The sequence below is a fragment of the Salvelinus alpinus genome, chromosome 30, assembly GCF_045679555.1.
Source record: "Salvelinus alpinus chromosome 30, SLU_Salpinus.1, whole genome shotgun sequence".
NCBI classification, from domain to species: Eukaryota; Metazoa; Chordata; class Actinopteri; order Salmoniformes; family Salmonidae; genus Salvelinus; species Salvelinus alpinus.
This window is the reverse complement of record NC_092115.1, coordinates 42,933,813-43,005,901: the sequence shown is the minus strand read 5'-3', so window position 1 is coordinate 43,005,901 and position 72,089 is coordinate 42,933,813. Positions and strand designations below refer to the sequence as shown.

General features: G+C 42.6%; 1 long non-coding RNA gene across 1 annotated transcript; it reads left to right on the top strand.

The window, feature by feature from the left end:
• Positions 1-47,959: 47,959 nt before the first annotated feature.
• LOC139560655 (uncharacterized) lies at positions 47,960-49,314 on the top strand. Its single transcript, XR_011672001.1, has 3 exons — positions 47,960-48,222; positions 48,895-49,025; positions 49,173-49,314. It is a non-coding gene; the product is annotated as an uncharacterized lncRNA (long non-coding RNA).
• Positions 49,315-72,089: the final 22,775 nt, after the last annotated feature.

The window sequence follows — 72,089 nt, the reverse complement described above, 5'->3', positions numbered from 1 at the left end:
ATCAATCTACATACAATATCCCATAATGTCAAAGCAAAAACAGGTTTTTGTAAATTTTTGCCAAAATATTTTCATTAAAATGGAGAAATCATATTTACGTACATATTCAGACTCTTTACTCGGGAACAGTACTCAGAACTGTTGAAGCACATTTGTCAGCGATTACAGCCTCGAGTTTTCTTGGGTATGAAGCTACAAGCTTGGCACACCTGTATTTGGAGAGTTTCTCCCATTCTTCTCTGCAGATCCTCTCAAGCACTGTCAGGTTGAATGGGGAGCGTCGCTGCACAGCTTATTTTCAGGTCACTCCAGAGATGTTCGATCGGATTCAAGTCTGTTCTCTGACTGGGCCAGTCGAGGACATTCAGAGACTTGTCCCGAAGCCACTCCTGCGTTGGCTTGGCTGTGTGCTTAGGGTTGTTGTCCTGTTGGAAGGTGAACCTTCACCCCAGTTTGAGGACCTGAGAACTCTGGAACAGGTTTTCATCAAGGATCTCTCTGCACTTTGCTCCGTTCATATTTCCCTTGATCCTGACTAGTCCCCCAATCCCTGCCACTGAAAACCATCCCCACAGCATGATGCTGCCACCCTCATGCGTCACAATAGGGATGGTACCAGGTTTCTTCCAGACGTGATGCTTGGCATTCAGGCCAAAGAGTTCAGTCTTGCTTTCATCAGACCAGATAATCTTGTTTATCATGGTCTGAGAGACCTTTAGGTGCCTTTAAGCAGAGGAGTGGCTTCCATCTGGCCACTACCATAAAGGTCTGATTGGTGGAGTTCCACAGAGGAACTCTAGAGCTCTGTCAGATTGACCATTGGTTTCTTGGTCACCTCGCTGACCTACTCCCCCGACCAGCTCTAAGAAGAGTCTTGGTGGTTCCAAACTTCTTCCAGGTAACAATTATGGAGGCCACTGTGTTCTTGGGGACCTTCAATGCTCTAGAAAACATGTACCAAAACATTATACCCTTCCCCAGATTTGTGCCTCAACACAATCCTGTATCGGAGCAATTCCTTCAACCTCATGGCTTTGTTTTTGCTCTAACATGCACTGTCAACTGTGTGACTTTATATAGACAGGTGTGTGCCTTTCCAAATCATGTCCAATCAATTGAATTTACCATAGGTGGACTCCAAGTTGGAGAAAACATCTCAAGGATGATCAGTGGAAACAGGATGCACAAGAGCTCAATTTTGTCTCATAGCAAAGGGTCTGAATGCTTATGTAAAGAAGGTATTTCTGTTATATTTTTTATATATTTGCAAAAATGTCTAAACCTGTTTGCTTTGTCATTATGAGGTATTGTGTGCAGATTGATAAGGAAATGAAATGGGTCTGAATACTTTCCCGAATGCTCTGCAAGTGCACGTCATTATCATACTCTGTACTGGCAAACATCATCTCAACTTTACCAGAAACATGTAGGTCCCAAATTGGCCAGAAGATGGCAAGATTGTCAAACAAAGCCTATGATTTGCTATTCTATAGCCTCGCTGTAGGTGGCAATTCCTTGTCACCTCTTCATCAGAATAGGTATGAAAATACCGGATGAGTTAAAGCAATATAGTGGAGGCCTAGTGGGGAGGTGTTTTTCTTAACCAGTTCTGTAAGTTGTTCACTTGCAGATAAATGAAAGAGGAAGCAACTGTAGACTAAATCAAATCAAAATCAAATCAAATTGTATTTGTCACATACACATGGTTAGCAGATGTTCATGCGAGTGTAGCGAAATGCTTGTGCTTCTAGTTCCGACAATGAAGTAATAACCAACGAGTAATCTAACCTAACAATTCCACAACTACTACCTTATACACACAAGTGTAAAGGGATAAAGAATATGTACATAAAGATAGATGAATGAGTGATGGTACATAACGGCATAGGCAAGATGCAGTAGATGGTATCGAGTACAGTATATACATATGAGATGAGTAATGTAGGGTATGTAAACATAAAAGTGCATAGTTTAAAGTGGCTAGTGATACATGTGTTACATAAAGATGGCAAAGATGCAGTAGATGATAGAGTACAGTATATACACATACATTATATTAAGTGGCATTGTTTAAAGTGGCTAGTGATACATTTTTGATCAATTTCCATCAATTTCAATTATTAAAGTGGCTGGAGTTGAGTCAGTATGTTGGCAGCAGCCACTAAATGTTAGTGGTGGCTGTTTAACAGTCTGATGGCCTTGAGATGGAAGCTGTTTTTCAGTCTCTCGGTCCCTGCTTTGATGCACCTGTACTGACCTCGCCTTCTGGATGATAGTGGGGTGAACAGGCAGTGGCTCGGGTGGTTGTTGTCCTTGATGATCTTTATGGCCTTCCTGTGACATCGGGTGGTGTAGGTGTCCTGGAGGGCAGGTAGTTTGCCCCCAGTGATGCGTTGTGCAGACCTCACTACCCTCTGGAGAGCCTTACGGTTGTGGGCAGAGCAGTTGCCGTACCAGGCGGTGATACAGCCCGACAGGATGCTCTCGATTGTGCATCTGTAGAAGTTTGTGAGTGCTTTTGGTGACAAGCCAAATTTCTTCAGCCTCCTGAGGTTGAAGAGGCGCTGCTGCGCCTTCTTCACAACGCTGTCTGTGTGGGTGGACCAATTCAGTTTGTCCGTGATGTGTACGCCGAGGAACTTAAAACTTACTACCCTTAAAACTTACTACCCTCTCCACTATTGAGAAGCAGCATGTTCAGTTGCCAAGTACATCCCTGGGTGACTGCCAGACAGGCCTGGAACCTCGAGTGTACTAAATGGGGATCCCTTAGTTTAAACATTAGCGCCCTCAGTTTGGGTTTTATGTCCCTATATAAAAATGGCAAAAAAGTCAAAATTATTTGAGTGACAGGCTGGGGCCCAAAACAAAGTATCTCGCTGCACTGTGTCGCTGTGTGTAGACAGATTGGTCTTATAGACTAGAGGTGACATGGTAAATGTAAATCCAGAACACTCAAATGAGCATGATATATTACGTTTGGTATGGTTACATAACACAGAAGGTTAACCTATAGCGGCCGTCGACGGCCTTTATTTAAAATACTATATCTGCCGCGAACAGACTTGTTTTTCCTAACAATAATATCTTTGTCAATATCGCAAAATGAACTTGCTAACAACCTGTTGTCGTATTCAAGTGGAAGGGGTCATCAACCAGTACATTTTTTTTTTTTTTACGTTACTCAAAATGACCAAAGCAGACATGACTTTTCACTGTGAAAGGGGTTTTACCTATGTTGATTGGTGATATGGATTTGCACTTTGAAAAGTGATTATGTTGAGGTGAGTGAAATTGGTAAACAGCAGACATACAGTACCAGTCAAAAGTTTGGACACGCCTACTCATTCCAGGGTTTTTATTTATTTAAAAAAAAAAACTATTTTATACATTGTAGAATAATAGCGAAGACATCAAAACTATGAAATGACACATATGGAATTATGTAATAACCCAAAAAGTATATTTGAGATTCTTCAAAGTAGCCACCCTTTGCCTTGAAGACAGCTTTCGGTGCTCATGGAGCTCAAAAGAGGCGGGGCTCTGAATGACGGGTCGCCACTGGTTTAGCTGTATATAGTCAGCTAACTAGTTAGTTGTTTTGTCTTGTTTCTACCAATGTAACTAATTTGGAGACATCCCAAGCTGCGCTATAGCTAGCTAGCTAACTAGTCAGTCTCAGGCAAGAAAAATTGTGTGTAGAGGTATATTTGGGCTGCGCTCACAAAGCGCCAACCTCAGCTGTCACTTTCACTAGCTAGCCATACAGACAACCAGCTAACTAGCCACCGAAATGAAGGCTAGAGTCATTTGTGTTTATCTGTTGGGATTAGGTTATGGTTTGTCATGTTTTCTAGGTGCAAATATTCATAGGCTATACATTGCCTAATTTTCCTATTATTTAACAGCTTAGCTGTCGTGTTCGGGTAGAAGAGGCCGTGCACTGGAGCTCATATTATGAGTGGGATATTTGTTTACATAGCCAGTGTCATGACGTTGGCCTGAGGGTAGGTTTATGACAGTCATAAATACCTCTTCCCCCCTTTTTCCTCTCTCTACCCGACTGATGTGACATTTGAAAATCCTGTGGTTAACATAGAGATTCTGGGAACATCAGAAGGTGGGGGGAAATGAACTATATTCTCGTAATCCGACCAATTGAACATATGCGGTGGTACTTAATGAATATGATGTCAGTTCGGTTGTCAACTGAGACATTCTCATCAATAATAGGAGGACATAAACTCTACAGTGGAAAGTCTGCACATTGTAGTTATCAGAGTCACATGGAATTGTTGTTCAATTTAAATGTTTGAACATAAAATTATTGGTGAAGAGATTAAATGTAATTTTAGCTTCCAAATGAGAGATTTGGGTTTTCATAAGGTTAGGCTCTGCTCAATCAGTGGCCCGCTACTGTGAAGGGACATGGGTTATAAAACTTTTCAAACACACCCTTCTCGCTCCACTATATAAAGCCTTGACGAAAATAGAACCTCCTGCAGCCTTTTGCATTAAAAGGACTAACATGTCAACTACATAACTAAGCCAACCTCAGCGTGAGCTTTGGTTGCGAATGGTATGAACTTTGAACTCTTATTCACTACAGAAGTGATACCTCCTAGCCGTTGAGTTAGCAACAGCAGCTGCAAACGAGGGCAAGGAAAGAACAGACAGAGTATCCCGTCTACCACACAACGACGTTACTACAACGTACCCAATTTACCACCAGAGACATTCTTCAAGGACAAAGGACTCGGTTGGGCAACACGGCCTTCAATCTACCACCAACCTACCGAAGCGCACCTCAAAGTAAATATTTATTGCATTTTCCTTTTCCAAATGGGCGGTAATTTAGAATGCATAAGATACTGTATTTACGATAGCATGGCTTCTCCCTTGGTTCCTCAAAGTCTTCCCGCTCTTTCACTCAAACCCAGCCCCCTTTTCTTTGTGTAACCAACTGTCATATCTGTTCTGTCCGCTAGGGACGTTTTCCTTTATGACGTAATTTGTAATCAAGGTATGATTCATTCTGTGTATATGTAATTCTGTGTGATTAGTTAGGTATTTAGTAAATAAATAATTAAACCCAATTTTGTATTGCTGATTCAACTTGTTAGCCAGGGTTCGTGAAGATAACCAAGAATTTACAACTTTCAGATGAGACTGAAATAAGGTGACGATTAATATTGACTGCTATTGATGTAAAATATTACTAGGTCTTTAAGAGTTTATTCGGAAGATAACAGCTCTATAAATATTATTTCGTGGTGCCCCGACTCTCTAGTTAATTACATTTACATGATTAGCTCAATCAGGTAATATTAATTACGGAGAAAGGATTTTATAGAATAGCATGTCATATCACTTAATCCGGCATAGCCAAAGACACGACACCAGCTAACAAGTTGTTTCTACTGATGAAATTCATTTGGATGCTGCCCCAGCTTCGTAACTAATTGGCTAACATTGGTGAACTCTGTAGTAAGTCTGTAGAGAGAGGGACAGACACAGAGAGACACACAGAGAGAGAGACACAGAGAGACACAGAGAAAGACACAGACATGCAGAGAGAGACACAGACACAGAGAAAGAGACACAGACACACAGAGAGAGACACAGCCACAGAGAAAAAGAGGGAGACACAGACACAGAGAAAGATATCATAAGGATATCATAAGGTGAATGCACCAATTTGTAAGTCGCTCTGGATAAGAGCGTCTGCTAAATGACTTAAATGTAAATGTAAATGTAAAGAGCGAGAGACACAGACACATAGAAAGAGAAAGAGAGACACAGACACACAGAGCGAGAGACACAGACACAGAGAAAGAGAGAGAGACACAGATACAGAAAGAGAGAGAGAGAGACACACACACAGAGAGAGAGAGCGAGACACACACAGAGAGAGAGCGATACAAACACAGAGAGAGAGAGAGAGAGACACACACAGAGAGAGAGAGAAAGAAACACATACAGAGAGAGAAAGAGACATGCACACACAGAGAGAGAGAGACACATGCACACACAGAGAGAGAGAGACACATGCACACACAGAGAGAGAGAGACACATGCACACACAGAGAGAGAGAGACACATGCACACACAGAGAGAGAGAGACACATGCACACACACAGAGAGAGAGACACATACACACACAGAGAGAGAGAGACACATGCACACACAGAGAGAGAGAGACACATGCACACACAGAGAGAGAGAGACACATGCACACACACAGAGAGAGAGACACATACACACAGAGAGAGAGAGACACATACACACAGAGAGAGAGACACATACACACAGAGGGAAAGAGAGACACATACACACAGAGAGAAAGAGAGACACATACACACAGAGAAAGAGAGACATACAGAGAGAGAGAGAGACATATATACAGAGTGAGAGCGAGAGAGAGAGAGACACACACACACACATACTCAGAGAGAGCGAGACACACATACACACAGAGAGAGAGAGACACATACACAGAGAGAGAGAGAGACATACAGAGAGAGAGAGAGAGAGAGAGACATACACAGAGAGAGAAAGAGAGAGAGACACATACACAGAGAGAGAAAGAGAGACATACACAGACAGAGGGAGAGATAGATAAATACACAGAAAGAGAGAGCGAGACACATACACAGAGAGAGAGAGAGAGACATACACAGAGAGTGAGAGACACATACACAGAGAGAGAGAGACACATACACACACACACACACACACACAGAGAGACACATACACACAGAGAGAGAGAGAGACACACATACACACACACACACAGAGAGACACATACACGCAGAGAGAAAGAGAGACATGCAGAGAGAGAGACATACATACAGAGGGAGAGAAAGAGATATACAGAGAGAGAGAGCGAGAGAGACACACACACACAAACACACACAGAGAGAGACACATACACAGAGAGAGAGACACATACACAGAGAGAGAGACACACATACACACAGATAGAGAGAGACACATACACATAGAGAGAGAGAGAGAGACACACACACACATACACAGAGAGAGAAAGAGAGTGAGACACATACATAGAGAGAGACATACACAGAAAGAGAGAGCGAGACACATACACAGAGAGAGAGAGACATACACAGAGAGTGAGCGAGAGAGAGACACACATACACAGAGAGAGAGACACACATACACAGAGAGAGAGAGAGAGACATACACCTACACAGAGAGACACATACACAGAGAGAGAGACACATACCCAGACAGAAAGAGACACATACACACAGAGAGAGAGAGACACAGACACACACAGAGTAAGAGAGACATACACAGAGAGAGAGAGAGACATACACAGAGAGTGAGCGAGAGAGAGACACACATACACAGAGAGAGAGACACACATACACAGAGATAGAGAGACACATACACCTACACAGAGAGACACATACAGAGAGAGAGAGACACATACCCAGACAGAAAGAGACACATACACAGAGAGAGAGAGAGAGAGAGAGAGCGAGAGACACACAGACACAGAGAGAGAGACACAGACACACACAGAGTAAGAGAGACATACACAGAGAGAGAGACATACAGAGAGAGAGAGAGACATACACAGAGAGAGAGACAAAGACACACAGAGAGAGACACATACACACAGAGAGACACAGACACACACAGAGTAAGAGAGACATACACAGAGAGAGAGACATACAGAGAGAGAGAGAGACATACACAGAGAGAGAGACAAAGACACACAGAGAGAGACACATACACACAGAGAGAGAGAGACACAGACACACACAGAGTAAGAGACACAGACACACACAGAGTAAGAGAGCCATACAGAGAAAGAGAGAGAGAGAGAGAGAGACACAAACACAAACACAGAGAGAGACACACAGACACACAGAGAGAGACACATACACAGAGAGAGAGACACAGACAAGCATTCTAAACTTCCTTAATAAGCACAATGTCTTGAGTAAAAGCCTAATTGGATTTATACCAAAACATCGCACAACTGATCATATTTACACCCTACACACCCTGATAGATTAACATGTCCACCAAAATAATACCAAAATATACGCTTGCTTTATCGACTTCCAAAAAGCATTTGATTCTATTTGGCATACAGGACTGTTCTACAAAGTTATTGAAAGTGGTGTAGGGGGTAAAACATATGACATAATTAAATCAATGTATACTGGCAATACATGCAGCATTAAAATCAGCAAGAAAATAACAGAGTTCTTTAACCAGGGGCGGGGCCTTCGTCAGGGTTGTAATCTGAGCCCTGCAGTCTTCAATATTTACATCAACGAATTGGCCACTATTCTAGAAGAATTCTCAGCCCCTGGTGTTAGTCTCCACAATTCAGAGGTTAAATGCCTACTCTTCGCAGATGACCTATGCCTGCTGTCACCCACAGCACATGGCCTACAGCAGAGGCTGGACCTGCTAGAGCAGTACTGCCAGACCTGGGCCCTGGCAGTAAACCCCAAAAAGAATAAAATAATGATTTTCCAGAGAAGATCCAGATCTCAGGGAATTAGACCAAAGTTCTCAATTGGTACAAAATATATAGAGTACTGTACACACTACAATTACTTAGGTTTAAAAATAAGCTCAACTGGACACCTCAATGAGGCAGTGAATGAACTGAGAGAGAAAGCACGCAGGACATTCTACGCCATTAAACAGCTAATTCAAATTGGAATACCTATTAAAATTTGGCTAAAACTAATTGAATATGTCATTAAACCAATTGCATTTTATGGCAGAGAGGTGTGGGGTCCACTTGCAAAACAAGATTTCATCAAATGGGACAAACACCCCATTGAAACCCTGCATGCAGAGTTCTGTAAGATTATCCTACATGTCCAGAGGAAAACTACAAACAATGCATGCAGGGCAGAATTAGGCCAATATCGACTAATAATAAAAACTCAAAAGAGAGCAATTAAGTTTTGGAAACATCTAAAATACAGTGACCCCCTTTCAAATCACTACCAAGCCCTGCAATGCCAAGAGCTGAGCAAAGAAAAGAGTCCCCTCATCCAGCTGGTCCTGGGGCTGAGTTCACAAACCTGTTCTACTAACACACTGAAGCCTCAGGACCAGAACATCCAATCAATCAGGATTAACCAAATTACAACACAGTCAAAACAAAACTATATTGCTTATTGGGAAACACAAGCACAAACACAAAGCAAAATGCAGTGCTATCTGGCCCTAAATCGACAGTACACTGTGGCTAAATATTTGACCATGGTTACTGATCAAAACCAGGAAAACCTGGCTCCCTTTAGAGGAAAGGCTGTGCAACCACTGCACAACAGCAGAACCTGAGACGGAGCTGCATTTCCTGACAAAATGTCCAAAATATAAAACAATTAGAGAGTGTCATTTCCCCAAATTTGAAACCCTTATTCAAGGTTTCAAAGACCTCTCTGATGAGAGTAGGCTACCAGTCCTGTTGGGGGAGGACGCAGAGAGCTGTGGGTTGGCAGCGCACTACATTGCTGCCTGCCATAAGTTGAGGGACAGTGTCTGACAAACCAATCAACCTGCACATGTACTCTACTGTATGCTTATTGTTATTGTTGAATGTATGGTTATTTTGACACTTGGTTACTGTTGTCCCGTTGACAATTTTGATTCTCATTTTTTATATCCAAAATAAGCTTTGGCAACATGTACATTGTTACGTCATGCCAAGAAAACAAATTGAATTGAGAGACACATACACAAAGAGAGATAAAGAGTAATACACAGAGAGATACAGAAAATATCATACAAATTTTGGCTACATCTAAATTCAAGTCCAAATTCAAGTCTGCAATTTTAAGCACTTCAAACCCAAGAGCTGAGCTCAGAAACAAGCCCTCTCAGTCAGCTGGTGTTGGACCTAACCAACCAAGCTGACACCAGCACTGCTTCAAAAGAAAGAATTCCAATAAACAAAATCATAAGTCGCTCTGGATAAGAGCGTCTGCTAAATGACTTAAATGTAAATGTAAATGAACCAATCAAAGGACTCATAATTTACAACATTGGAAAAACGAAACAAAATCCCAAAGCAGACTAAATTGCTATCTGACCATAAACAGAGAATATGAATTGGCTGATTATCTCTTCTCTGTCAGAGATACGAAGCAGAGACAGATCCTTACAGGCTGAGTGACCACAGATTGGCAATAGAAACCGGCAGACATAAAAAGACATGGCTACCCAAAGAGGAGCGTGTACGTGGTCACTGCACGACAGGGGAGGTAGAGACAGAGATGCACTTTCTTCTTTCCTGTGATAAATATTCCTCACAAAGAGATTCATTATTCACAGAAATGACTACATTTATTCCAAATTTTAACTTATTAAACCCAGAGGAAAAACTAAAAATACTCATGGGCGAAGGAGCAATGGCTCCTCTTGCAGCCAAATATGGATTTGCCTGCCATTGCCTGAGGGACACTGAATAAACTGCATAGTAAGCAGTAACTTACTTATTATTACTATTATTGTTATTACTATTATTATTGTTGTTTGTCATTCCAAATAGTAATGGTATGGGTGGTAATGGTAATGATAGCAGTTTAGTGATGGTAGTAGTAGTGGTAATGATGATGGCAGTTGTAGTACTGATGTAATGGTGAAGATGACCGTTATTTAGTTATAGTTTCATTTTCCGTATTTATATTTTTATATTTATTATATTTCTACTATTGACTGTTACCATTTTATTGTTATTATTTTTGTATTTAATTTTGTATTATTATTTACTACCATTTTATATTATTATTTGTTATTGTTTATAATTTGATTACAATGTATATTGTATACATTGTTGCTTTGGCAATATTGACACAATGTTTTTCATGCCAATAAAGCAGCTTGAATTTGAAAAAAGAGAGCGAGAGAGAGAGACACAGATACACAGAGAGAGATAAAGACACATACACAGAGAGAGATAAAGACACATACACAGAGAGAGAGACACAGACACACACACAGAGAGAGAGACACAGACACACACACAGAGAGAGGCACACAAAGAGAGATAAAGAGAGAGAGAGACACAGACACACAGAGAGAGAGAGACACAGAGAGACACAGACACATAGAGTGAGAGAGACACAGAGAGAGATAGAGACACAGAGAGAGACACAGACAGAGAGAGAGAGAGAGAGAGAGAGACAGAGAGACACAGACACAGAGAGAGAGACAGACACAGAGAGAGAGAGAGAGAGAGACAGACAGAGAGAGAGAGACAGACACAGAGAGAGAGAGAGACAGACACACACAGAGAGAGACACAGACACACAGAGAGAGAGACACAGACACAGAGAGACACAGACACACACAGAGAGAAAGAGACAGACGCAGAGAGAGAGAGAGACACAGACACAGAGAGAGAGAGAGAGAGTTTTGAGGGACTGTGCGATTGGCATGCTAACTGCATAAACGTCCACCAGAGCTGTTGTCAGCGAATTGAATGTTCATTTCTCTACAGTAAGCTGCCTCCAATCTTGTTTAATAGGATTTGGCAGTACGTCCAACCGGCATCACAACCGCAGACCATGTGTAACTACGCCAGCCCAGGACCTCTACATCTGGCTTCTTCACCTGCAGGATTGTCTGAGACCAGCCACCCGGACAGCTGATGAACCTGTGGGTTTGCACAAGCAAAGAATTTCTGCACAAACTGTCAGAAACCGTCTCAGGAAAACTCCCCTCAGTGGTCTTGACCTGACTTCAGTTCGGCATCTTAACCGACTTCAGTGGGCAAATGGTCACCTTCGATGGCCACAGGCTCACTGGAGAAGTGTGCTCTTCACAGATGAAAACTTGTTTCAACTGTACCGGGCAGATGATGTCGTGTGGGTGATCAGTCTGCTGATGTCAACGTTGTGAACAGAGTGCCCCATGGTGGTGGTGGGGTTATGGTATGGACAGGCATAAGATACGGACAATGAACACAATTGCATTTTATCGATGGCAATTTTGAATGCACGGAGATACCGTGACGAGATCCAGAGGCCCATTGTCATGCCATTCATCTGCCGCCATCACCTCATTTTTCAGCACGATAGTGCACGGCCCCATGTCACAAGGATCTGTACACAATTCCTGGAAGCTGAATATGTCCCAGTTCTTCCATGGCCTGCGTACGCACCAGCCATGTCACTTATTGAGCAGGTTGGGATGCTCTGGATCGACGTACACCACAGCGTGTTCTAGTTCCCGACAATATCCACCAGCTTCGAACAGCCTGATCAACTCCATGAAAAGTCCATTGATGGGGTTCTGAGTGATGGTTTACGACACCGTTGGTATATGTGTGGCAATGGTAGAATAACATTCAGACTCATTAACTATGATTGATGGTGCTGGTTGTCCTCGCTCGCTGTAACTAACGAAGTAATACATGTTTCCAGGAGTGGAAATCGTGTTTTTTTCTGTGAATGTTGGTGTTTATGGAAGTGCAATGGATGTAATCAAGTCACCAGAGGCTTTGAGCCTGGATGGGAATGTGGAGTCAAAACATTTCGGCAGTGTCTTCTGCTGTATATGTCTGCCATTGGAGTTACAAATAACTAAAGTTGCTCTCTTTCTTACTATAGCGGGACCACAGGCAATCGATATATTCAATATCTTCGCGTCTGCACACGAGGAGGCTAAAGAAGAGTTGGCGGAGGTGCTGGATCCGTTTGATGCATATTGTTCACCTAAGAAGAACGAGATATATGAATGTTATGTGTTTCGCTGTCGTATACAACAGCAAGGTGAAAACTTCGACGTCGTTCTTACAAATTTGAAATTGAAAGCGCAGACGTGTAATTTTGTAGACCTAGCCTCATCTACAGTGGCTTGCGAAAGTATTCACCCCCCTTGGCATTTTTCCTATTTTGTTGCCTTACAACCTGGAATTAAAATAGATTTTTTTTTGGGGGGGTTTGTATCATTTGATTTACACAACATGTCTACCACTTTGAAGATGTAAAATATGATTTATTGTGAAACAAACAAGAAATAAGCCACAAAAACAGAAAACTTGAGCGTGCATAACTATTCACCCCCCCAAAGTAAATACTTTATAGAGCCACCTTTTGCAGCAATTACAGCTGCAAGTCTCTTGGGGTATGTCTCTATAAGCTTGGCACATCTAGCCACTGGGATTTTTGCCCATTCTTCAAGGCAAAACTGCTCCAGCTCCTTCAAGTTGGATAGGTTCCGCTGGTGTACATTAATCTTTAAGTAATACCACAGATTCTCAATTGGATTGAGGTCTGGGCTTTGACTAGGCCATTCCAAGACATTTAAATGTTTCCCCTTAAACCACTCTAGTGTCGCTTTAGCAGTATGCTTAGGGCCATTGTCCTGCTGGAAGGTGAACCTCCATCCCAGTCTCAAATATCTGGAAGACTGAAACAGGTTTCCCTCAACAATTTCCCTGTTTTTAGCGCCATCTATCATTTCCTTCAATTCTGACCAGTTTCCCATTCCCTGCCAATGAAAAACATCCCCGCTGCATAATGCTGTCACCACCATGCTTCCCTGTGGGGATGGTGTTCTCGGGGTGATGAGAGGTGTTGAGTTTGCGCCAGACATAGCGTTTTCCCTGATGGCCAAAAAGCTCAATTTTAGTCTCATCTGACCAGAGTACCTTCTTCCATGTGTTTGGGGAGTCTCCCACATGCCTTTTGGCGAACACCAATTGTTTTCTTTTGGCATTCTTTTTTTCTGGCCACTCTTCCGTAAAGCCCAACTCTGTGGAGTGTACGGCTTAAGGTGGTCCTATGGACAGATACTCCAAGCTCCGCTGTGGAGCTTTGCAGCTCCTTCAGGGTTATCTTTGGTCTCTTTGTTGCCTCTGATTAATGCCCTCCTTGCCTGGTCCGTGAGTTTTGGTAAGCGGCCCTCTCTTGGCAAATTTGTTGTGGTGCCATATTCTTTCCATTTTTTAAATAATGGATTTAATGGTGCTCCGTGGGATGTTCAAAGTTTCTGATATTTTTTTATAACCCATCTGTACTTCTCCACAACTTTGTCCCTGACCTATTTGGAGAGCTCCTTGGTCTTCATGGTGTCGCTTGCTTGGTGGTGCCTCTTGCTTAGTGGTGTTGCAGTCTCTGGGGCCTTTCAGAACAGGTGTAGATATACTGAGATCATGTGACAGATCATGTGACATTTAGATTGCACACAGGTGGACTTTATTTAATTAATTATGTGACTTCTGAAGGTAATTGGTTGCACCAGATCTTATTTAGGGGCTTCGTAGCAAAGGGGGTGAATACATATGCACTTACCACTTTTCCGTTTTTTAATTTTTTTCATTTCACTTCACCAATTTGGACTATTTTGTGTATGTCCATTAAATGACATTCAAATAAAAATCTATTTAAATAACAGTTTGTAATGCAACAAAATAGGAAAAATGCGAAGAGGGATGAATACTTTTGCAAGGCACTGTATGCTTCGAGATCAGATTGTGCTTGGTATAAATGACTCCAGAGTCAGAAAAAGATTGCTGTGGGAAAGTGAGTTACATTTGGACACTGCAGTAAAAATGTCAGGCGAATTAGCTATTGCATATTAAAACCTTTAGCTCCACACCAGCAAGCACTGCTATGAAGGTGGAAAGAGCAGCAGTGGATTTTGTAGATAAGGACATAAGGGGGCAAAGGTGCCACAAGCAATATGACTTTGATCAAAGGATTCACAAGCTAAATGTTTGTAACATGTGTGGCACCAGGCACCAGACCAAGAAGTGTCCTGCCTTTGGAAAATCTTGCTACAAGTGCAAGGGAAACATATTTTTGGAAAAATGTGTTTTGCAAAGACCAAGTATGGGATCCAAAATGTTCACACCATTGAAATGGAGGAGAATGAACAAAGTGATTTGTTTGTTGGCACTGTGGATTGCATGGAGGACAGGCAAGAACCATCACAGGTCCATACTGGGTTGTACCACTAGTGGTCAATGGTACACTTTTGACCTTAAAGCTGGATACAGGAGCTAAAGCCAACCTAATCAATATGAGGGATTTTCATGAGTTAAAGCACAAACCAGTCATCATGCAAAAGGCTGTGGCTCTCAAAGCGTACAATGGCCAAGCAATTGAGACTAAAGTTTCATGTCGGCTAACTGTAAAGGGGAAAACAAGAAGCCACACACTTATGTTTGTGATTGTACCAGAGGGGCATGATTCTCTTTTGGGGAATACAGCATGTGAGTCGTTGGGACTGGTTAAGTGAGTGTACACCATTAATGACTTTGACTGGCTGCACAGTGTTCAACGGGTGACAAGTAATCCAAATGGCGAGGAGATTTGCTCAAAGATATTCACGCGTGTTCACAGGATTTGGAGCATTGCTTCTCATTCACTCTGTTACCCTCGCAGAGAACGCCAAGCCAGTGATTCGTGCACCACGCAGAGTTCCGGTGCCACTATGGAAGGATCTAAAGAAGGAGTTGGGAAGAACGGTGAAACTCTAAGTGCTCGTGAAAACAGATGAGCCAACAGACTGGGTCAATTCCATGGTCTGTGTTCGAAAAAGGAAGGGAGGAGATAGTGTTTTAAATGGCTGGCGCACGTTACTTCTCCAAGTCGGATGCTTCAAATGGATTCTGGCAGGTGTTGGATCTAGCCAGCATCAAGCTTTGTACAGTCAATACTCCCTTTGGAAGATATTCCTTTAATAGGTCACCCTTTGGCATAAGTTCTGCCCCTGAGCTCTTTCACAAGGCGATGGAAAGTGTCATTGAAGGGGTTTAGAGGGAGTTTGAATATATGTGGATGATTTTGTGGTCTGGGGGTCCACTATTCAGGAACACAAATGAGCGGTTGGAAAATATTCTGCAGAGGGTCCAGAAGCATGGTTTGAAGCAAAATTGGGCTAAATGTCCGTTCTGTGTGAAGGGAATCACATTTCTTGGGGATAAACTATCCTCGGAGGGTGTGCAGCCTGATCATGCCAAGGTCAAAGCGGTGAGGGAAATGGCTAATCCCACACATAGGAAAGGCATTCAGCGGGTTCTGGGTGTGGTCAATTATTACCAAATCGGTCAGCTAAAACAGTGAACTTAAGGACACTCCATCAGGACAAGACAGAGATCTCGTGGAATCGAACCTGACAGGCCTACTAAGGTGTTGCCGCATCAGGAGCTTCAAGAGACGTGGAAGCCTGTGGCTTATGCAGCCCATTCTTTGACTGATTCTGAGAAGTGTTATGCTCAAATAGAAAAGAAGTGCCTAGGGTTCGTCATTGATTGTGAGAAGTTTCACTATTGCATTCATGGCTTACCAAAGGTGGTTCTAGAAATAGACCATAAACCCCTTATTCCAATTTCTCTAAGAAATCTGAAGGACATGCCTCCTCGTCTTCAAAGGATGACATGAGGTTGCAACGCTATGATTTTGTTCTAACCTATGTGCCTGGGTCAACTTTCGTGGTAGCTGATGCCCTCTCGAAGGCTTGACCAGTGGTGGCCCAAATCAGCCTCAGTCAGGAGTCTATGGAGGAGGTTGCCTTGTATGTCGGATACGGTCGTGGAGTTACTTCCTGATTCTGAGCAGCAACTAAGGAGAAAAGCTGAAGAGACCACAACAGATCCCATTCTTTGCAAGGTGATCCATAATATGGAAAATGGCTGGCAAAAAGGCAGTGTAAGCAATACTTCCCACTAAGCGCAGAGCTGTCAGTGGTCAATGGTGTGCTGTTGAAGAACAACAGAATGTTGATACCTACTGAAGGACATCTGGGAGCTGAGACATCTAAGAGAAGGGCCAGAGAGTCCCTTTATTGGCCAAATATAAATTCTAATATTGACCAGATAGGGCAACTTGCCCCTTTCTGGTTGATAATTTGTTTCTAGCTGTAAATTAGGTACTGGCCAGCCCAGTTAGCTAACTAGCAACCTCACTAGCAGAAAGTCTGAGTTGAAATAAATGCTAGCCAGCTAGTTAGCATAAGCTAATGTCTGCTAGCATAGCTTGCGAGCCCCCAGTTAGCAGGGTTAGGGGTCAGAGTTAGAATAGGGGTTAGGTTAGGGTCAGAATAGGTGTCAGTTCTCCACTGTTCTTCAGATCATTTTTATTTTCAGATGAGACTTTAGAAGACAATATATGACCGTGTTGGCTATGGCGAAGATGCGCTTCATTGTGTTATGAATGCCATTGAAAATGGGCAGGGCATTAAGGCAGCTTCCCATGCTTTTGATGTGCCACCCAAAACCCTGAGGCGCCACAGAGACCAGCAGTCCAAAACCCCAGGCCACAGCCATTTGGGTGGGTTACCAGTCTTCACTGGCTCTTTCGAATGTAACCTGGTGAGTCATTTCCAAAAAATGGAAAGAGCCCTTTTCGTTCTTTGACCTGGCGGAGAGGATGGGAATCCAAGACACATTCAATAAATAAAGACGGGTGTTTATATTCCAATGAATTAGTTAAGCATATATATATATATATACAAACTATTGAAAACCGGTTGCTCTTGAATTTTAAAGACTACTACGATGTAAAATCTTGCCTTGTTCAAATGATAATGCCTTTAGTTGAACTGTACATAACAGAGTGTAAGGAAAAGGTCAAATAAGTTTAATTTATTAATTTATGTGGACACTTCTGTGAAACCCAATGGCATAATCTTCTATTGGTGTAAGTTATCCCCAGAGGTGGGTGCATCAAAACGCTGTATCTGGGACAAATGGCCCTTTCCTAAAAAATATGTTTGATTAAATAACTACAAATCTATTAACTGTAGCCATTTATTTTCCTTTATAGTTTGTTACCCTAAGCATGGCCTTCATCCACATACAATTTCTTCCAAAACGTTGCTTTTTTTATGTCAGCCATTAGACATTGATCTGCGGGGGTGGGGGTGGGGGTGGCTTACCCCATGTAACCCTACTTGGTACCTCTATGTTCGTTCACATATGCAGTTGTCGGTATTCTAAGACAAACTGCTATTCAGTATTTTTGTTTGCATGCATGAATAACTAGGATACTACTTTCAGCATTTAGTTTGCATTGTCTTGCGAAGACAGCTGTGTGTACAACGCGTTTACATGGGCAAACAGGGTACCTCTTACAAACAGGGTACCTCTTACAAACAGGGTACCAAGTAGGGTGCTGATACAGCGCAGCAGAGATAGGCTACAGATGTCAAAAGCACTCAGTCTCAACATGTGAACTTCATGTTTATTATGGTAAAGCGTGATAATACAAACAGAATTCAATCATTCCAATGCAATAACCCCCCAAAGATGTACTGTAGCCCGCTTAGTCACTTTATCCTGGCGCCGGGTCTGCTGCCAGAGAATGCACATAATCGACATCTCACTGTTCTCTGCAGGCCTCTCACTTCTAATCCAGAATTTCATAAACAGATGTATCTACCTTTATTTGCTTGCTGTTTTATAAGAGCCAACACAGACAGCAATGTAAACAGATCAACAACAAATGAGCATAACATTCAGATGGCCTTAGCAGCTGCTCACATTGCCATGGTAACTGGAGACCTGTGGAACTACAAAAGGTGCCATTTGGCACTGTGCATGGTGCACTATGGAGGCTCCTGTTATAACGTATGACCGTAGAGAGGCAGTTTAGTATCTACTCATCACTCTCTGGCAGAGAGAACACACACACTGTTTATGAACACAATCTGAAACCTATAACACACTGAGTCTGTAAGATAATAGAATAGGATTTCTTTATGTACGTTGTGAGACAATGCTCAGACAATCTGCTGAAGAATATACCAAGCTGTTAGTAGTCAAACAAAGGTAGTGTGTGGCTTCATATAACATTGATGCATGTTGTATTCCTACTGGGCATCAGGCCATGATGTGATTGATATTTGGTTGTTGTCAACAAACATGAACAATTTGACATTTTATTCAACTTCTGTTTTTTAAAATGGTTCTTCATTTCCAAAGCACTCTTCAATATCGCACATTTTTTTCCTTTTCCTTTTCGCCAAGACCTCTGAAATGTAAAATAACAGGAAAGGTGTTAACAACAGAGCGTACCCGAGCATGTACACTCAGATCTGTTGTCGTGTTTTTACCAGTCATGATGTGTCTTGTGTGCATTATCAGGAGGTAGCAGAGAAACTAGGCCTTGGTTTCCCGAGGGACCAGCGGTGAGGCTGAAGACTGCACTGCGCTCATAGAGCTAGATAGGACTCGTCTTTGTAGCTGTGCCACTATTGCGTCTGTGAGAGCATGGGCGGCTCCACTGAGGCTATTGACATTTTGAGGTCGTCAATTTCCTTCTTCACGATTGGCTGATCCCTCTTCATGACCCGATTGGACACGACTCCAACAGGGTCACCATGAGGGATCAGCCAATGAAGTTGGAAGTCCCACCCAGTTGACTACATTAAAATGGTGGAAGCCCTCAATGGCTCTGTCCATGCTAATACAGCCTTTAGGCTACTAGAGGCCTCTATCATTATCTATGACTGAGCTTCACACTGGTTAAGCCTTTCACATCCATCCATCCACACACACACACACATTTAAGAGTTGCTCTGAGTAAAGATGGAGCGGGCTCCTTTGATCACTCCCTGCTGACTCTGATTAGTATGTAGATGTACAGTTCAGACCTACAGGGACCTGGCAGCCATGACACCCAGATAACCGCAGAGGAATCTCACTCGCTCAACCCTTTCCCTCTCCGTCATCCAATCAGAGGTCTTACATTCTCTCTTCTGACAATTAGAACCCTCTCATTCTTTCAACGTTCAACCTGAATACTTTAACTGGCTAATCATCCAATCAGAACGCTCTCACACTCTCCGATCATCCAATCAGTAGTCTCAAATTCTTTCTGCCTCCAATTAGAGGAGTTTGTCTGCAACTTCAGTATGAATCGCATGAAAAGCTTCCTTTCCATGATAACAGAAAACATTAGAGAGAGAGATGGGAGGAGTCTATGAATTATTGTTGTTTTACTCTGACCCACTTTGGATTCCATACCCTTCGGCTGTTTGTTGAAGCCAAACATTCGCTGATTAATACCTAACGAAATACACAGAATATAAAATTAACTGTATGACCTTATCTGAGAAATTTCTACATTTCTGTTTTCATAGAGCGAAACATACACAGGCGCACACACAAACACACACATCTATGCACAAATCACCCTCATCTCTTTCTTTTCATAGAAGAGAATGAGCTGTCAGAACAGCTGGTTATGATGTCCGTCCGTCACCATGACGATGAAGGGTCGGTGAGGTCAGAGATGTAAAATGTTACCATAGAGGATAGAAAAGCTTATTAATGTTACCATTTTTTAATCGCAGGTTGACGTTTGTCATGGGTCTTGCCCTGGAGGCAGAACTGAGCGGTTCCTCTAGAGTTTAGATCAGGGCTGCTCAACCCTCTTCCTGGAGATCTACCATCCTGTGGGTTTTCAGTCCAACCATAATTTAACACACCTGAATCCACTAATTACCTGTTCAACATCTTCGGGCTAGGCCTCTTATCTAAATTTTTCCCGCCTGACTGAAGTAAAGTAAACTACCTGTTGCTCAGGCCCTGAAGCCAGGATATGAATATAATTGGTACCATTGGAAAGAAAACACTTTGAAATTTGTAGAAATGTTAAAATAACGGAGACTATAACACAATAGATATGGTAGGAGAAAATCCAACAAAAAACCAGCAAGAATAATTTTTTGGAGAGCCCATGTTCTTACAATGGAATGAATAGGGGCATACTGAATTCTAGCTCCCATGATGCAATTAATTTGGCTTCCACATGGTGTCAGCAGTCAATGTTCAAGGTTTCAGGCTTGTAACCTCCAAAACAAATAAGAAATATGAGTTTTAGTACAGGGACACAGTCTTGGAAATGTGTGTTTGGGCGCGCGATGAAGACAAGACGCACCTGCTAAAATCGGTTTCCTATTGAACATACTTCTTTCCGTAAGAAATATAGTTTGATTACATTTTAGGGCATCTGAGGAGTCAATAGAAACGTATTTTGACTTGTTGAAACAAAGTTTAGCGGTAGATTTGTCAAACTCATTCCACGGAGTGACGAGTTTCTATGGGTTTTCTCTCCTCCCTTGTACTTAATTTATGAATTAAGGTCACTAATTAGTGAAGAACTCCCCTCACCTGGTTGTCTAGGTCTTAATTGAAAGAAATATAAAAGACACTAGGGCCTAGGCCCTCCATGGAATGAGTTTGACACCACTGGTGTTAAGAATAAACAAGTTCGGGTGAGAGGACCAGACTTGAATGCAACACAAACTAGTTGCATTGAACACAGCTCCCTAGCAACTCAACATGCACCAGCTGCTACTAATTGCCAATCAGACACCATGCCTGTTAGCATCACTAACTAGTTGCCTTGACCGCAGCTCCTCAACAAGCATCAGCTGTAACTTATTGCTAATCAGCCTCCATACCGGTGCTTAATCACCACTGCCACCCTACTTAAACCTGACCAAATGAACATTTATCTTCTTTGTTCTGCAGTGCATGTCGTGTTGCACGACACTGTGCATTACTAGCCCTATCAATTTAATTGTAATATTTTGTTGCATTTCGCACCTGCTCCCGTCAGATTCATGTATCTAGTGATGGGGAAACAGAGACTTTCACCAAATAGTGCCTAAAAATGGTTCATTAAGCGGAGCTTTTAACACTGCACATTAGTGACATCTGCTGGTCAGCAATGAAAAGCAGCATTGTTTTTCACACAATATTCATCAAATCTCCATGACACTGTGGTTGGTCCTGGGTCTTAGTAGCCTGCGATCAGTTACTGTTATAGGTTCGGCCCTAACATCATGTGTGTTTTTTTTTGCTCTGAATTCCTTTTTTCACTGTAAAAAAGAGAGAATCTATGGTATTAATTAGGATAGAAGCTTATACTTTACTTATACATTATGCCTTTGTTGGGATTCGACACGATTCCCTGTCATCTGTGAGTTTTCTGGTCCCCTACTCTGCCTGCTAAGCTACCGTTGTAGGTGCTGTTCCATGAAAAAATTCTAACTACAGTCTAAGTATGGTATCAAGTAGCCAGCCTGTCTCAGGCACTGCGTCACTACAGTCCCTGGTTCGAATCCAGGCTGAATCACATCCGGCCGTGATTAGGAGTCCCATAGGGCGGCGCACAATTGGCCCAGCGTCGTCTGGGTTTGGCCGGGGTAGGCCATCATTGTAAATAAGAATTTCTTCTTAACTGGCTTGCCTAGTTAAATAAAGGTTAAATTTAAAAAAAGTAGAGGGTGGTGTTTGAAAGCAACTTAGTATCGAAGATAGTACCGGAACCACGGCAAACTCAGTGGGAATTTGCAACACACAGTTTGAAAAACAACGTCATTGATCACGTGATAATGTTACTTTGAAACGAGCATGAGTACACTGTTTTGGCTCAGTAGTGCTTTGAAAACTGCATCGGAACTCCGGTATCAATCATCCCATCACTACTTATATCCCTCATTCCACTCTTATCACGGACCAGCAAGCTACCTGCTTTCACCACATTTCCTCTCCGCCATGCCTGGCAGCTGCCAACTCCATCATTTGTGTGCCAACTCCATCATTTGTGGGCCAAGTCCAGCATTTGTGTGCCAACTCAAGCATTTGTGTGCCAACTAACTCCATAATTTGTGTGCCAACTCCATAATTTATGTGCCAAGTCCATCATTTGTGTGCCAAGTCCATCATTTGTGTGCCAAGTCCATCAATTGTGTGCCAAGTCCAGCATTTGTGTGCCAAGTCCTTAATTTGTGTGCCAACTCCATAATTTATGTGCCAAGTCCATAATTTGTGTGCCAAGTCCATCATTTGTGTGCCAAGTCCATCAATTGTGTGCCAAGTCCAGCATTTGTGTGCCAAGTCCATAATTTGTGTGCCAACTCCAGCATTTGTGTGCCAACTCCAGCATTTGTGTGCCAACTCCATCATTTGTGTGCCAACTCCAGCGTTTGTGTGCCAAGTCCATCATTTGTGTGCCAAGTCCAGCATTTGTGTGCCAACTCCATAATTTGTGTGCCAACTCCATCATTTATGTGCCAAGTCCATCATTTGTGTGCCAAGTCCATCATTTGTGTGCCAAGTCCAGCATTTGTGTGCCTAGTCCAGCATTTGTGTGCCAAGTCCATCATTTGTGTGCCAAGTCCATAATTTGTGTGCCAACTGCAGCATTTGTGTGCCAACTCTAGCATTTGTGTGCCAACTCCATCATTTGTGTGCCAACTCCAGCGTTTGTGTGCCAACTCCATCATTTGTGTGCCAACTCCAGCATTTGTGTGCCAACTCCATCATGTGTGTGCCAAGTCCAGCATTTGTGTGCCAACTCCAGCGTTTGTGTGCCAACTAGCTCCAGCATTTGTGTGCCAACTCAAGCATTTGTGTGCATACTCCATCATTTATGTGCCAAGTCCATCATTTGTGTGCCAAGTCCAGCAGTTGTGTGCCAAGTCCATCATTTGTTTGCCAAGTCCATCATTTGTGTGCCAACTCCAGCATTTGTGTGCCAACTCCAGCATTTGTGTGCCAACTCCATCATTTGTGTGCCAACTCCATAATTTGTTTGCCAACTCCAGCGTTTGTGTGCCAACTCCAGCATTTGTGTGCCAACTCTAGAATTTGTGTGCCAAGTCCAGCAATTGTGTGCCAAGTCCAGCATTTGTGTGCCAACTCAAGCATGTGTGTGCCAACTAACTCCAGCATGTGTGTGCCAACTCCAGCATTTGTGTGCCAAGTCCATAATTTGTGTGCCAAGTCCAGCATTTGTGTGCCAACTCAAGCATTTGCGTGCCAACTAGCTCCAGCATTTGTGTGCCAACTCAAGCATTTGTGTGCCAACTCCATAATTTATGTGCCAAGTCCATCATTTGTGTGCCAAGTCCAGCATTTGTGTGCCAAGTCCATCATTTGTGTGCCAAGTCCATCATTTGTGTGCCAACTCCATCATTTGTGTGCCAACTCCAGCATTTGTGTGCCAACTCCAGCATGTGTGTGCCAACTCCATCATTTGTGTGCCAACTCCATCATTTGTTTGCCAACGCCAGCGTTTGTGTGCCAACTCCATCATTTGTGTGCCAACTCCAGCATTTGTGTGCCAACTCCAGCATTTGTGTGCTAAGTCCAGCATGTGTGTGCCAGGTCCAGCATTTGTGTGTCAACTCCATCATTTGTGTGCCAACGCCAGCATTTGTGTGCCAACTCCAGTATTTGTGTGCCAACTCCATCATTTGTGTGCCAGCTCAATCATTTGTGTGCCAACTTCATCCTTTGTGTGTCAACTCCATCATTTGTGTGCCAACGCCAGCATTTGTGTGCCAACTCCATCATTTGTGTGCCAACTACATAATTTGTGTGCCAACTCCAGCATTTGTGTGCCAACTCCAGTATTTGTGTGCCAACTGCAAAATTAGACGGGCTGGCTACTCACCATACAGCCGCTAGGCTACCCTGTGTCGTTTAGGGCAGGCATCTTTTCATTGTAAGCATTCTCCCTACAATTCCGTTTTAATTTCCTTCATGTTAAGCGTAATTATTATGGCATTCATTAAAGTAGTGTCCAGGGTCACGTATTCCACAGTCTGTAACGGCAGTCCACACATAGAATCAGAAGTATTTTGCATAAATTCAACTATTAATTGGCCACATGCTATCATACTGCAGACTTGCTTTCTCCTCTCGAAATCTTAATGTCCGTCCAGCCATGATTGTTCTCTCTCCTTCTTGTTATTGATCTCTCCATCGTGACCCTTTTCTTCCACTAAACGACTTCTCCCTCTCTCCGGTCGGTTGACTATGGCTGGCCCTCCTGTCGGGATCACAACCACCTCCACCCATGTTGCCTACAACATGACAATATTACACACCCGAGGGCCACCATGCCGACATACCCTGCTGCCTCCTGTCGTGTCTTTGGCTATGCCGGATTAAGTGATATGACATGCTATTCTATAAAATCCTTTCTCTGTAATTAATATTACCTGATTGAGCGAATCATGTAAATGTAATTAACTAGAAAGTCGGGGCACCACGAAATAATATTTATAGAGTAGTTATCTTCCGAATAAACTCTTAAAGACCTAGTAATATTTTACATCAATAGGAGTCAATATTAATCGTCACCTTATTTCAGTCTCATCTGAAAGTTGTAAATTCTTCACGAACCCTGGCTAACAAGTTGAATCAGCAATACAAAATTGGGTTTAATTATTTATTTACTAAATACCTAACTAATCACACAGAATTACAAATACACAGAATGAATCATACCTTGATTACAAATTATGTCATGAAGGAAAACGTCCTTAGCGGACGGAACAGATATGACAGCTGGCTACACAAAGAAAAGCGGGAAGACTGAAGAACAAAGGGAGAAGCCTCCCATTTACCTCCTATTTGAAAAAGGAAAATGCAATAAATATTTACGCTGAGCTGCGCTTCAATAGATTGGTGGTAGATGGAAGGCCATGTTGCCCAACAGAGTCCTTTGAAGAGCGTCTCTGGTGGTAAACTGTACCTGTTTTAGTAACGTCGTTGTGTGGTAGACGGTATACTCTGTCTGTCCTTTCCCAGTCCCCGCTTGGCGGCTGGAGTGAATCAGAGTTCAAAGTTCATACCCCATTGCCATGCTTATATGCTCATGCTATATTCTGGCTGGTATTGTCGAAATTCATCAAATTTGACGTGTCGATCGTCCTCTTCGCGTGGAAATTCAATGCTAATTTCGTTAGGTAGTTGAGATTGGCTTTGCTCTGTAGGTGTCACCTGTCCTTCTAACGTCAAGGCCGTCGCCTTAATGTCCCCGGAACAGAAGGTTACATTTTCGTCAAGGGCTTATATAGTGGAGGGAGAAGGGCGTGTTTCACAGTCTACAACCCACGTCTCTTCACAGGGGCGGGCCACTGATTGAGCAGAGCCCTAACAATATGAAAACCCAAATCTCTCATTTGGAAGCTAAAATTACATTTCGTTGTTCACAAATAATTGTATATTTAAACATTTGAATAGCACAACAATTCCATGTGAATCTGATAACTATAATGTGTAGACTTTCCCAGATACAGTTTAGGTCGTCCTGTCATCAGTCATAATGTCTCAGATGACAACCGAACTGACATCATATTCATTAAGTACCAACGCATATTTTCAACTGGTTCTATTACCGAAATATGGTTCCTTTCCCTCCACTTGTTTCCCAGACTCTCTATGTTTAACAAAGGCTATTCAAGAGAGAGAGGGAAGGGAGAAAGGTATTTATGAGGGGGGTCTTAAACCTTACCCACAGGCCAACGTCATGACACTCCACTGCCTCATATTCATTCTACCACCACCAACTCGGCCTCCAAGCCTTAGATTAGGGCTCAAAGACTTTGACCCAATCCAGCTCCGGACCTGGCTTCTCTCTTAACATCCACAGATTACAACTTGGCATCCGACACAGCGTAAGTTCCTGCAGGTACAGCATCCCCCGGTGGCCCAGCAGGCCTTCTCTCTCTCTCTCCCACCTCTCTCTAATACCTGAAGACAGGTACACATCCCTCTCTCCTCCGTTCTCTCTCACCGCCCCAGTCTCCTCCACACCGGCAGTGTGCTCCCTGCATCCAATGACAGCTCTGGCCCCCTAGCTCCCTTGCCTCTTGCTACTACTTTTCTTTCTGACCCTAGAACCCTGACTTCTGCTTCGGAAGTGGCTCATGCACTCTCTCTGCCAGCAACGGCCTCTCTCTCAGCATAATGCTTCCTCTACCCACCACCTCTGTCTCCGCCGGCAGTGCAACTGATTTTTAGGTTGCACACTCTGGCCTCCCGGCTACCTTGCCTGCTCCATCTTCACAGCCTTGGGCTCCTCTCCCCCCAGGTCTCACTGGCCCCGTGACCACTGCTCTGGCAGCGGCTCACCCTCTCTATTGGGCCAGTGTTGACCTTTCTCTTTTTCGCAGGTCCTGCTGCCACCACTGCAGCATCTCCTCTCTCTGCCAGCAACGACCTCTCACATCCCGACCTACTCAGCCAGTTTCGTGCCTGCCACCCCCGCAGCGGTCCAGCCCCTGGCCCTCCCAGCTATGACACTGTCCTGGTTCAGTGAACAAACTTTGTCTCTGTTCCAATCTAAACTGCCGGCTGCTCTGGCCTCCCGGGTACCTAGCCTGCTTGTTCTTCACAGCCTCTAGCAGTTCTCCCCCTCTCAGGTCTTGCAGGCCCTGTGTCTGCTGCTATAGCAGCGGCTCAGCCCTCTCTCTGCCAGTGACGACCTCTCTCTGCATAGCCTGTGACCCGTGCGACACACCCTCCCTCTATACCAGTGACAAACTTCATCATCGCCTTTAATCCCACTGGTCCTGTGACCGCCACCCTTGCAGTGCCCTCACCTTCTCTGCCAGTGATGACCGCTCAGTCAGCTATCTGTGGCTCGGCCCTTGTCCCTTACAGCTGTTAAGTTCTCATTGTTTAGTGAGCCGATTGCTTCCATGTTACAGTTTTCACTGCTAGCCGCAGCCCAGCCCTGCCCTCAGGCTCACCATTCACTCTCGACAGCCACCCTGACTCTTCCTCTACCCAACACACTCCACTTCAATTTGCATCCAGTCTCTTCCTTGCTCCGCCAGCAGATCCTAAATGTGAACACTGTTACGGCAGTGGCTCACCCCCTCTCTCTGCCAGGGGTGACCTCTCCCCACCTCAGGTTTGTCTAGCCTGTCCTCTCTCCCCACCTCAAGTCCCTCCGTCCCCTTCCTCAGCTCACCTTTGTCATCACTTGGAGTTGGATGACTTCCACTCCATCGTTAAGGATCTGGCCATTCATTTTGGTGGCGCAACAATCTACGACTGTCACTGCCTGGAGGCTCCTACAGTGGGATGTCAGTACATACTGGGGTGCTCTCGACAGCTGTATGGTCGCCCCCTCCTAGATAAGTGAACCAACTGCCTCTTTTCTACTCTTCATCTGCTGGTCACAACCCAGCCTTGCCGAAGTCAACCACCCACCCTCGTCGCCAGCCAATCACCATTGACATCCAGTCTGTCTGCATCCAGATGCTGAGATCAGTTTAGGTCTCCATCGCAGTCTTTCCACGCTGGGATTGTTCCAAGTTTACATCCTCATCTTTTACAAACACTGAGTATACCAAACAATAGGAACACCTTCCTTGCCCTCAGAACTGCCTCAATTCGTTGGGGCATGGACTCTACAAGGTGTCGAAAGTAATTACACAGGGATCAGTGGCGACCTGTCATTCAGGGCAGAGCCCCACCTATTTTGAGCCTGAAATTGTATTTCAGGGCCTTACCTAATTTTTTGGGGGCCTTACCTGTTTTGCATGTTATTTTGGCACATATTAGTTTGCCAACAATGTAAAACATTTTTTTATATATACAGTGGGGAGAACAAGTATTTGATACACTGCCGATTTTGCAGGTTTTCCTACTTACAAAGCATGTAGAGGTCTGTAATTTTTTATCATAGGTACACTTCAACTATGAGAGACGGAATCTAAAACAAAAATCCAGAAAATCACATTGTATGATTTTTAAATAATTAATTTGCATTTTATTGCATGACATAAGTATTTGATACATCAGAAAAGCAGAACTTAATATTTGGTACAGAAACCTTTGTTTGCAATTACAGAGATCATACGTTTCCTGTAGTTCTTGACTAGGTTTGCACACACTGCAGCAGGGATTTTGGCCCACTCCTCCCTACAGATCTTCTCCAGATCCTTCAGGTTTCGGGGCTGTCGCTGGGCAATACGGACTTTCAGCTCCCTCCAAAGATTTTCTATTGGGTTCAGGTCTGGAGACTGGCTAGGCCACTCCAGGACCTTGAGATGCTTCTTACGGAGCCACTCCTTAGTTGCCATGGCTGTGTGTTTCGTGTCGTTGTCATGCTGGAAGACCCAGCCACGACTCATCTTCAATGCTCTTACTGAGGGAAGGAAAGGAGGTTGTTGGCCAAGATCTCGCGATACATGGCCCCATCCATCCTCCCCTCAATACGGTGCAGTCGTCCTGTCCCCTTTGCAGAAAAGCATCCCCAAAGAATGATGTTTCCACCTCCATGCTTCACGGTTGGGATGGTGTTCTTGGGGTTGTACTCATACTTCTTCTTCCTCCAAACACGGCGAGTGGAGTTAGACCAAAAAGCTCTATTTTTGTCTCATCAGACCACATGACCTTCTCCCATTCCTCCTCTGGATCATCCAGATGGTCATTGGCAAACTTCAGACAGGCCTGGACATGCACTGGCTTAAGCAGGGGGACCTTGCGTGCGCTGCAGGATTTTAATCCATGACGGCGTAGTGTGTTACTAATGGTTTTCTTTGAGACTGTGGTCCCAGCTCTCTTCAGGTCATTGACCAGGTCCTGCAGTGTAGTTCTGGGCTGATCCCTCACCTTCCTCATGATCATTGATGCCCCACGAGGTGAAATCTTGCATGGAGCCCCAGACCGAGGGTGATTGACCGTCATCTTGAACTTCTTCCATTTTCTAATAATTGCGCCAACAGTTGTTTCCTTCTCACCAAGCTGCTTGCCTATTGTCCTGTAGCCCATCCCAGCCTTGTGCAGGTCTACAATTTTATCCCTGATGTCCTTACACAGCTCTCTGGTCTTGGCCATTGTGGAGAGGTTGGAATCTGTTTGATTGAGTGTGTGGACAGGTGTCTTTTATACAGGTAACGAGTTCAAACAGGTGCAGTTAATACAGGTAATGAGTGGAGAACAGGAGGGCTTCTTAAAGAAAAACTAACAGGTCTGTGAGAGCCGGAATTCTTACTGGTTGGTAGGTGTTCAAATACTTATGTCATGCAATAAAATGCAAATTAATTATTTAAAAATCATACAATGTGATTTTCTGGATTTTTGTTTTAGATTCCGTCTCTCACAGTTGAAGTGTACCTATGATAAAAATTACAGACCTCTACATGCTTTGTAAGTAGGAAAACCTGCAAAATCGGCAGTGTATCAAATACTTGTTCTCCCCACTGTATATATATAATTGAGTTAATAAAGACTCATACAAACATGGTCCTTTTTTTTGTTTACTTGAGTAAGGCAGCTCCAAAATGTAGGTGTTTCAGTCTAGCTAAGTTTTTCTGTGGTGGTGGGGCAAGCCAACAGAAAAGACAAATCGTTATCCTGTGATTGGCGCTGTGTTCTGTCACTCGTGGGGACACCACGTCACCGCCACGTCTAAGGGTAGAGCAAAAAAATTCTAGCCCCTTGGGTGCTGCCATAGAGTTACATTAGAAGTGACCATCCAAGAAGGCTCAAGTTCATTGGCCACAGATAAAATGACGTCAAATCACGTTATATGTACAGTAGCTTTGATTGGACTGATCATGTTAACATCATACTTGTCACGTTCGTTGTAATGAGGAGACCAAGGCGCAGCGTGATATGCATACATTCTTCTTTTAATGAAGAAAGAACACTGAACAAACTAACAAAGTAACAAAACGATCGTGAAGCTATACACAACGAGTGCTGACAGGCAACTACACATAGATAAGAACCCACAAATACCCAAGGGAAAATCGCAACCTAAATATGATCTCCAATCAGAGACAACGATAAACAGCTGCCTCTGATTGGGAACCAATTCAGGCCACCATAGACCTACATATGCCTAGACTTACAAACACCCCATGACATACAAAATCCCTAGACAATACAAAACACGCATACCCACCCTCGTCACACCCTGACGTAACCAAAATAATAAAGAAAACATAGATAACTAAGGTCAGGGCGTGACAATACTTTCAAAATCTTAGCTAGCAGTCATCATGAATTAAGTCGACAATCTGCTGGTAAATCCTTTTTAATCCTTGTCATATGAAGAGAAATAATGAAGAGGAATTTGGGATAAAACATATCGGTGCTCATCGGCCATTGGACATAAACATTACACAACAAGTTGGAAATCGCAAATTCAACAATGAGTGGTTTGGAAGGAATCAGTGTCTAACTGCAAGCATTGCAAAGCAATCACTAGCCTGCTATTCTGTGGAGTGGCTTTGTGGTCCCAATTCTGGGTTTAAGGGGCTCTTTTCCAAGTTTAAAATGATAAACATATATAACCTTGGCCATGCTGTCAATGAAGCATGATTTGTGCCACGCTCAAAACAACTGTTAACTCGGAAAAAACTTGACTTCAGTGAGTTCAAGTCAACTGGGGAGTTGGGAAGGAGGTCCGACCGGGAAAATATGCTTTGAATGGTCATCCAACTCGGAATTGTAAATCCGGCCTCTTTCTGGAGCTACGACCTGAAGATCAATGACTTCATAATTTTTTTCGAGTTCCCAGTTGTCTTGAAAGCACCATAAATCCAGAGAATGCGATACTTTGGCAAAATTTGCCCCCGAACGACCCCCTGCGCCACCTTCCTGTTCAAGTAAGCACAGCACAAGGTGAGTACTGCATAAATTATATAATATGCCAGGGAGATAGTATTACTTTCTTAGATACAGTATACTTAAAACTTCTTGTCACTATAGGGGGTGCTGTTTCAACTTTGTAAAATATCGTCCCCAAATTAAACTGCCTCGTACTCAATTCTTGCTCGTACAATATGCATATTATTATTACTATTGGATAGAAAACACTCTCTAGTTTCTAAAACCGTTTGAATTATATCTGTGAGTTAAACAGAACTCGAGTTGGAGCAATTTCCCTGTGAGGAAGTGAGAAGTCTGAAATCATGCAGGCTGTTCTGAGGTCGGTTTATTAATTTGCCTGTCTTCTATTGGTTGAGATGCACTGCATACGCCTTCCCCTGGATGTCAGCAAATAGTGAGAATTGGAATGGAGTTGCTAGGCAGATCTGAGGCCTTATAAATAGGCTCGGAACGTGATGTCCTCTCTTTCCTTCGTTCGCCATGACGCAAGGCAGACCTCAGGATGGCGTTCTAGAAAGCTCCCGTTTAGCCCTTAGATATATCCGGCTCTGATTTTATTCGATATAGGTGTTAGAAACATCATAACGTAGTTATTTTAAACCGAGTTATTTCAGTTTATGTGAGTATATTGCGATTTTCGAAATGTTCTTTGTGCTGCGCAATAGTGAGTTGGGCACGTCTTCGCCACATGGCTAATGTTTACAGCTAATTCCAAAGTTGAAGGCGACAATCTAAACCGAGCAACGATTATTTTGGACAAAGGACAACTTGCCCAAGATTCTGATGGAAGCTCATCAAAAAGTAAGAACTATTTATGATGTTAATTCGTTGTTCTGTGGAAAAATTTAAAATGATTATTCCTCCATTCATTTCGGTGGGGTCTCGCTATAACGCACCCTGTATGTCGTAGTAACGTTAATTTAAAAATCTAACACAGCGGTTGCATTAAGAACTAATGTATCTTTCATTTGCTGTCCAACCTGTATTTTTTTGTCAAGTTTATGATTATTTATTGATTAGATTAGGTGCCTCTCCAAGATGGCGCCGGTCAGATTGCCTGAAATGTTGCTACTAATCACATTGTATAACCACGATTTGTGCTGCTAAATATGCACATTTTCGAACAAAACCTATATGCATTGTGTAATATGATGTTACAGGACTGTCATCTGATGAAGTATATCAAGGTTAGTCAAAAATTATATATCTTTTGCTGGATTGTTACGATCGCTAACCTGCTGCTGGTAAATTGCTTGTGTTTCTGGCTATTGTGGTAAGCTAATATAATGCTATATTGTGTTTTCGCTGTAAAACACTTAAAAAATCTGAAATATTGGCTGGATTCACAAGATGTTGGGCTTTCATTTGCTGTACTCTGTGTATTTTTCAGAAATGTTTTATGATGAGTATTTGGGTATTTGACGTTGGTCTCTGTAATTATTTTGGCTGCTTCAGCGCTATTTCAGATTGCAGCTGCAATGTAGAACTGTGATTTATACCTGAAATATGCACATTTTTCTAACAAAACATATGCTATACAATAAATATGTTATCAGACTGTCATCTGATGAAGTTGTTTCTTGGTTAGTGACTATTTATATCTTTATTTGGTCGAATTAGTGATGGCTACCTATGCAGGAAAAAAATGGTGGGAAAAAAAAGTTGTGTCTTTTGCTATGGTGGTTAGCTAATAGAAATACATATTGTGTCTTCCCTGTAAAACATTAAAAAAATCGGAAATGATGGCTGGATTCACAAGATCTGTATCTTTCATTTGGTGTCTTGGACTTGTGATTTCATGAACATTTTATTATATGATATCCCTGTAGCTTTAGGCTAGGCTATGCTAGTCTGCTTTTTTGATGGGGGGATCCCGGATCCGGGTTTGTGACTCATTAGAGGTTATTAAGTGTATGTTGTGTAGTAAGATGTTAGTAGCCCATATGCCTCACCCTAATAAATTGGTGTATTTACCCCTTTTGCCTACTGTTCTGACTTGGTGGTGCACATGTAGCCTATATTCTGTTTTAGAGAAATGCAATCATCGAATATTGTAAGAACTTTCATTGTCTGCCTATATGCCCCCTTAATCTATCCTATGGTTCTGACTTGGTGTACATGGAGAACACTGTAAGAACGGCCCATGTTCTGAATTCCGTCGCTGTACAATTCAAAAGTGCAAAACAAATAGTTATATTGAATTCGTCCGTCCTAGCTCGCTCATTAACAATGTCTTAAAACTTCTTAAGGCTAGGGGGCACTATTTTCACGTCCGGATGAAAAGTGTGCCCAAAGTAAACTGCCTGCTACTCAGGCCCAGAAGCTAGGATATGCATATAATTGGTAGATTTGGATAGAAAACCCTCTGAAGCTTCTAAAACTGTTAAAACTATGTCTATGAGTATAACAGACCTTATTTGGACAAACCATCCAGGATTGTTTTTTTTGGGGTCACTCTCTTTTCAGTGGGATTTCTATATGGATCTAGATTTCTAAGGCACTTGCTTGCAGTTACTATCGCTTCCACTAGATGTCAACAGTCTTTAGAAATTGGTTGATGTTTTTCCTTTGAGAAATGAAGAAGTAGGGCTGTTCAGAACGAGGGTCTAGTGTACTGTTGTGGTTGTGGCGCACGACCTGAAAGCTCGCTCCACTTTGTATTGAACACAGTTTATCCCGTCTTAAATTTGATCGATTATTTACATTTAAAAATACCTAAAGTTAGATTAAGAAAGTTGTTTGAAATGTTTGGATCAAGTTTACAGGTAACTATATTAGATACTTTCTAGTCATGTTGCGCGAGTTGGAACCGGTGTTTTTCTGGATCAAACGCGCCAAATAAATGGACATTTTGGAGATATAACAAGAGACTTTATCGAACAAAAGGACCATTTGTGATGTTTAATGGACATATTTGAGTGCCAACAGAAGAAGATATTCAAAGGTAAGGCATGAATTATATCGTTATTTCTGACTTTTGTGTCGCGCCTGTGTCGCGCCTGGCGGGTTGAAATGTGATTTTCATGTGTTTGTTTGATGGGGTGCTGTCCTCAGATAATAGCATGGTTTGCTTTTGCGAAGGGATCACTAAGAAGTTAATAGAAATTACGGATTGCCTCTTATACGTTTGTTGTCTCCTTATGCCATAGTTTTTAAATCTCAATTGTCATTAGAAACCACATTTGTTAAAGCCAGTCAGCCATATCAGCTATGTTTTTTTTTAAAGACAAGGCTCCAGGCTGCCAGACAATGCTCCACTAATAGCCAGGTGTAGCAGTGGTAAGGTGTTGGGACTGCTGTTGGGACTCTGCTGTTGGGACAGCTTTATGTAGGCCGTAACAGTTTGGGCACCGTTTGTCACCGTTTATAGGTGCAATTAATTTATTGTTTAGTGTTGTGTAGTGGCTTTGCTGGAATGCATCCCACTTTATGAATTTTTTTTGCCCCACCAAGATTTACATGCTAAAATTGCCACTGACAGGGATGCTGGCCCATGTTGACTCCAATGCTTCCCACAGTTGTGTCAAGTTGGTTAGTTGTCCTTTGGGTGGTGGACCATTGTTGATACACACAGGAAACTGTTGAGCGTGAAAAACCTAGCAGGATTGCCGTTCTTGACCCAAACTGGTGCGCCTGGCACCTACTACCGTACCCCGTTCAAAGGCGCTTAAATATTTTGTCTTGGCCATTAACCCTCTGAATGGCGCACATCCACAATCTATGTCTGAATTCTCTCTAGGCTTAAAACATGACTCTCCATCCGATCCATTATTCATCACTGAATATCGTTCCATCGGCTCGCCAATGGTTCCATTCCCATCTGAGACAGATTATCTGTACTGTCACGTCCTGACCATAGAGAGCCTTTATTTTCTATGGTGGAGTAGGTCAGGGCGTGACTGGGGGGTTAGTCTAGTATATATTTTCTATGTGGGGTTTTGGTATGATTCCCAATTAGAGGCAGCTGGCTATCGTTGTCTCTAATTGGGGATCATACTTAAGTAGCATTTTTTCTAGTGTTGTAGTCACGGTTCGTTGTTTGTTAGTTTGTTGTTTATTGTTTTGTTCTTTGGCTAAAGTTTCACTCCTTTATTGAACATGTGGAACTCTACGCATGCTGCGCCTTGGTCCGTTAATTCTACAAACGATCGTGACATGTACGGCTATCCTACTGACCAATACTCCAGACTCTCCTTCTGCATCGGAGCTGCATCCATGGCATTTCGACACAGCATCCCAAATAAAATAACATTTTATTGGTCACATACACATGGTTAGCAGATGTTAATGCAAGTGTAGCGAAATGTTTGTTCTAGTTCTGACAGTGCAGTAATATTGTTAGCAGTTGATGTTACTCTTCAATAGCACAGACCCCAAAGCAAATCAGGGGGAGAAAAATAGGTTTATTCAAAGAAAAACAAATCATGCGGGGAGGTAGATGTTCAGTCTCCCCTGTCCTCAGTGATTCTCTTCAGTGATTCTCTCCACAAAACAAAATGACAGGATGTAGTTTTATCACCCAGCCCTGTGGTTGACCAATTAGAACTCCTTGCAATAAAACTGGGCCAAAGGCCAAATAACAAGTGTCCTATCAGATTCAATGTAACCAATTTGCACCAATGAGAACTTGCCATGTAGCTATGAGTTCCGCACTGAAATTCCTCCCATGTCTCTGACCCATTGATCATTAATCCCATATTATAGAACAAACACTATTTCAATTGATCGACTTTTAGTCCTCTTGACCTTCAGTACTCTATTGACCTCTCGTCCTCTGCGTTGTGTATTTATCATTCAAATATTCTTACAGTATCTAACAATTTCCCAACAACTACCTAATAAACACATCTAAAGGGATTGAAAAATAATATGCCCAACAGATGGGATAAGATGCAGTATATACAGTTGAAGTCAGAAGTTTACATACACCTTAGCCAAATACATTTAAACTCAGTTTTTCACATTTCCTGACATTTAATCCTAGAAAAAGTCTTAGGTCAGTTAGGAACTTTTAGGGCTAGGCGTCCCGCTTGCGGGTGAAACTGGAGGGCGCGCAATTCAAATAAATAATCAGAACAATTATGGATATTAAACATTTAGGTACATATACAGTTGAAGTCAGAAGTTTACATACACTTAGGTTGGAGTCATTAAAACTCGTTTTTCAACATATCCACAAATGTCTTGTTAACAAACTATAGTTTTGGCAAGTCGGTTAGGACATCTACTTTGTGCATGACACAAGTCATTTTTCCAACAACTGTTTACAGACAGATTATTTCACAATTCCTGACATTTACTCCTAGTAAAAAATCCCTGTTTTAGGTCAGTTAGGAACACCACTTTATTTTAAGAATGTGAAATGTCAGAATAATAGAAATAATTATTTATTTCAGCTTTAATTTCTTTCATCAAATCAAATCAAATGTATTTATATAGCCCTTCTTACATCAGCTGATATCTCAAAGTGCTGCACAGAAACCCAGCCTAAAACCCCAAACAGGAAGCAATGCAGGTGTAGAAGCACGGTGGCTAGGAAAAACTACCTAGAAAGGCCAAAACCTAGGAAGAAACCTAGAGAGGAACCAGGCTATGAGGGGTGGCCAGTCCTCTTCTGGCTGTGCCGGGTGGAGATTATAACAGAACATGGCCAAGATGTTCAAATGTACATAAATGACCAGCATGGTGAAATAATAATAATCACAATAGTTGTCGAGGGTGCATCAAGTCAGCACCTCAGGAGTAAATGTCAGTTGGCTTTTCATAGCCGATCATTAAGAGTATCTCTACCACTCCTGCTGTCTCTAGAGAGTTGAAAACAGCAGGTCTGGGACAGGTAGCACGTCCGGTGAACAGGTCAGGGTTCCATATCCGCAGGCAGAACAGTTGAAACTGGAGCAGCAGCATGGCCAGGTGAACTGGGGACAGCAACGAGTCATCATGCCAGGTAATCCTGAGGTATGGTCCTAGGGCTCAGGTCCTCCGAGAGAGAGAAAGAAAGAGAGAAAGAGAGAATTAGAGAGAGCATCCCTAAATTCACACAGGACACAGGATAAGACAGGAGAAGTACTCCAGATATTACAGGCTGACCCTAGCCCCCCGACACATAGACTACTGCAGCATAAATACTGGAGGCTGAGACAGGAGGGGTCAGGAGACACTGTGGCCCCATCCGATGATACCCCCGGACAGGGCCAAACAGGCAGGATATAACCCACCCACTTTGCCAAGCACAGCCCCCACACCACTAGAGGGATATCTTAAACCACCAACTTACCATCCTGAGACAAGGCCGAGTATAGCCCACAAAGATCTCCACCACTGCACAACCCAAGGGGGTGTGCCAACCCAGACAGGAAGATCACGTCAGTGACTCAACCCACTCAAGTGATGCACCCCTCCTAGGGACGGCATGGAAGAGCACCAGTAAGCCAGTGACTCAGCCCCTGTAATAGGGTTAGAGGCAGAGAATCCCAGTGGAGAGAGGGGAACCGGCCAGGCAGAGACAGCAAAGGCAGTTTGTTGCTCCAGAGCCGTTCCGTTCACCTTCACACTCCTGGGCCAGACTACACTCAATCATATGACCTACTGAAGAGATGAGTCTTCAATAAAGACTTAAAGGTTGAGACCGAGTCTGCGTCTCCCACATGGGTAGGCAGACCATTCCATAAAATGGAGCTCTATAGGAGAAAGCCCTGCCTCCAGCTGTTTGCTTAGAAATTCTAGGGACAATTAGGAGGCCTGCGTCTTGTGATCGTAACGTACGTGTAGGTATGTACGGCAGGACCAAATCGGAAAGATAGGTAGGAGCAAGCCCATGTAATGCTTTGTAGGTTAGCAGTAAAACCTTGAAATCAGCCCTTGCCTTAACAGGAAGCCAGTGTAGGGAGGCTAGCACTGGAGTAATATGATCACATTTTTTGGTTCTAGTCAGGATTCTAGCAGCCGTATTTAGCACTAACTGAAGTTTATTTAGTGCTTTATCCGGGTAGCCGGGAAAGTAGAGCATTGCAGTAGTCTAACCTAGAAGTAACAAAAGCATGGATACATTTTTCTGCATCATTTTTGGACAAAAAATTTCTGATTTTTGCAATGTTACGTAGATGTAAAAAAAATGTCCTTGAAACAGTCTTGATATTTTCGTCAAAAGAGAGATCAGGGTCCAGAGTAACGCCGAGGTCCTTCACAGTTTTATTTGAGACGACTGCACAACCATCAAGATTAATTGTCAGATTCAACAGAAAATCTCTTTGTTCCTTGGGACCTAGAACAAGCATCTCTGTTTTGTACGAGTTTAAATGTAGAAAGCTTGCAGCCATCCACTTCCTTATGTCTGAAACACAGGCTTCTAGCGAGGTCAATTTTGGGGCTTCACCATGTTTCATTGAAATGTACAGCTGTGTGTCATCCGCATATTAGTGAAAGTTAACATTATGTTTTCGAATGACATCCCCAAGAGGTAAAATATATAGTGAAAACAATAGTGGTCCTAAAACAGAACATTGAGGAACACCGACATTTACAGTTGATTTGTCAGAGGACAAACCATTCACAGAGACAAACTGATATCTTTCCGACAGATTAAATCTAAACCAGGCCAGAATTTGTCCGTGTAGACCAATTTGGGTTTCCAATCTCGCCAAAAGAATGTGGTTTCATCACATTCCCAGTGGGTCAGAAGTTTACATACACTCAATTAGTATTTGGTAGCATTGCCTTTAAATTGTTTAACTTGGGTCAAACGTTTCGGGTAGCCTTCCATAAGCTTCCCACAATAAGTTGGGTGAATTTTTGCCCATTCCTCCTGTGTAACTGAGTCAGGTTTGTAGGCCTCCTTGCTCGCACGCACTTTTTCAGTTCTGCCCACACATTTTCTATAGGATTGAAGTCAGGGCTTTGTGATGGCCACTCCAATACCTTGACTTTGGTGTGCTTAACCCATTTTGCTACAACTTTGGAAGTATGCTTGGGGTCATTGTCCATTTGGAAGACCCATTTGCGACCAAGCTTTAATTTCCTGACTGATGTCTTGAGATGTTGCTTCAATATATCCACACAATTTTCCTGCCTCATGATGCCATCTATTTTGTGAAGTGCACCAGTCCCTCCTGCAGCAAAGCACCCCCACAACATGATGCTGCCACCCCCATGCTTCACGGTTGGGATGTTGTTCTTTGGCTTGCACGCCTCCACCTTTTTCCTCCAAACATAACGATGGTAATTATGGCCAAACAGTTCTATTTTTGTTTCACCAGACCAGAGGACATTTCTCCAGAAAGTACGATCTTTGTCCAAATGTGCAGTTGCAAACCGTAGTCTGGCTTTTTTATGGCGGTTTTGGAGCAGTGGCTTCTTCCTTGCTGAGCGGCTTTTCAGGTTGTGTCGATATAGATACTTTTGTACCTGTTTCCTCCAGCATCTTCAAGGTCCTTTGCTGTTGTTCTGGGATTGATTTGCACTTTTCGCACCAAAGTACGTTCATCTCTAGGAGACAGAACGCGTCTCCTTCCTGAACGGTATGACCGTGGTACCATGGTGTTTATACTTGCGTACTATTGTTTGTACAGATGAACGTGGTACCTTCAGGCATTTGGAAATTGCTCCCAAGGATGAACCAGACTTGTGGAGGTCCATAATTTTCTGGAATTTTCCAAGCTGTTTAAAGTCACAGTCAACTTAGTGTATGTAAACTTCTGACCCACTGGAATTGTGATACAGTGAATTATAAGTGAAATAATCTGTCTGTAAACAATTGTTGGACAAATTTATTGTGTCATGCACAAAGTAGTTGCCAAATCTGTAGTTTGTTAACAAGAAATGTGTGGAGTGGTTGAAACATGAGTTTTAATGACTCCAACCTAAGTGTATGTAATCTTCTGACTTCAACTGTACATATGAGATGACTAATGTAAGATATGTAAACATTATTAAAGTGGCATTGTTTAAATTGACTAATGAGTCTCCATGTAGGCAGCAGCCTCTCTGAGTTAGTGATTGCTGTTTAGCAGTCTGATGGCCTTGAAATAGAAGCTGTTTTTCAGTCTCTTGGTCCCAGCTTTGATGCACCTGTACTGACCTCGCCTTCTGGATGGTAATGGGGTGATTAACCACTCGGGTGGTTGTTGTCATTGATGATCTTTTTGGCCTTCCTGTGACATCGGGTGCTGTAGGTGTCCTGGAGGGCAGGTAGTTTGCCCCCGGTGATGCGGTGTGTAGACCGCACCACCCTCTGAGGAGCCTTGCGGTTGAGGGCGGTGAAATTTCCATACAAGGCGGTGATACAGCCCAACAGGATGCTCTGAATTGTGCATCTGTAAAAGTTTGTCAGGGTTTTAGGTGACAAGACACATTTCTTCAGCCTCCTGAGGTTGATGAGGCGCTGTTGCGCCTTCACCACACTGTCGTGTGGGTGGACAATTTCAGTTTGTCTGTGATGTGTACACCGAAGAACCTTCTCCACTACTGTCCCTTCAATGTGGATAGGGAGGTGCTCCCTCTGCTGTTTCCTGAAGTCCACAATCATCTCCTCCTTTGTTTTGATGAGGTTGAGTGAGAGGATGTTTTCCTGACACCACACTCCGAGTGCCCTCACCTCCTCCCTGTAGGCTGTCTTGTCATTGTTGGTAATCAAGCCCACTACTGTTGTGTCGTCTGCAAACTTGATGATTGAGTTGCATGCTTTTTGTTGTCCGTAATTGCCTGTAGAGCCTGCCACATATGTCTTGTGTCTGAGCCGTTGAATTGCGACTCCACTTTGTCCCTATACCGACATTTCGCTTCTCTGATTGCCTTGCGGGGGGAATAACTACAGTGTTTATATTCGGCCATATTTCTGGTACTCTTTCCATGGTTAAATGCGGTGGTTCGTGCTTTCAGTTTTGCGCGAATGCTGCCATCCATTCATGGTTTTTGGTTAGGGTAGGTTTTATTAATAGTCATAGTGGGTACAACATCTCCTATGCACTTCCTTAAAAATTCACTCACCGAGTCAGCATATAGATCAATGTTATTCTCTGAGGCTGCCTGGAACATTTCCCAGTCCGCGTGATCAAAACAATCTTGAAGCATGGATTCCGATTGGTCAGACCAGTGTTGAATGGTTCTAGTCACGGGTGCATTCTGTTTGAGTTTCTGCCTATAGAATGCTAGGAGCAAGATGGAGTCGTGGTCAGATTTTCAGAAGAGAGGGCGAGGGAAGGCCTTGTATGCGTCGCGGAAGTTAGAGTAGCAATGGTCCAGTGTATTGCCCGTGTGAGTGCTGCAATCAATATGCTGATAGAATTTACGTGGCCTTGTTCTGAAATTTGCTTTGCTAAAACGCCCAGCTAAAAGAAATGCAGCTTCAGGATATATGGTTTCCAGTTGACATAGTCCAGTGAAGTTCCTTGAAGACCATCGTGGTATAACTCTCCCCTCTCATCCCAGACCACACCTTACATCTCCACGGGCACTGGTCCTCTCAAGTCTACATCCTATCATCCTCAAGACTACATCCTATCATACCTACATCCGCTCTGTCATCAACAACATTAGGACAGCACACCATACTCATCTCTCAGAACCTACATTAACTCAAGCACAGTCCACCAGTCCTTGCCTCATTTCAGGGATACCATCTTACCCAACCAGCCAAAAGAGGATTGGCTCCCCAGTTTAGCCTGGTTCCTCAAGGTTTTCAAGGGATTTTTATCCTTGCCACCGTTGCTTCTGGTTTTCTGGGGTCTAAGTTTGGGTCACTCCGTGGGCATCTCGTCCATACGCCTATTCTATCTCAACTACATTTTTTTATTTAACATTTATTTAACTAGGCAAATCAGTTAAGAACAAATTCTTATTTACAATGACGGCCTAGGAACAGTGGGTTAACTGCCCTGTTCAGAGGCAGAACAACAGATTTTTACCTTGACAGCTCGGGGATTTGATCTAGCAACCTTTCGGTTACTGGCCAATGCTCTAACCACTAGGCTACCTGCTGCCAACCATTCAGCACATGCAGTCTAGAACAGCTCACTTCCTCTCTCGGGTACAACTAACTTGGAATTCTCTTTTTGGGGATTGCCATCACCTCAGCAGCCTAACTACCGCGGCCTGACGATGTTTACCTGAGACTCCAAGCCAAGTTTACTCCATGGATCCTTCATCTGCAGCCTTTGGCTCCATCCAGTCCATTCTCATTCCCCTCCTGAATCCTCATTCTCACATCCATTCCATTTCCTCCAATAAATATTCTAAACCTATTTCAGTATCTGGTCCTTAAACTTGTGAAATTTTGAAAGTCTTTCTTCATCTCCCATTGCACTCTAACACTCTCCCTATCTCTAAATATCTCTCGTTCCCTTCTAGTATCTCGATCTCATCTTATCCTCTCTCGCTCTCTCTCAATGTGTAAAGTCAGAGTTCTACTTCCAGGGTCTTTGTGCATAGGAAGTCCATATTGAATGAAGTGAGTCTCTTGTTAAAATGTTTTTAAGTGCTCCTATGCAGCACTGCAGGTTGTAAGGGGGAGGGGGAGGGGGGGCTTTTATTTATTCATTGGGTGGTTCACTGCCTCGTTTCCTCTCTGGGTCTGTGAAGAAGGGAGCGGATTAGAGGGGTTACCCCCCCTCTCCTCCCTCGCTCCCTTCCTCCCTGGTTGGCTGTGTTTCTCCCTCGGGGGACACCCCTTTGTCAGTCCACATTAACATCCATCAGAACACGCTCCTCTGGAGGAGAGACGCACACACTCACTCATGTATGTATGCACACAAACACACACCAGCACACACTTTAAGACAAGCATGCACACAAACATTGACCCACATACACACATTTGCTCACACTCTCTCAAACACAACACACTTGCATACACACACTCATAGTCACAAACGCAAGTACATTAGGTCAGTTACACAATGACACACACACACACAGACACACACACACACACACACACACACACACACACACACACACACACACACACACACACACACACACACACACACACACACACACACACACACACACACACACACACACACACACACACACACACACACACACACACACACACACACACACACAATCCCCCTCTTGATTTGAATCCCTCTTAACAGAAACGTTTGAACAAGCATCTGAAGACTGTCAGAGGAGCGAGAGAGCAAAAAACTTTCTCCAATTGAAGCCTGCGATCATGTCTTGTGCTAATTCCGTCTGTGTGAAGTTTGGGCTGCCTTCTCCCTCGTTATCTCTGTGCTGGGATGACAGGAGAGCAACAGAGTTGAAACATATCATTAACCAAAAGTCTTTCTACAACAAAGGGCACACTCTGCACAAAGGTATGGACACACAATCACGAGCATGCTAACACACTTGTCATTCTTATCATTCCCCTCTAACTGAACTCCTATATCGGCAGAATTGCTGTCTTTTGAATGAGACTTCACATTAACGTCTTCTTTCACATCTAAAATGATTCACGTTAGACATTTATGTTCATGTCTAAAATTGAAATTCAGTTTTGTGAGGTCGTGTGTGAGTGTCAGTGGAGGCTCCTCAGAGGAGGAAGGGGAGGACCATCCTCAGTAACATCTTAAATAGTGAAACATCCTCCAACCTATCAGAGCTCTTGCAACATGTTGTCCACCCAATCAAAGGATCAGAGAATTCATCTGAAAGCATAAGCTACAGCTAGAACTGCAGTGCAAACAATGTGGTGATTAGTTGAATCAAGAGAGAGAGAAAGACAATTTAACCTTTTTGAACAAATGAATATCTTCAAATATGAAGGAGAAGTAAGAGAGCAATATTTCCTTTACTTATTTTCAATTGCACTTACTTAGCTAGTGAATGTAGCTAGTTCGTTTAGCCTATTTAAACACCCGTCTCAAACAGAGAGGGATACTATGTCAGCTAGCTGGCTATGGCTATCCAAGACTGGAACACTGCCAAGTCAAGGTACGTTTTTGGTTTTATTAATTTATTGCCAACTGGTGTAACTGCTACACTGCCTACTGACTGTACTGCATAATTGTAGAGGGTTCACTAATACGTTAGTTAAAATAACTATGTTGACTATCACGTTAGCTAATATGGTGACAACGATGTAGGCTGTGTGTAGAGGTTGGCGGTGATATGAAGGTTTGGTTTGGAATTGTCTTTTCTCCTGGTCACGGACAGCTGATGTGAAGGGAAAAGGTTAGAGAAGAGTGCGTAGATGCGAGAAGGAATTATACAACGAGCAAAGTGATCATGCTGTTTGTATGTGACTGCTATGAAGGTCAACTGCGTTCGCGTGTGATCAGGGGTGTAGAATAGAAACTCTCATTTACAACTGTTGTACTAATGATTACACCCGAGATCAGCTAGATGCAGGCAACAATGTGCAAGGCAATACTGAATGTGTCAATGTCTGTCACCTTGATTACTCACATTTTTCTCTCGGCCTGTGCACCTATGTTGTAAACTTATATCCATAGGCTAGGTTGTAGCAACCACATGATGAGTATAGGAAACATTTGAGTATCATGTACAGTTGAAGTTTACATACACTTAGGTTGAAGTCATTAACTCGTTTTTCAACCACTCCACAAATTTCTTGTTGACAAACTATAGTTTTGGCAAGTCGGTTAGGACATCTACTTTGTGCATGACATACATTTTTCCAACAATTGATTACAGAAGGATTATTTCACATATAATTCACTGTATCACAATTCCATTGGGTCAGAAGTTTACATACACTAAGTTGACTGTGCCTTCTAAACAGCTTGGAAAATTCCAGAAAATTATGTCATGGCTTTAGAAGCTTCTGATAGGCTAATTAACATCATTTGAGTCAATTGGAGGTGTACCTGTGGATGTATTTCAAGGCCTACCTTCAAACTCATTGCCTCTTTGCTTGACATCATGGGAAAATCAAAAGAAATCAGCCAAGACCTCAGAAAACAAATTGTAGACCTCCACAAGTCTGGTTCATCCTTGGGAGCAATTTCCAAACGCCTGAAGGTACCAAGTTCATCTGTACAAACAATAGTACGCAAGTATAAACACCATGGGACCACGCAGCCGTCATACCGCTCAGGAAGGAGACGCGTTCTGTCTCCTAGAGATGAACGTACTTTGGTGAAAATCAAACCAAGAAGGACAGCAAAGGACCTTGTGAAGATGCTGGAGGAAACAGGTACAAAAATATCTATGTCCTATATCGACACAACCTGAAAGGCCACTCAGCAAGGAAGAAGCCACTGCTCCAAAACCACCATAAAAAAGCCAGACTACGGTTTGCAACTGCACATGGGGACAAAGATCGTACTTTTTGGAGAAATGTCCTCTGGTCTGATGGAACAAAAATAGAACTGTTTGGCCTTAATAACCATCAGTATGTTTGGAGGAAAAAGGGGGATGCTTGCAAGGCGAAAAACACCATCCCAACCGTGAAGCACGGGGGTGGCAGCATCATGTTGTGGGGATGCTTTGCTGCAGGAGGGACTGGTGCACTTCACAAAATAGATGGCATCATGAGGGAGGAAAATTAGGTGGATATATTGAAGCAACATCTCCAGACATCAGTCAGGAAGTTAAAGCTTGGTCGCAAATGGGTCTTCCAAATGAACAACGACCCCAAGCATACTTCCAAAGTTGTGGCAAAATGGCTTAAGGACAACAAAGTCAAGGTATTGGAGTGGACATCACAAAGCCCTGACCTCAATCATATAGAACATTTGTGGGCAGAACTGAAAAAGCGTGTGTGAGCAAGGAGGCCAACAAACCTGACTCAGTTACACCAGCTCTGTCAGGAGGAATGGGCCAAAATTCACCCAAGCTTGTGGAAGGCTACCCAAAACATTTGACCCAAGTTAAACAATTTAAAGGCAATGCTACCAAATACTAATTGAGTGTATATAAACTTCTGAACCACTGGGAAAGTGATGAAATAAATAAAAACTTAAATAAATCATTCACTCACTCCTATTATTCTGACATTTCACATTCTTAAAATAAAAGTGGTGATCCTAACTGACCTAAGACAGGGAATTTGTACTAGAAGTAAATGTCAGGAATTGTGAAACTGAGTTTACGTACACCTTTGCCAAATACATTTAAACGTCCGGCTTCAACTGTAGTAGGTTTAGGCTGTTACATTGAGCTGGGTGAATGGAATATGAATGACAGTCATCCAATATGCTGTAATAGAAATAAGGCCATGCTCATAAAAATGAATCGTTCTCCCTCATCTTAAATGGCACCGACCATACACGTGTGTGTGGTCTGCATGTTCTCACTGGAGGGCCCTATAACCATGCAGAGTGATGCAGATTTTCTTCCATTACTCCCCGCCTAATTCAGTTCTTTGACCTAGATTCCAAAATCACACACGCAAGAGTGTTCACCAAGGAGAAGCTGTCCTCTTCAATCACGGTCATCGCCGCACACACGCACGCACACGCACGAACTGCAAAGAATAGTCATGATCACAAACTAATTTAGCTGATGTTGGTAGTAAACCTTTCCATGTCAGAAGTTCATAGCGATACTATACTCAACCGATACTTTCACTCTATGATTACGTCAGAGCTTCAAAACATCTTACAACCAGCATCTTATTAGTCCAGAACATACCAAATCACTTTTCAGTCAGTGGAGGCTCCTCAGAGGAAGGGGAGGACCATCCTCCTCAGTGAAATTTCATAAAAATAAAAATTGTGAAAACCTAAAAAAGTTATAATTTTTTGACAAAACTATACTAAATATATTCATATGTCACCAAATAATTCATTTAAAACACACTGTTTTGCAGTGAAGGTCTATAGTACACTTCAACAGGGGTAGCATAATGGTGTAGCCGGAGGACAGCTAGCTTCTGTCCACCTCTGGCTACATTGACTTCAAAACCAAATCTAGGAGGCTTGTAGGCCTCACCCCCTTCCATAGACATGCATGGTAATTATGACCACTTCCGGAGGACGTCATCCAACCAATCAAAGCTTTTGCAGTATGAACTGACATGTTGTCCATCCAATCATAGAATAAGGACATAGGATGAACCTAGTGTGTCAGGATTGTTCCACAGAGCATTATGGGAGGGGGGGAGGGGGTCTTTGTTGAGAAGCTTGGTGACATTATTGGATAGAGATTGAAAAATGATAGCTGAGCATTTTGGGAATATTATTCAATTAAAATGAGTTTATTCAAATTACAGGAGACGGAGGAGGTAGATTATAAATCGTTTTCTTAGTTTTAGAACTTTATTTTTGTGTCCAGTTAGTGCAATTCAGTTCAGTAGCAAGTAGTAGTAGCTAGCTACCAGCTCAAGTGTGAAGTTTTCGCCGCCAACGCTACAGAAAATGTTGTTGAAGAACCCCTTTCATTCGCGGGAAAGGTGTGAATTAAAACCAAGGGTGGAACTGAGATCAGTTTCATGAAGAAGGATGATAAGGTAAGGGCTTTCAATACCAATTGGTATCAAACGGATAGCTGGTTGACAGGGAGTCTTTCATCAAGCCGTCGGTATTTCTGGCCTTGCCTACTTTTTTGGAAAGTCTGAGCCTTGGGCGAAAGAGGTGTACAGTTACCTGAAGAACATCAATCTTTCAGCTAAACGGCCAAACAAAAACAGGGAGCATATACATGCCCACATCAGATTCAAGCTTCTGGGAAAAAGCTGCATCGATCATGACGAAGGTCCGCGTAGTTTAACTGCGCAACAAAACGAGAAAGGAAAAAGCAACAGGGATGGTCTCAAGCGGCTTATCAACACCACTGCGTTTTTGGGCATGCAAGAATTGGCTTTCAGAGGACATGACGAGAGGGAGAGTTCCGCTAACAAGGGCAACTACAAGGAGCTTGCTGCGGTAAATGCGCGTTACTATGCTTTACTTGCTGAACATATGGAACTTTCGACTGTCTTTTCTGAGATGTCTAAATCAATTCAGAATGATTTGATAGCTCCCATCGCATCATCCTTTAAAAGTTAGATTAAAGAGAGGCTGACGCAGCGCATTTTGTTTTGCAAAGATGATGACCGACACAAGCAGAAACTCATGACATAAATGTTGCAGCAGCCTAGGCTACACCTAAACATTAGAAATCTGACATGCTGTATGGGATGAAAACGAGACTATTTTTCCGTCTGATCAACTGTAGGCTACTAATAAGAGCAGCTGCATACAGCCTATGTGCCCTGTCCATCTGGTCAGGGTAAACTAATTGGTAACGTTATGTATTTATAGTCCATTTGTGTGTCAGGAGAAAATGTGAATGTGATCAAATGTGGTTAATATTCAAAATATTAATTGGAATTCATTAATCAACATAATAGTGATGACAGATGTGAGTAACTTTTTTTATGAAGCTTACAGTTGCATAAAGCAAGCTCAGCCCTGTGAATTCTATTCTCTATCAGTTGTTGTCTCTGTGTCTGGGTAGAGGAAACCCCCCTCATAAGCTAATATAAATCATATGAACAAGTATAAGGTTGCTGCAGTTTCACAGGGTTTTCACCCCCCCCCCCCCCTTATTTACAGCTAAGTCCCCTCCTGTTCCCTGACTAAGAGGTGATGACCACTCCACTCCACTACCTTTGTCAACTCTCTTCTGACACGAACTGAAGCCACGCTCATCCACTGGAACATTGAATGTTTCCTCTCTAGGCACTGTGAGTAGACCTGTCAATGTTCTCTCATTACTGTATGTAGAGTCAATCACATTATTACACATCAATGATTTTACTCCTTGCTTGGACTAACTCATTCTTAGCTCTTTTGTTTAACTTTGTAGTGTGTTTTTTTTGTTGTCTTCCCAGTCAAACCATGTCCAGCACTCAAGTCAAGCCTCTGAACACCTCAACTCTTGCCTCATACCCTCTTTCAATCACTACTGTGATCCTTTCCCAACAATGTGTAAGAACCCCTCTCATTCCTCATAATATTGTACTATAAATGTCTTTATTAAATGCTTTAGGTTAAAATAATTAGTCTTTGACCATTTTTGAAACACACTTTAACGTCTCTGTGCGTTCCGTGCGTATAGCGTGGGTTTCCCATTCTCCTGATTTTTTTCAAGTTACCAGCCTCCACTGCTCCACTATTTCTCTAAATTTCCTCTCGCTCTCCATCGTCTTGGAATTGAACATCAAACCGAAATGCTAAAATGCTAATTAATTTCTTCCTAACAGTTCTATAGCATCAAACGTAAGTGCATACAGTATGTATTCACCCCTTTGCTTTGAAGCTCCTAAATAAGATCTGGTGCAACCAATTACCTTCAGAAGTCACATAATTAGTTAGATTGCACACAGGTAATCTTTAAGTGTCACATGATCTCAGTATATATACACCTGTTCTGAAAGGCCCCAGAGTCTGCAACACCACTAAGCAAGGGGCGGCACCATGAAAACCAAAGAGCTCTCCAAACAGGTCAGGGACCAAGTTGTGGAGAAGGACAGATCAGGACTGGGTTATAAAAAACATATACGAAACTTTGAACATCCCACGGAGCACCATTAAATCCATTGTTAAAAAATGGAAAGAATATCGCACCACAACAAACTTGCCAAGAGCGGGCCGCCCACCAAAACTCACGGACCAGGCAAGGAGGGCATTAATCAGAGAGGCAACAAGGAGACCAAAGATAACCCTGAAGGAGCTGCAAAGCTCCACAGCAGAGATTGGAGTATCTGTACATAGGACCACTTTAAGCCGTACACTCCACAGAGCTGGGCTTTACGGAAGAGTGGCAAGACAAAAGCCATTGCTTAAAGACAAAAGTAAGCAAACACGTTTGGTGTTTGCCTAAAGGCATGTGGGAGACTCCCCAAACACATGGAAGGTACTCTGGTCGGATGAGACTAAAATTGAGCTTTTTGTTCATCAAGGAAAACGCTATGTCTGGCACAAACCCAACACCTCTCATCACCCCGAGAACATCATCCCCCACAGTGAAGTATGGTGGTGGCACCATCATGCTGTGGGGATGTTTTTCATCAGCAGGGACTGGGAAACTGGTCAGAATTGAAGGATTGATAGATGGTGCTAAATGCAGGGATATTCTTGAGGGAAACCTGTTTCATTCTTCCAGAGATTTGAGACTGGGACGGAGGTTCACCTTCCAGCAGGACAATGGCCCTAAGCATATTGCCAAAGCAACACTCGAGTGGTTTAAGGGGGAACATTTAAATGTCTTGGAATGGCCTAGTCAAAGCCCATTCCTCAATCCAATTGAGAATCTGTGGTATGACTTAAAATTGCTGTACATCAGCAGAACACATCCAACTTGAAGGAGCTGGAGCAGTTTTGCCTTGAAGAATGGACAAAAATCCCAGTGGCTAGATGTGCCAAGCTTATAGAGACATACCCCAAGAGACTTGTAGCTGTAATTGCTGCAAAAGGTGTCTCTACAAAGTATTGACTTTGGGGGGTGAATAGTTATGCACGCTCAAGTTTTCAGTTTTTTATTTTTTATTTCTTGTTTCACAATAAAAAATATTTTGCATCTTCAAAGTGGTGGGCATGTTGTGTAAATGAAATGATACAAACCCCCCAAAATCTATTTTAATTCCAGGTTGTAAGGCAACAAAATAGGAAAAATGCCAAGGGGGGTGAATACTTTCGCAAGCCACTGTAAATGGCCAAAGTTCAGCACTGTTGCGACTCTCCCTAGGAGTGGACGTCCTGCAATGATGTTTGCAAGAGCACAGCGCAGAATGCTTAATGAGGTTAAGAAAAATCCTAGTGTCTGCTACATACCAACAGAAATCTCTGGAACATGCTAACAACTCTGTTGACAAGTCTACGATACGTAAAACACTAAACTCAAATGGTGTTCATGGGAGGACACCACGGAAGAAGCTACTGCTGTCCAAAAAAAAACATTTCAGCACGTCTGAAGTCCGCAAAAGAGCACTTGGATGTTCCACAGCGCTACTGGCTAAATATTTGGTGAACAGATAACTACAGTTGAGTTGTTTGGAAGGAACATACAACACTATGTGTGGAGAAAAAAAGGCACAGCACACCAACATCAAACCTCATGTCACGACTCCTACCGAAGGTGGCTCCCCTTCCTGTTCGGGTGGCGCTCGGCGGTCGTCGTCACCGGCCTACTAGCTGCTACTGACTTTTCCTCCCCCTCCTTATTTGTTTAGTAGTTACACCTGTTTGTGGTTAGGGTGATTAGTGGGGCTTTATTACCCAGCAGCCCGGCTTGCTGGGTGTGCGGGATTGTTTTGTGTACAGGTTGTACATGCTTGTGTGTCACGGTTAGTGTACGTTGTCTCTTTGGATTATATCGTGTTCTCGTTTATGTGGTGGAGCATTTACTTGGAGTGGCGTCGTGTTCACCTATTTGTGTGATTAAATTAGTACGCTACTCTGAACTCTCTGTCTCCTGCGTCTGACTCCTTCCTCCACTACACCCCGGGCATTACACCTCATCCCAACTGTAAAGTATGGTGGAGGGAGCATCATGGTTTGGTGCTGCCTCAGGGCTTGGACAGCTTGCTCTCATTGACGGAAAAATGATTTCCCAAGTTTATGAAGAATGTAAGGCTGTCTGTCTGCCAATTGAAGCTCAACAGAAGTTAGGTGATGCAACAGGACAACGACCCAAAATACAGAAGTACAGTTGAAGTTAGAAGTTTACATACACCTTAGCCAAATACATTTGAACTCAGTTTTTCACAATTCCTGACATTTAATCCGAGTAAAGATTCCCTGTCTTAGGTCAGTTAGGATAACCACTTTATTTTAAGAATGTAAAATGTCAGAATAATAGTAGAGAGAATTATTTATTTCAGCTTTAATTTTTTTCATCACATTCCCAGTGGGTCAGAAGTTTAAATACACTCAGTTAGTATTTGGTAGCATTGCCTTTAAATTGTTTAATTTGGGTCAAACGTTTCGGTATCCTTCCACAAGCTTCCCACAATAAGTTGGGTGAATTTTGACCCATTCCTCCTGACAGAGCTGGTGTAACTGAGTCAGGTTTGTAGGCCTCCTTGCTCGCACAAGCTTTTTCAGTTCTGCCCACAAATTTTCTATCGGATTGAGGTCAGGGCTTTGTGATGGCCACTCCGATACCTTGACTTTGGTGTCCTCAAGCCATTTTGCCACAACTTTGGAAGTATGCTTGGGGTCATTATCAATTTGGAAGACCCATTTGCGACCAAGCTTTAACTTCCTGACTGATGTCTTGAGATGTTGCTTCAATATATCCACATAATTGTCCTGCCTCATGATGCCATCTATTTTGTGAAGTGCACCAGTCCCTCCTGCAGCACCCCCATGCTTCACGGTTGGGATGGTGTTCTTTGCCTTGCAAGCATCCCCCTTTTTCCTCCAAACATAACAATGGTTATTATGGCCAAACAGTTCTATTTTTGCTTCATCAGACCAGAGGACATTTCTCCAAAAAGTATGATCTTTGTTCATATGCAAACCGTATTCTGGCTTTTTTATGGTGGTTCTGGAACAGTGGCCTCTTCTTTGCCGAGCGGCCTTTCAGGTTATGTCGATATAGGACTCGTTTTTCTGTGGATAAAGATATTTTTGTACCCGTTTCCTCCAGCATCTTCACAAGGTCCTTTTCTGTTGTTCTGGGATTGATTTCCACTTTTCGAACCAAAGTACGTTCACCTCTAGGAGACAGAATGCGTCTCCTTCCTCAGCGGTATGACGGCTGCATGGTCCCATGGTGTTTATACTTGCGTACTATTGTTTGCACAGATGACCGTGGTACAAGGTGTTTGGAAATTGCTCCCAGGGATGATCCAGACTTTGCTGATTTCTTTTGATTTTCCCATGATGTCAAGCAAAGAGGCACTGAGTTTGAAGGTAGGCCTTGAAATACATCCACAGGTACACCTCCAATTTGACTCAAATTATGTAAATTAGCCTATCAGAATTCTATAAAGCCATATAATTTTCTTGCATTTTCCAAGCTGTAAAATGGCACAGTCAACTTAGTTTATGTAAACTTCTGACCCACTGGAATTGTGATACATTGAATTATAAGTGAAATAATCTGTCTGTAAACAATTGTTGGAGAAATTACTTGTGTCATGCACAAAGTAGATGTCCTAACCGACTTGCCAAAACTATAGTTTGTTAACAAGACATTTGTGGAGTGGTTGAAAAATGAGTTTTTCTGACTCCAACCTAAGTGTATGTAAACTTCCGACTTCAACTGTAAATCAACAGAATTGTTTAAGCAGGGAAGAAATACGCCTTCTGGAGTGGCCCAGTCCTGACCTCGACCTGATTGAGATGCTGTGGCATGACCTCGAGAAGTTCACACCAGACATCCCAAGAATATTGGTGAACTGAAACAGTTTAGTAAAGGGAAATTATCCAATCTTCCTCCTGACCGTTGTGCAGGTCTGATCCGCAACTACAGAACACGTTTGGTTGAGGTTATTGCTGCCAAAGGAGGGTCAAACCATTATTAAATCCAAGGGTTCACGTATCTTTTCCACCCTGCACTGTGAATGTTTACACAGTATGTTCAATAAAGACAAAACTTATAATTGTTTATTAGTTTAAGCAGACTGTCTATTATTGTGACTTAGATGATCAGATCACATTTTTTGGAACAATTTATGCAGAAATCCAGGTAATTACAAAGGGTTCACATACTTTTTCTTGCCACTGTACACATGTGTGTACACACACACACACACACACTCACACACACAAGGCGTGCTTCAAACTAAGTGCAAAGTGAAGAGAAGAGTTCGTCATTAGCATAGAGAGGGGTTGAATGGAATCACGCGGGCTCAGACCCAGTCAGTTAGCTAGAGTTATTGTAATGAGTTGGGAATTAATTAGTTCTATAACGAGAATATGCACATCTGGCCGTTAACTTGCGGTCACTGGACTCCCTCAAGACTCTTCCCTTCCTCTCGCATGGGTTCTCCTCTGTTTCTCGCTCCCACTGTTCTAAATGTAGCTGACTGTGTCATTTGGAAGAGTCTTAGCTCGACCAAGATGGATGTACAGAATCTATAGAGGAAGGGATTTGAGGAGAGAAGGAGAAATTAAATACTGTTAGCAGTCAGGGATAAAGAAAAGCAACAAAGGGAGAGCAGTCAATGAAAATACAGAAAACAGAGAAGGTGTAAGTGAGAAAGAGAGCGAACACCAGATGTCATGTGGAAGGCTTATTTAATTGATGATATCACACCTCCAGTCTTTCAGAAACACACGCACAGTCACTCTACCGTTATTGTCTTCATGTGGCCTCTGACTTGTGTGGCCACCCTCTCCCTCCCCCCTCCACTTCTCACCCCGATCCCTCTTCACCGTGCCACATCTCTCTTCCCAGCAGCCTCAGCCAAGAAAAAATAGATTTGAATCAATATCTGCTACCAGGGGGGGGGAAATGAAATAAATACTACCTACAAATATCACAACAGATTAAGAATCTAAACTTGGCAGAAAATATTACAGAACATTTATGCATAAATGTTAAGACACCAATTATTTAAAGTGTTACATGGAACGTGTAGGCAGTGGCGACCGTCATTCAGGGCCCTGCCCCACCTGTTTTGAGCCCCACATTTTTAGCTAAAAAAATATTTATATATTTTTGGGGTGGGGGGTTGCCTGTTTTGCATGTTATTTTGGCATTCATACGTGTCACATATCAGTTTGCAAACAATGTACACTTTTTTTATCCTTGAGTTAATAAAGCCGCATACAAACATGGTCACTTTTTTTGCAGGTGTTTCAGCCTAGCTCATTGCTTTCTCTGGTGGTGGGGCAGCCAGCGGAAAATGCAGAGTGTAGGGGTTGGTAATGTTCTCTAGTTGCGCCTTGATTGAGTCAGTGTTCTGTCACTCATGGTGACACTACGTCACTGCCAAATCTAAGGGTAGATCTCAAAAATTCAAGACTCTTGGGTGCTGCCATAGTTACATTAGAAGTGGCCGTGCAAGAAGGCTCAACGTCATTGGCTACAGTTAAAATGATGTCAAATCACGTTATATCTACAATAGCTTTGATTGGACTTTGATTGGATTGGACATTGATTGTATTGTAAATCGTAACTAGCAGTCATCATGAATCAAGTCGACAATCTACTGGCAAATTTTTAATCCTTGTCATATGAAGAGAAATGTATAGATAGAACATATCGGTGCTCATCGGCTACTGGACATAAATATCACACAACAAGTTGGAAATCGCAAATTCAACAATGAGCGGTTTGGAAGAAATCAGTGGCTAACTGCAAGCATTGCAAAAAAATCACTAGCCTGCTATTCAGTGGAGTAGGTGTGTGGTCCCAATTCTGGGTTTAAGGGTCTCTCTTCCAAGTTTATCATTTTAAATATTGAACATTGGCCACTCTGTCAATCCAGCATGATTATTGCTGCGTACAAAACAACTGTTAACTCGGAACTGGGAAATATGACTTCAATGAGTTCAAGACACCTGGGAACTTGGGGAGAAAATGTGCTCCAAATGGGAAAATACGTTTTGAACGGTCACCAACTTGGAATTGTAAGTCGGGAACCCTGGCCTCTTTCTAGAGATACAACCTGAAGATCACTGACATCATCATGATTCAACCTTGTTTTTTTCAGAGTTCCCAGTTGTCTTGAAAGCACCAGAAATCAAGAGAATGCCAGACTTTGACAAAGTTTGATGACAAAATTTGCCCATGAAAGACTGCTGCGCCACCTTCCTGTTCAAGTGAGCACAGCACAACAAGGTGAGTCCAAAAATGTTGTATGCTACTACATAAATTATGTAATATGCCAGGGAGATATGTATACTTTAGCTAAGAAAGTAATACTAAGTATATGTTGTGTAGTAAGCTGTTAGTTGCCCATGTGCATCACCCTAATAATTTGGTCTATTTACCCCTCTTCGCCTACTGCTCTGAATTGGTGGTGAACATGTAGCCTATAACCTGTTTTAGAGAATTGTAATCATCGAATATTGTTAGAGCTTTCATTGTCTGTGTATATGCCCCCTTAATTTATCCTACGGTTCTGACTTGGTGTACCGGGAGAACACTGAAAGAACGGCCCATGTTCTGAATTCTGTCGCTGTACATTTCAAAAGTGCTGAACAAATAGTTATATTGACTACGTCTGTACTAGCTCGCTCATGAATGTCTTAATTAAAATTACGGATTGCCTCTTATCCGCTTGTCGTTCCCTTATGCCATAGTTTGTACATTTGTTTAAGCAAGTCAGCCATATCAGCTATGTTTTTTTAAAAGGCAGTAAATGAGGCTGAATGAACTGTTTCACTGCCAGACAAGGCTCCACTGATAGCCAGGTGTAGCAGTGGTAAGGTGCTGGGACTGCTGTTGGGACTGCTTTCTGTTGGCCGTAATAGTTTGTAACACACTTTGTCACCGTTATAGTGCAATTAATGTATTGTTTAATGTTGTGTTGTGTAGTGTAGTGGCTTTGCTGGCATGCATCCCCACATTGTTCTGTTTGCCCCACCAAGATTACATGCTAAAATCACCACTGTGTGTAGGCTATAACTCCATGCAGGTAGAAATCGTGTGCCTTCTTTGCCTAACGGTAAAGCACCCTGCAAACGAGTCTCATTAGTTAGCATTTCATTTGTAAATGAAAATGAGCTCAATTAAAACATTTACTCATTTTGCAGGCTTTGAAAAGCAGGCAGACAGTGGAGCCTAATCAGTGGGTTTGTTCAGCTGTGGCACTAACGAGACATATTTGGCTTAACAAGGGAGACATGCCCTAATTTGTTTATGCTAATGATATGAAACAGTGCTTGTCCTTTTGGTGTGTATCTGGGAATGGATCTGTGGTACTGAACGCCTCTTTCTGTTGTTCCCTCAGGGTTTGGTTGGCTCCAGAGGCTGGTGAGGTGGAGGGTAGGGCTTGTCTGATTGTTGTAATAGGTTAGCTGGTTTGATCAGGGTAAAGGAGATCATGGGGTTGGTAGGGCTCAATCTCATGGCATTGGAGGGTCTGTAAAGGCATTTCAGTGCGAGGGTACTGAAGAAGAAAAAAAAATTATATTGATTTTTATATTTCTAGAGTTTTTTGTATTTTTCGGAGAAGGGGTTAATTGCAGGGGTCAGGAAGTTTGATATGCTCACTCAGACACGCAGTCTTGTGGGGGGACACAAAACATCTGTAGGTGCATATTCAAGGATATGCACCTACAGATGTATAATCTTAATTTGATCCCCCTGTTGTTGTATCAGAACTTTCCTGCAATACATGAAAGTTAAATATTATAGTGTATTTGAGGTTTAAAAAGGCTTCTGAAGTAAAAAATGTCCACTTTGAAATTTCAGACTTGATTTTCTCTTAAAATCAATGTATCAACCCCGACAAAAAATGTCCATTAATTATAATCCACATAATAATTCACATTTCCTGTTGCTGCAGGATTATGTGCTGTAGCAAACTGGCTCTAATTAGGATCCTACATCTGTAACAAACCAATCAAACTGCATCCAGAAAATAACACACAAATAATTATACTCACTGATGACCATGCTCTGCGCTGCAATTGGCTTGCTATGTACACCAGTGTTATGCTCCAATCTAAAAGCATCTCCTCTGAACAGACCCAGCTGGAACAAAGACTGCCAGAGATGAGATGAGGGACGATGGAGAGGAGCAGAAAGATAGAGTAAAGGAAAATCTGCATGAGCAAACTGGGTTGAAGTTATGGAAACATTGACTTCTTGATTAGTCCGAATATAGGACCCAAAGCAATGCCACTCTGTTATAGGGCGATATCCAGTTTCATGATACTAGATCTGATGATTTCCAATAGCCTTATCTGCAATCCCATCCTGAGGCGTGTGTGTGAGTGTGTGTGTGACAGGTTTCCCGCTACGCTGTTTGTTTCCTGTTGACGGAGTGTGAGGCCGAGTGAGACGGCAGTGCGGCTGGCCCTAACTAATAAGTAGATGTGCGTGCGCACACACACCGTGTCTCCCATCTTCCAAACGGTTCTTAATGAATCTGCAAAATGAATGGAAATGGGAAAATAGTGTCTGATTTTTAATTGGACAACTGTCTCTCAAATCGAGTTGAAAACAACGAGGATCATATTCGGCCATCTTGTTACGTGTTGAATAGTTGATAGATGACAAAGCGAGTCACGTATTAAAACTGGGCAAGGTGTGTGGTGGTGTTGTGGTGAAAGGGGGGGTGGGTTGTGTGGTTCAGGGGGTTTGTGTGTACGTGTCTAGGTGGGTATATGCATGTGTTTTTGTGTCCATGTTAGTGTCCCTGTTTGTTATACTACAGCATGGGACAGGACAGATGGTGTTCCCTCTCTCTTCTTCCTTAGAGTGCTGACTGTCCTGTCGTTAAAACTGTGCATCATAGCATGCCTTCCTAAATAAAGGATACGACCTTCATTACCAAAGCCTTCTGCAGGCATGTTCTCCACATTGCAACTTAGATACTGTATATTAACACAACAATATTTTTTTAATATTCTCTTAAGAAGACAATGTGTTTTGAGTTGATCCACTCCTGCTGTAAAGCTTATTTGAACCCTTTTGGCTTTTTTCCCAAATGTCTTTGGGATTTCCTTAAAGAAGTCTTTGGCATCTGGGCTTTGCATCACACCACATTAGGGAAGACGATTGTCCAATGACAGCACAGATAGTCATGGCCGGTGTGATAGGCTGATGAAAGCTCTGATTTGTTTCTTGTGCAGGCTGCACACGCTTCATCAGTTTCTCATTCACAATTTGACAAGCACTTGATAATATTCTCACCAGGCCTCAAATTTCCCTGCGGCGTCCACCTTGTGTGGCCGTATTTCCCTGCAGCGTCCACCTTGTGTGGCCGTATTTCCCTACTGCGGCGTCCACCTTGTGTGGCCGTATTTCCCGGCGGCGTCCCTCTTGTGTGGCTGTATTTCCCGGCAGCGTCCCCCTTGTGTGGCCGTAATGCCTTTTGCAACCAGAGTGGGCGTTGTGCCTTTGGGCTGAATATAATAATTATAATTCCCTTTTCCTGGTTGCTGTGCTCCGAAGCACCAGTCACTCACATGGCTCGCTCAGATATCTCAATTCCTATTAGCCAATAGCTGTCGCGTGATCGGGTCCTTCTCACAGGCATCTCAGCTAAGAAGTAGGCTACAAGTGAAGACAGACACATTGGGGATGCAACTGAGCATGTCCTTCTTATCCAATTCCGAGCTGCATATTGAAGATGTTAGAACTGTCCACATTTGCTTTTCGTCAGCCAACAAGATGAGTAGGTCTAACAAACAGCAAAAGCACTAGCCTATGTCCATCTACTATCCCCCATAGTACAAAAGTTGACCTATTCTATTGGTCAACTTGTTCTTCTGTGCCAGAAATAAATATTCCAAACCTACTCTGGGACAGTTGTGGGATGAGGCTGATGCAACACATCAGAACGTTTAGCTTAAAATGTTGATAAGCTAGTAGGCTATTTTTTGTGCAGAAAAGTGCAGAAATACGCACGGCAATAAGTGTGAATGTTCCAAAATGCAATCAATTAGTGGGAAAACACTACCATGCTCCACACTCTCATGCTCCAATTGCATTCTCCGAGGACATTCTCTTGAGTACGTTCTTCTGAGGACTAGCGTTGCAATGACAATTATAAATGGACATTATGAGTCATTGTCAGTTAGTCAATTGGTGGTGCACCTGTGACGTTGTATTTCTGACTACATATGAGTGTCAGTTACGTTTTCAGTAAGTACTTTGAGGGTTCTGAATGTCAGGACACTTTGGTGACATTTTAATAGTATTTGTAACGTTCACAGAAGGTTCCTGAAAAGTCAGGTCACTTTGGCAATATTCTACATAACATTCCCAATGAGTCCAGTGAATGTCCAATCACTTTTGGGGTATCCAAAGAACATTTAGGAAAGTTCATTTTCGAGCCCTGGTGTGTCTACAACCCACGTAGCAGTTGTGTTACTCAAACGACTTAGGAAAATATGTATTGTGCAGTATGTCCCTTAGTGATCTATATGTCACATTTTCTTTCTGAGCATAAGGGGACATTAGAAAACGTTATTTTTTTCAAATCTAGGCAAGTTCTAAAATTACTTAACAATATGTTGATTTTGGTGATATTTTGGGAACCTTTATAACATTCCCAGTTGGTCCTTTCAATGTTCTAAATGTCAGGTCAATGTTGGGATATAACCATTCAGAGCGTTTGGTATAGAGCCATGGATAGTTACATCTAAAGTTGCAATGAGAACTATACATAGACATAATGGAACATTATCGGTATGTCAAGTGGTGGTATATTTGACTACATATGGATATTAGTTACGTTTTCAGTAAGTACTTTGGAGGTTCTGAATGTCAGGACACTTTGGTGACGTTGTATTTTTATTTTATTTTTACCCCATTTTTTTCTCCCCAATTTTGTGATATCCAATTGGTAGTAGTTACAGTCTTGTCTCATCGCTGCAACTCCCGTACGGACTCGGGAGAGGCGAAGGTCGAGAGCCATGCGTCCACCGAAACACAACCCAACCTAGCCGCACTGCTTCTTGACACAATGCACATCCAACCCGGAAGCCAGCCGCACCAATGTGTCGGAGGAAACACCGTACACCTAGCGACCTGGTCAGCGTGCACTGCGCCCGGCCCGCCACAGGAGTTACTAGTGCGCGATGAGACAAGGATATCCCTGCCGGCCAAACCCTCCCTAACCCGGATGACGCTTGGCCAATTGTGTGCCGCCCCATGGGCCTCCCGGTCGCGGCCGGCTGTGACAGAGCCTGGGCTCGAACCCAGAATCTCTGGTGGCACAGCTAACACTGCGATTGCAGTGCCTTAGACCACTGCGCCACCCGGGAGGCGACATTGTATTTGTAATGGTCACAAAAAGTTCCTCAAATGTACAGAATGTCAGTCTACTTTGTGAATATCCAAAGAACATTTTGGAATGTTTATTTGAGAGTTGTGATGTCTACAAACAATGTTGCAATTGTGTTATTAAAGAAACATTTAAAATGTTGACTTAACTCCTTTGTTATCTAACATCTTTCTACGAACATTTCATAATGTTAATAGAGCCTCTACTGCCTCAGAAACCCGGATCCGGGAGCACCCCCCACCCCCCACACACTGATTAGCATAGCTAGCATAGCTTCACAAGTAAATAGTAGCATCTAAATATCATTAAATCACAAGTCCAAGACACCAGATGAAAGATACAGATCTTGTGAATAAACCCATCATTTCTGTTTTTTAAAATGTTTTACAGGGAAGACACAATATGTAAATCTATTAGCTAACCACGTTAGCAAAATACACCATCTTTCTTTGTCCGCCATTTTCTCTCTCCACCACTAGCTATCACCAATTCGGCTAAACTAAGATATTGATAGCCACAAACCAAGAAAAAAACTCATCAGATGACAGTCTGATAACATATTTATGGTATAGGATAGGTGTTGTTAGAAAAAAGTGCATATTTCAGGTAGAAATCACAGTTTACAATTGCACCGACCATCACAAATCGACTAGAATTACTAGAGAGAGCAACGTGTATGACCAATTTACTCATCATAAAACTTTTCATAAAAATAGACAAAGCATAGCAATGGAAAGACCCAGATCTTGTGATTCCAGACAATATTTCAGATTTTCTAAGCGTTTTACAGCGAAAACACAATAAATCGATAAGTTAGCATACCACATGTGAAAACGTTACCAGAGCATCGATTCCAGCCAAAGAGCGCTATAACGTAATCACCGCCAAAATATATTAATTTTTTCACTAACCTTCTCAGAATTCTTCCGATGACACTCCTGTAACATCATTTTACAACATACATATACAGTTTGTTCGAAAAGGTGCATATTTAGCCATACAAAACCGTGGTTATACAATGGAAATAGTCACAACTCAAGCCTCAAAATGAGGAACGTCAGCTTTCAGAGTGATCTAGTTTAATCGAAAGCTAATCATATACTTGACTAAAAAATACAGGGTTGACAGGAATCGAAAGACAAATTAGTTCTTAATGCAACCGCTGATTTACATTTTTAAAATTATCCTTACTTTTCAATACAGGGTTCGCCAAGTGAAGCTATACCAAACAAAATGGCGAAATATGCGTTTAAAATATTTCGACAGAACAACGATTTATCATATTAAATATTGCTTACTTTGAGCTGTTCTTCCATCAGATTCTTGGGCAATGTATCCTTTCTATGTTATAAACGTCTTTTGGTCGATAGATGTCCTCTTTCCTTCGAAATGTCCACCACCAACGACCGACACCCCGAAACGTTTCCAAAGCTAAAAAGTGCACGACAAAGAAATTCCTCAGAATCGCACTAAACGGATATAAATTGCTATAAAACGGTTCAAATTAACTACATTATGATGTTTTTAACAACTATAACGACTGAAAACATGACCGGAGAAATATAACTAGTTAAACAACGATTTGGAATGAGGCAGGTCCGATGTCCATCTTGCTTGTGGCGCGCGGAGAAGAGAGGGAGGTCCTCCCACGTTTTGTGGTTTTATATGGGCTGGGATTGTGCAATAGACTCCATTCAAAACGTGATGACGTACAGACACCCAGAGGAAGACGTAGGCAGTGTCGGTTTCTTCATAGCATTGACTGTCGCCTTAAAAACAGACTCCAGATCAGGGGTAAAAATTTCTGAAATCTGACCCCTGTCATGAAAAGTGCTGTAGATATTGTTCTGTACCACTCAGAGACAAAATTCCAACTTCTATAGAAACTAGAACGTGTTTTCTATCCAATAATAACAATAATATGCATATTGTACGATCAAGAATTTAGCACGAGGCAGTTTAATTTGGAGACCCAAATATGCTAATGCGGAACAGCACCCCCTATAGTTCCAAGAAGTTTAATAGAGTTATATATATAAAGTTACCATTAGAGTAATAAATATACATTCTGGAATATATACACGTATAGTAAATACAGTGTATATCATAATACACATATTAAAACAATGCTAAAATCAAAGAAACATATCAAGTACAATGTTACTAGGGCTGTCCTGTCTCTATTCTATAAAGAAGACATCAGGAAGTTAAGTCACGACATTAACTTGAATGTGGCACAATGTAGCTTTGCTTTCGTGTCAGGGACCCGATTGCTAATGGCCATGGATGACAGCCTGCATGGAGCCTGGATAGTGCTGCTTGTGGTTGTGGATCCATGTGTAACAGAGTAACCCTGTGTGTGTGTGAATAAACTTGCAGCCGAGCGAGGATAAACACCTGACTGCTCCACAGTAGTCTTCTGGCAGCAGTGACTCTGGGGGAAAAGCTGGTCTTGGAACCTATCCCCAAATATGACTGCCAAAGGAAAGAGTATAGGATAAAGTAAGACCAGCAGCGGAGGGAGATAAGATATGTCAAATAGTGGGTATGAGGAAGCAAGGAGCCTGGTGGACGCAGACAGTTGAGAGGAAAGTCTCATGGAGGGTGGGGCCACAGTGCATCAAGTCCCATATCCAGAGGAATTTCTTAAGGTTCAACGCAGCCTATCCAACCTGTTCAGTTGGAGTCGCTAGCATGTGTTGAAGAACGATGTGACATGGCTGTCATTTTCCTTGCACACCGGGCCTAGCTTTCTTGACACACGTGGCTCTCGGCTTCTTGATGTAACCCATAACCCATGCTGAAATCATCATTCCAAGTGCCCTCATCAGCCATGTTCCATCAATGTCTATACAGATCAGATCAGAGACACTTGGACTCAACACCGTGGACTGTGTACCCATCATCTCCATTCATTCATGTTTTCTATGCTTACATTATTTGCGTAATAGATCCAGATTAAACCGTTCCGCATTTTCCTAGTGAAGACGATTTTACTTCATCACAATCAAATCAGCTTTGTTAGAGAACAGTAAGGTACAAAATCAAAATCATCCATATGGAAATAACCGTCTGGAGGTTCGTTGGCCGACGCTGTTGAACAGGCCATTGAAGGCAAACAGAGGTTATTCAGAGAGGATGTCTACCCTGAGCTTTGAATATCACTCCACGACAGAGATCCCAAGATACTGCGGCCAGCATACTTGTGTTTGGTGCCAGCATACTTGTGTTTGGGGCCAGCATACTTGTGTGTGGGGCCAGCATACTTGTGTGTGGGGCCAGCATACTTGTGTTTGGGGCCAGCATACTTGTGTTTGGGGTAAAAGAAGTGGATCCAGTTTTTCCCCTCCGCCATTTATTTTTCCATAATTTCCCCGATTTTAATAAATGTATGGAAATTCATAACGTAATCTTCACCTCAGTATAGGCCAATGGAAGAGGGAACGATACCTGAAAATAATATTATATTAATTGATATATATAACAATATTAATGATTTTTTTAAATCCTTAGTGGCATAGTTTGTGTTTTTTGTGTGCCAAAAATCCTGTTAACCTTGTTTAGTGTGTTTTCAATAATGTTCAGCCAAAAGGATTTGTTAATTGTTCTTAATAACAATTAGTGTATAAAATTGAGTTCAGGCACATGCCCATTGATCAGATGGACACACTTCCTCTCCCAGACCCCCACATGCATGTGTGTTTGAGCGCACACACACACACCTCACTCCTCTTCTTGGCTTCCATGGCAACCCCCACGGGAACCTTTCCCCAATAGAATCTTTCCCCCAAGACCTGTTGGCATTCTCACAAACAACCACAACATTGTTTCAATAATATATAGGACTTTTCTCGCAGCTCTGGTATATAAAGCTTTTTTGAGGCCTTGCTCACAATTCATTTTGTGGCAGCACAATGACCAAACGATATACTGTATGTGACTCTTGATCATGTCTTTGATCATGACACTGGTGAGGACGAGAGAATCCTTCAACTTTGACACAAAGTAGTCTGTGATAAAGGGCACAATTTGTTCCATCTGAGTATTTGTTATAGTCAAAATAATCCATACATTAACTCGTTTTTGAGTAAAATAAGCACATTAGCTCAGGTCAATGAGGCCTACAGGCCATAAATAGCAAATAGAAGTTCAAAACTTGTAATGTTCACAAGAACATAAGTTGATAAAAAGATCTACCACAACATTAGGGGATAATATATGTGTTATTATGGATTTATAATCAGCTATAATGGGGCGGTCATTTTGGACAGGGAACACAGAATTAATGAACATGAAACGAACACAACATGAGGGATAAATAGACGGCCCTATTAAGAGCTGGTGGATATGGGTGGACCATGTTATGACATTGAATTGTGAGTTTGTGTAATGTGTTGTCAGAGGTGATTTTACCTGTTGTGGTACAATTTCTTTCGAGGAAATACTTTTGTCTTTATTAGAAAACGATTTCCTGATGTATTTAATGACTCTTTTTTATTTCTAACTCTGCCTCTGCCTTTGGGTAAATTGTCTTGTTTAAGAACAACTGGTTTCTGAAACAGACGCAAACGGGTCACAGGCTTGTGCATGAATTGATAGCTGGGCATCAGTAAGTCTGACTCCCCCTGGACAGTAACCAGGGCATATCACTGACTTACACCAATCCACTGTCATGTAAACGATCTGTCCGATCACTTCGTTCTGTATGTAAATATGCTGTTCCGTCTGTTCCTTTAAGACTGGAACCTTTTTCTCTGGTGAATCATATATACTTCCGTTCCATTCCAGCTATATATACTTGTTTAAAAAAAAACTGACTTCAACCTGATGGTGTTTGATGTTTTGTGCAACTTATTCACTCACGAGGGCTTTGAATTAGATATAATGTAGTCATTTAACTTGGTGTATTTGTGTTGCTGCGGTTCCTTTGTGTGCTAGCCATGAACAAATCGATATTGGAACTCAATTTCCACTCAGTCCGTGTGGAATTTGTTGGCTTGTGTTTCGGGAAGGTGACTGATGGTGTAAAATAAGAAAAAGCTGAGTAAGATGTCTTGCACAGCTTTGTTCCACTGCGTAATCACAGCCTGTGTTACAGGGTTCAGGAATCGTGTTCTTAGGCCCTGATGAACAACATTGACAAGTGTTCTTGGTCTATTACTAGCATAAGCACCTAAAAAATTCTATTGCAAGCTATGGCTTGATCCATACATTTTTACTAAAGGGCTGTCTAAATTTGCACAATCCAGATGATGAAAAGTGCAACTTATCCATTCTATAATACCAACATTATTCAAACGCCTTGGAGTGTCACGATATCCGGAGAAGCTGTAGTCACCTCTTTCGTCATTTAAGTTATGATTCAATATTATGATTCTGATATTATGGATAACGTCTTGGGTAGCAGAGATGAATGTTCTTTCCATTTCTTTACTTAGTGTTCTGAAGATTGAAAATGTCTTCAAAAAAAGGTTAACCTATGTGTTTAACTGGTTATTCATTTTCAATGGACAAGTAAGGCAGTCCAATTTCATATTGTACTGTATGTGTAGAGCCATTGTCATATCAGACCGATAGATCCGCTGGTGTAACACGGATGTCAAGTACTTCAAGGAAGAGAGAATACAATAGAATCTGGACTAAATTGTCAAGGGAGAAAACCAACCTTAAGACCAAAAGGGCGGAGAAGGAAGACAGTGACAATGAAAGTGGATCTAGTCTCATCAGCCAGTCTGACATGAAGATACCAGTCCTACTGAATCTGAGAGTCAAATTGAGTCAGATGGTGAACTTGAGACGGTAGGTGGCACTCCTCCAAGACTGCCAACACACGCTGAGGAAGAGTCAGATGGTGAACTTGAGACAGTAGGTGGTACTCCTCCATGACTGCCAACACACGCTGAGGAAGAGTCAGATGGTGAACTTGAGACAGTAGGTGGTACTCCTCCAAGACTGCCAACACACGCTGAGGAAGAGTCAGATGGTGAACTTGAGACAGTAGGTGGTGCTCCTCCAAGACTGCCATCACACAGTTCAATAGATTCAGAGACTGAAGCCAATGCTGGTTGTGCAATTCAGGAGACAACTGACTCTGACAATGATGATGTTGAAAAAGATTCTACCTTCAGAGAGGACCTGGCAACCTGGATAAGTGATTTTCAAGTGAAACACAATGCTGTTGATGCACTTCTGAAGATGCTGCAGTCTAGTGGTCACCCAGATTTGCCTTCCACTGCTAGAACTCTCCTAGAAATGACCAATGTTTCTGTTGAAGTCAAGTCTGATGTGGAGTTTGTCAGATGTAAAGTGAAGGTGGAGAGATAGTGAAACATCTAAGCATCTATCCTCAATCTGTGGTCGGAGATGTCAATGTCTTTAGAAATATCCGTTAGTCTGGATGGTCTCCCTCTGTTCAGAAGGACCAATATGTCATTGTGGCCACGTTTGTGCTCCATCAATCTATCACCACCCACAGTGTTTCCTCTGTCACTTACAATGGCATCATTAAAAGCAAGATCCCTGGAATTCCTCAATGACACTTTGCTGGAGCTTAAAGAGTTGATGCAGACCGGCTTGAAGTGGGGGAGACAAAACACTGCCAGTGAAAGTTTGTTCTGTAACACCTGCAAAAGCCTGCACAAGGTGGTAAAATGGTAAAAGGCATAAAGATGTGTTCTGGCTACTATGCCTGTGCCAGGTGCACACAAAAAGGCAGGTATGATGGGAGAATGACCTGTGTCTCAGAACTGACCATTCCTTTAGAGACCTGGTACAGCCAGAACATCACCATGAAGGAAAAACCTCTCCTTTTTGCATCCATTCGCAATTGACTACACCTTTGTTGCCTCGAAGTAACCCGGAAGCTCTTGATGATGTGGACTAGGGGAAAGACTGGGGCGAGGTTGTCGCTGGTGCAGGTCAAGGAGGTCAGTCAACGACTAAAGGGCGGCGGGTAACCTAGTGGTTAGAGCGTTGGACTAGTAACCAAAAGGTTGCAAGATCGAATCCCTGAGCTGACAAAGTAAAAATCTGTCATTCTGCCCCTGAACAAGGCAGTTAATGTAAGGGGTGCGTGACTGGCTGCAGGGAAGTCAGGCGCAGGAGAGCAGAACTGGGTAAAAACCGGAGCAGTTTAATGAGCAAAACCAACAGCACCCAGAACAACAAAATACAGGTACAAAATAACCCATCGCGAACCAGTCAGAGTGCACAAGCACTATACAACAAACAATTTCACACACAGACATGGGGGGAACAGAGGGTTAAATACACGACAAGTAATGAGGGAATGTAAACCAGGTGTGTGGGAAAACAAGACAAAACAAATGGAAAATGAAAGGTGGATTGGCGATGGCTTGAAGACCGGTGACGTCGACCGCCGAACGCCGCCCGAACAAGGAGAGGAACCGACTTCGGCGGAAGTCGTGACAGTTAACCCACTGTTCCTAATACGTCATTGAAAATAAGAATTTGTTCTTAACTGACTTGCCTAGTTAAATAAAGGTTAAATAAAGGATTCAATTCCAGACTGCTTTGCAAACCATGGGGATTGGATGACCTTGACTGTTGGAAGGCCACAGGATTTAGACAGTTTCTACTCTATACTGGGAAAGTAGTCCTGAGAAGAATCTGGTCTAAAGAACAGTACACACATGCCATGTGCATTTTGGTTTCTCCTCAACTTTCTTCAATCCACAGTGCCTATGCTCATGCTTTACTGAACTTCTTAGTGGAGCAGGGAAGGGTTTTGTATGGAGACACATTTCTCATGCATAATGTTCTCTCCCTCCTACAGCTCACTGCTGATGCTGAAGAACACGGCTGCCTTGACAACTGTAGTGCTTTCAAGTTTGATAACTACTTGCTGGTCCGTTCAGGGAGGCGGCAAATTGTGCAAATTTCTAAAAGAGTGCAAGAACGCATCATTAGAGCTTCTCCCCACCGACAGGTCATCAAAATGAGACAGCCAAACAATGTCTACATACTTGATGATAGGTCATGTTGTGAGGCAGTGAGCCAAGAAGATGCCTCTGATACTTACCTCTGCAGGGTATTTCAGCCTCTGCAATCTTACACGCTGAGTCCTTGTGACTCAAGACTGCAATGGACGTTCCGCACCACTATGAGGAGCGCACACGCGTGTCTCATTGCAAAGAGCAGTCGTGATAAGCACGCTATTATACTTGAGGAGGACCATAGCACTGGTGTTGTGTGCTTACCGTCTTGCACAGCCTATAGCAAGCCCCATTTAGCCACAGCCAAGTTCACGAGCTGGATTAGTTTCGCAAATGATCTTGGCTGGTAAATTAAGAGTCGGTGCGGAATTGGTGTTTTGTTCTTCTGCACAGGGCACACAGCGTTGCTATGTTGTACATTTTGTAAAAGAGAACACCTGAAGTTGTACCAGAGCAGTGGGTGGAGAAGAGAGATGGGGTGGGGTGAGTTGAGCAGTTAAATGGTTTAGCCTTTTCAGCCAAAGTGATGGATAAATAGTTAACTTTAAACAGTGTCTCATATCTTGCTGTGTTGCTACTGGCCAAGAAATGCCAGCGCAGCAAGGATTAAGAGAGGAGACCGGCCTGACAAAATATTATGGGAGAAGTACAGAATTTATTTTCATCCACTGGTAAAATAATACTCCCGTTTATATTGCCATGTATGCTTGGTTGTGTGGCTCTGGAGCAGGTTGCATCAGTTGAACATACTCCTGTACGTAAGACTAGTTCCGATGTAGAATATGTTCTAAGCCAGGTGTAAACCTGTGTCACCACCTGGTTGTAAGTAATAGCTTTTCCTACACCAGGGTGTTAAAACTAAGTGTAATGTGGGGTAGGCGTATAGTATAAATCTATAACTAGTTTCCAAGGTAAGTGTTTCATGACTAGTGATGTTGCATCTTGTTCAATTTTCTAAATCATTACGTTGTGTGTAGGTCGGCCCAACTTACCAGCGCCTAACTGGTGCAACTCACTCCTGGTCAGTAACTTCCCCTTAAGTACTATATGTATTTGCTGAAAGTATTACTATGTGAATTATTAATACTCAATTGACCCTGTTTTGTCAGTATTAATTGGAAAGTATTTATGACAATGTTAATTGCACGGTGGTCAAACGGGGGGTTGACACCTCCAATGTCGAATCTGACGAGGAACCAGCGAAGGGGGCGGTGATCAGATTCCATGTAGAGCCACCTGGTGAGGATTTCTTAACGACTCTTCTCCCATTGTGTGCATTACATGCACCAGGAAGTAGATAAAAAACAATGACTACTTTTTTTGTGTTGTGCTTAGTAAGATAATGATACAAGTGAAGCACTCCAGAAAAAGACACATGAACCCAGACAAGCCCGGCTTCCACCAGCCCTTGGTGGTAAGATCCTGCATTAGGCTACTAGGTCATTAAATGTATAATCAGCAAGTTGACAGTAAGACTGACACACATTCAAGTATGTGGGTGAAGAAAAGCTTACAGTTAATGCAAGTACTAGTCTTAAATTGTGGAGATGGCATGAAATCATAACCTAATGACAGTTGATATGAGAAGAAATTACCACACCCATCCGATCTTGACATACTTGATTATTAGTCACATTACCGAAGTGTAACAGTTTTTTTTTTTTATATACGCAACTTCAAAAGCCAGTGTGTTTGAAAATACCCTACAAGGTACATCATGTTTTAAATGTTTCAAGTCTGATAAACGAGCCTGCTTTCTCAAAGTTCTGTTCACACCAACTGTGTGGGATGGACAGGAACATCTGTTAAGCGTGTACTGTAAATGTGGTAATGGTTTGACATCTGTAATATTCTCTGAAGTTGTATTTCAATTGTTTACCCTAACAAATTACTGTCACACACTGATCCATTTCCCCTGTCTTTGTAAGGTGTGCCACCTCAAGCCAGAGTGACAGTAAGTGTCTGGTTGTAATTATCAGGTATGAAGTTAAGACCCAGATGCAGACAACGTCGAATTAACAACGGTTTACTAATCCAACAGGGGCAGGCAATAGACAGGTCAAGGCAGGCAGGGGTCAGTAAACCAGAGGCGGGGCAACGGTACCGGAGGGCAGTCAGGGTAGGCAGAGGTCAATAATCCAGAGGTGGGGCAGAGGTACAGGTCGGCAGGTTCAGGAGCATGCAAAGTGGTCAGGCAGGCGGGCTCAGAGTCAGGACAGGCAAGGGTCAAAACCAGGAGGGTGAGAAAAAGAGACTGGGAAAAGCAGGAGCGGAGGCTAAAATGCTGGTTGACTTGACAAACAAGACGTACTGGCAACTGACGAACAGAGAACACAGGTATAAATACACAGGGGATAATGGTGAAGATTGGCAACACCTGGAGGGGGGTGGAGACCATTACAAAGACAGGGGAAACGGATCGGTGTGTGACAGTAATTTGTTAGGGTAAACAATTGAATTGTATGATGCATTATAGCTTTACAAACCTTTCAAAGCCACTCAATAGAACACAATTACCATCACATATTTGCATATTAGGGTATTTAAACTGTTATTACTATTTGTGCAAAATGTTGAACTTTCCAAATACTTGTGGTGCTGTGTATGGGTGAAAATTGTACTGACAACAGTAGTGAAATCACCATATTCTTCTGGGGTAAAACACAAGTGTGATGCCATGTTTGTAAATATCTGGATGTATTTGCCATCAAACTAAAAGCATTATTTAAAACAAAAAATTATGCTTAGTGTAATGAGTACGATAGGAGACAGAGTGCTGGTTTCAAGCACAGGGCGCAGCAGGTGTTTATTAGTGAAGGACCACAGGAAGAGGCAGGTGACTGGGTCCAGTGGCAAGCAGAAGGTCATACACAGGGACTCCAGAAGGGTAACCGTACAGGCAAGGAAAAGGCTAATAATGTAGTCCGGAGATCAG